Raw genomic sequence first — 72,089 nt, forward strand, 5'->3', positions numbered from 1 at the left:
GACTCAAGTACCACAACTAGAAGCAGGTTCAAGCAGGGATATAGGCCTTTTGACCAATCACAACTGTTTTCTATGTCTATCCCTATTGCTCTATTTTCAAACCTGTACGGACCTGTACGAACCTGTTTAAACCGTGGCCTTGAATCGAAGATTCACAATAATAATAATAATTAAGTATTTACTTTGTTCAGGAATTGACATATTTCTATTTACCATTCAATTAAAACCTGAACTATCATAAAACCTATTACGATGCGTAGCAATAAAATTCGGTATTGGTTAGAGCGATATAATGATATTATAAAAACGTTACAAAATATGGAACGGTCGAGCGTGCGTCTGCGCCGAGGTTTGTTCGCGCACTAGCCCCCGCCCGCCGGTGAGGTCAATGCCCCCGGTGCGCGGTCGTTGGCCGCAGTCCCCGCGCTCCGCTCCCCTCGACTCGCTACTTGTGTAGACAATACTTATACCTATACCCTATAAACTATTAAGAAATCTTTATTTAAATACATTTGTAAAACTATACCATATCTAATTTTCCCTATTCTATTACAGTCTTACTATATGCTACTAAAAATAAAACATAATTAAAACACATTTCAAACAATAATAAAAACATTAAAAACTATTAGCTGTTTACGTAACTAAGTCCTACCGCTATGATCAGCTGATCGAGTTGGAGTCAGCTGTTCGCATCGTCCGTTCAACTATACAATATTAATTAGCTGATCGTGTGTTACGCATAATGAAGTCTTTATTTATTAGAACTTACAACTATTTTTAACTATTAAATAAGTATACAATTTCAAAAACTTATAATTAGGTGTCGAGTCCGAGTCAGCTGTTCGCGTCGTCCCGCACATTTCTCCCGCCGTGCAGCTGTGTTGCATCTTCCCCCTTCCCCTCGGACCGCCGCGCAGTGCAGACGTGTCGACGTGTGTTATATTGTTTGCAATCGTAATTCTAATTAAAATTCTAATAGTTTTGCAACGTAAAATCTATTCTATAATAGTGCAGCTTAAGACCACAATAACTGTTATTGGTGAGAATAAATATTCATAAGTAAGACCCGCTTCGTAGCCGATATTGACGCATTAGGCCACAATAAATCGCCGCGTAGTTACGCCTACGAAATAGCTACGTCACAGTTGCTAAGTAGCTTCGCTCTGTAGCCGATATCTTCGTACTGTTACGCCCGGCCTATGTAAGCTAGAGTGCAGTGCCTAGTGCTGCACATACATTATTTAATCTATATATATAAAAGCGAAAAGATACTCACGTTCGAAACGTATTAATCAAGGTTTTGCCGAAACTACTGTACCCCTAGTATGAGTTTTAAAATGTGCACTTGCGAGATCGAGCCGAGTGCTCGGGTCGTTGGTCCGAATCCAATGCATTGGTAGTATAAGTTGTCGGAAATGCACAAACGAGCAATCGCAACTCGTTGACCAGGCGCTCGTTGACGATGAATGTTTTGTCACCTTCATACGTACGCAAAAAAGTGAGACGAATATAATCCGCCATTTTGACAATCTTGACTTTTCATGGAACGTTTGAGGCCTTTTTTTCTTTTTACCGCGCTAAATATTGATCAACATCCTATAAACATAATGCCAAAGCAAATAATATGACATATATTTAAAGAAAATTTAAAAGATATATAAAGTACTTTATATAATTTACAAAAAAGAAATTAACGACGCTTTGCTATTAATATAAATATTTATTTTAAATTTATCACTACCATAAAGATAATAAACTTCTTTGTCGTTGGGATTGACAGTTTGACCACAGTATAAGGATATACAGTATTTTATCTTCATACAAACGCACGAAACGCAAGCCACGCCTACTCGCCTCGGGACGGTACTAACTCGGTACACGAACATTCGTGAATGTGCCACGGTGACGAGCGGGTGATGTGACGGTTTTGTAAGATATTTTGTTGTTTCAAGAATAATATGGCGAAGAAAAGTTATAGATTATATTGTGTTGTTTTTGGTTGCTTCAATTCGTCAATAACACATCCAGATATACCATTTTTTAAACTGCCTGGAAACTCCGAAAGGTAAGACAATTACAATGATTTTTATGTTAATACTTAATCTACTAGGTACTACTACTACTAAATTAGATTAGTTTTTAATTAATACAATTTGATATTTTAAAAAAATACGTATGATTGTTGTAATTTTGGTTCAGTAGACAGGCGTCAGAGCTTGTTATTTGAGGTTATCCCTCTTCTGAATTAATAGAATAAAACTATTTCTTCGACCAATTTACAACTTTTATTATTCCCGCACAAAATAAAACTCGAAACTGTTGATAAACTAAGGGCTTGCTTGCACAACGCACGCGTCGTATTTATTCGTCGTCGCGCGGCGCAACAAAGGCTGAGGGCGTGGCTTAGCGGCCTTTCGGCACCCGTTTGTTCGCGCGATATGCCGCCGAGGGACTATTTTGTAGGGGCCCTATTCTGTAGTGCGTTACAATGTTAATATAATAGAGCATTTATTGGCCATGTTTTGCCCTTTTTAGTGCATATTTGCATGCATATTTCGACATTTTGATAGTGCATATAAGGTAAAGTCACCTATTTCCGCGGTATTTTCACCAAAACTAGAAAGAGCGTCAAATATTAAGTATTTACTGCGGCTGAAAAAGGAATTAGATAATTTTATCAAAAGCTTTAGTATTTGTTCTTTTGAAATAGACTCGACTTTTTACGGTAAAATTCGCTGAAACCACTATTCGGCGCATCTCTAATTAAAATTATTATTTAATATTGTAATAAAAATTAAACTAAATTTTGCATAATTTATGTTAATTTATAAGCTATCATGTCGAACATATTTCATATTTTATTGTTGTAACTGTCAAGTACCCAATTATAAAAATAGTTTCTATTACGTAATATATACATATTAAAAAACATAACATGCATTTTCATTCAACACTTTCTATATAATTAACTATAGCATTCATTTGTTTAAATAAAAAATACAACATTTACAATCAAAAAATTAAAAAGAAAGTAAAGTATGCAGATGTAATTAAAAACTGTAGGCAGGCAGCCCTAACGCGTTACCGTGCCCAGCGCAACCGTAGGTATCTAATTCAAGGTCAGGGCAGAGTTAAATTACTGTATATCCATATACTGTGGTTTGACTGTCATGTATTGTTTATTTAAAAAATTTAAAAACTTTTTAAGTGTCAGTGTTTATCATCTTTCATAGTTTTTGTATACTTTTAAAATAAAAAACAATAAAAAGTCTAAGAGAATATTATAACCACTACGTTTTAAAAAGGTGCTACTCAATAAAAGTATAAAGTTGTACTTTGTTGAAGTTGAAGTTCCATTTGTGTTGTGTAAGTTTAAATAATGCTGGAATTCATAAAATCGAGTACCGAGTAGAGAGGTGAGTACGATCATATTTTCTACGTATGTATATGTGAAACGTTTCTTTATACTTTCATTACATTAGCCCCACGTAATTATGCCTTTTGTTTTTAGACACGTCAGTTTAAATAAACCAGCTGCTGGCCCCGAATTTATAAGCCGGTGTGGAACATATTGGCGTTAAAATTGCATGTGCACTACTCACATTAAAAGATAACAAGTGGATTGTAAAAAGGTAAAAAATCAATCTATTTTTATTTATATTATAAATATTTACATGTTTTTACTTAATAAATAAATTTGAAACACAAATGATGTTGACTGAAACATTTCTTATTTTATTAAACAGAGATGATAATATGTATTTGCATATCCTTTGATTCTGTTTATTGTTTCCTACATAACTTTTTAACTGGTTTACATGTTTTTCTTTTATAATGTTAATACATTTTAGATGTATAAAAAAAGATATAAAATATGTTTCTAAAGTTTCAAAATTAATATTTTAATTATACTGTATAGATTGACAGTTATATTAATACATAAGTCCCAATAGGGTATGCAAACAATATGTTACAATACATCAATCAGTTAGGAAGCAGTCAAATTCAGAGTAGTATATAAATTATTTGTTTTGTTGTTTATTTAATTATTCAAAATATTTCATCCCCATAAGTAGACTTTATAGTCTTCCTTGCCACAGTCATACAATAACAAACACTTATAAATTGTAATACTCCCTGGAATAAGCTTACTAATTATTTTTTACTCTGTTTTAGTGGAACTTGTCATCCCCAACGGCATGCTGAAATTTTTGCCTTCAAAAGCTGCATCCAGAATTGAAACCCCACCAGTTGCAGTTCAAGGCATGTCAGGCAGTTGTCTCCCACCTTTGGACTCACAAGGGAATTGTCACATTTGAAAAAGAGGATAGCATATAATGTATCTATACTAAATGTCTACGTCAAATATCATTCATAGAAATAATGTATTATAAATTATTATTAGCTACCTTGTAATAATGTCATTAATTATAAATGTTTACTTAAATATAATATTAATGGAATGAATACTTTAAAAGTAATATAATGTTTATACAAAAATATTATGTTATATTTTTGCCAATTTAACTATCTTCCATTTGAAAAAACTAAAACACGATCAAACTTAGAACATTATATAAGTATATAAGTATTGAAGTTAATGTAGATTTGTGCAATAGCAATAGAGATAGGTCAGCTTCTAATATTTCCCCAAATTGATTTATTATCCATTAGTTTATTTTATAGAAATTATAGAAAAGGATTTGGAACTTACTTGATAACATATTATTTTTTCTTTTAATAATTTACTTTTCTGTTAATAATATATGTTATTTTTTTTATTTGTCACTTATATTATTTAAATAGTGAATTTTATAATGTTGATATTTTCTATAATGTTATCAATCATTTATTTTGTTACTTACTAATTTATTCATATTGCATCACTTTATGATACAATCTTTTTTAAATTATCAATGTATTTATTTAATTAAATATTGCAGTGATGATTTCCTACAATATTTAAAATTTAATACTATAAGTTTATTGTACATGTAATTTTCACTTTTACTACTAATGTTTTTATTTGCGATTATGTTTATTAATCTTTCCTATTTTTTTAATGACATAATATTTACTCACATTTAATTGTTGATACTAATAATTGTATAATATACATTTGTTGTAAATTATTAATTGTAAATTTGATTTTGAATTCTTTATCATTTTATAATCTAGAATTTAATTATTAGCATTAAGTCTTTTTGATGTATTAGTGTTTACTTTGTTGGTACAACTTTTAAATAACTAATAAAAATAAAATAAATTTGTATGTTTTTATGTTAATTCTTTTGTTAATAATAATAAAGTTGTGAGTAAACAGTTACTGTTGCATATTAATGTAAAAACAGTCTTCAGTCACCTCTAAACACATACTTCGATACTAACTATAAATTGTATTAATATATTGCGTTGTACCTGCAACTTGTATTATAATAAGACATAGTTATAATAAAAGATTAATTCAATCTGTAGCCTAACAAGAAAATAAATTAATTAAAAAACAAGAACTTGCATTATTTATTACAATTTATTAAATATTTTTATTACAAAATTTACAATATACAAGATAATGCAACAAAATATGACGATAATGTGTTAGTATTTTATGGAATGTACCATGGCAGTTTCATAATTTGGGGGAAAGGATTCGAAATTAAAGTAGAATATTATTCTTAATTATTATTTTATTTAAAGGCGTCTGAGTCTGAATTGAATTGAACTATAAGTCCTATACAAATACACATGGACTTAACACTAGAAATGCATTAATGACCTTCATATTTCGATGGAATTTGCCAAAAATTTTAAACTGATTCTTTCTATAGGTAGATGTAAAATAGTAGCTGTATTATTCAAGGGGGTACTCTGCCATGTAGTAGACATCCTGGACACAACAGGGAAGGCTCATCAGATGCCCATTATATCTACACTTCATAGCTGCATTATCTGAAAATTAAAATATAGACATAATACTTATTTAACATTGATTTTATGAATTAAAATAACTCTCAAACAAATGTATCATTAAATTCCACTTCACTTAATTTGTTGTTGAATGCTAGTATTCTACTTAAATAATATATTTTGGTCTGTTTTTACTAATTACTTTATATTCAAAGACAATGGTCACCAATTGTACCTTAGGTTATTTTCCAATGTTGTATTTGTTACTTTTAATTTGGTGTTCAACAGTTTTGTATTCTATTGTAACGGCTTCAAGGAAATAAAATGTTACTTTTTAAATTATACTGAGTAGTTAGATAAATCAAGGGATTATAAATACAAATATAAACCGGTAGCCTTTAAAACCTTTGTAACTTGAAGGCTTAGTCTTCTTTGATAGGTGAGTAATTAGGGACCCAAATAACATTCTGGTAGTATGGTAACATGGAACATATCCAAGTGTTTGCACTTTGTAATAAATAAATTACCATTTAATATATAACACCGATGATAATGTACCTAACGTATAACTTATAATTTCTCTTTACTTGCCTTAGTCACTAGCGTCATCCTTGGTAAGCTTTTGAGGTTGGTATTTTCCACGGCACAAAAGTAGTAGTTTCCCTCTATAAGAAGCACAATAATCAAACTTCTTTGAATGCCTGGTTTGCTTGAATTTGGTTGTAATCCGGGTAATATGACATAAGTTTAGTACGATGCACTAAATCGTTCACTTTCACGACAGTGAGCGTATACACAGCCTCCTTTATAATTCTCGAAGCATAATATGACCTCACAACATAATTTTTCAACACAATTTATTAAATTTATTTAGTTTTTTTCAATCACAACACAACTCACGGTTTAAAAGCTACCGAGTTCAACATTTGCTCGTAAACGACGTCCGAGTCGAAAATTACGTCATTTTACTTTGTAAGAAATGTCAAATGTGCAACTTATACTACCATACCACTCTTTATCGACCGTTTACGAGTTCGCCTCAAGCGAGTCCGAGCTCGTAAACGGTTGAAATATAAAACTCATACTGCCATATTTTAGTTCCAACAAATTCCGCTAGAGGCGCTGCTAGGAGATGTATGGGCGAGCTCGTTAACGAGCAGCGAGTCGCGGAAACGTTAAAAACTCATACTAAGGGTACTGAAGCTACAATCATGAAATTTGGAATATAGCTTTAATTTATAATGTAGATGCGCACTAAGAACGGATTTTTTGATATTCCACCATTAAGGGGGTTAAATGGGGGTTGAAAGTTAATATGAAAGTCCGTCAGTTTTAAAGCAAACTGGATGAAAATTGGTATTTAGCTTTCTGATTTAAAGTAATAAAAATCTAATCTAAGGGGTTTTCCAAAATCAACCCTAAAGGTGGTTAAATAGGGGTTGACAGCTTATTTTAAATTTTGCCATTTTGAAAGCCAGCACTATGAAAGTTAGCCATTGCTTTACTGGTTAGATATAATAATACTTTAGTTCTACCGTTTTTGGAAAATCAACCCCTATGTGCGTTAAATAAGGGTTGTAAGTTTGTATGGAATTCCCCCAGTTTTGATGTAAACTCTATGAAAATCGGTATTTGGGGTTTCGATAAAAAATAATAAAATACCTATTTCACCATTTTTGGAAAATCAACCCTTAAGTTGGCAAAATAAGGGTTGACAGTTTATTTTAGAATTTGCCAATTTGAAAGCCAGCACTACGAAAGTTAGTCATTGCCTTACTGATTAGATATAGTGGAACTTTAATTCTAGCGTTTTTGGGAAAATCAACCCTTATATGGGTTAAATAATGGTTGTTGCTTTGTATGAAAGTCCCCCAGTTTTGATGTAAACTGTACGAAAATCGGTATTTGGGTTTTCGATAGAAAATAATTAAACACCTATTTCACCATTTTTGGAAAATCAACCCTTAAGTTGGTAAAATAAGGGTTGAAAGTTTATTTTAGAATTTGCCAATTTGAAAGCCAGCACTACGAAAGATAGTCGTTGCCTTACTGATTAGATATAGTGGAACTTTAATTCTAGCGTTTTTGGGAAAATCAACCCTTATATGGGTTAAATAAGGGTTGTTAGTTTGTATGAAAGTCCCCCAGTTTTGATGTAAACTGTACGAAAATCGGTATTTGGGTTTTCGATAGAAAATAATTGAACACCTCTTTCACCATTTTTGGAAAATCAACCCTTAAGTTGGTAAAATAAGGGTTGACAGTTTATTTTAGAATTTGCCAATTTCAAAGCCAGCACTACGAAAGTTAGTCATTGCCTTACTGATTAGATATAGTGGAACTTTAATTCTAGCGTTTTTGGGAAAATCAACCCTTATATGGGTTAAATAAGGGTTGTTAGTTTGTATGAAAGTCCCCCAGTTTTGATGTAAACTGTACGAAAATCGGTATTTGGGTTTTCGATAGAAAATAATTAAACACCTATTTCATCATTTTTGGAAAATCAACCCTTAAGTTGGAAAAATAAGGGTTGACAGCTTATTTTAAAAATTTCGGATTTGAAAGCCAGCACTATGAAAGTTAGCCATTGCCTCACTGGTAAGATATAGTGGAACTTTAATTCTATCGTTTTTGGAAAATCAACCCTTATTTGGGTTAAATACGGGTTGTAGGTTTGTATGAGAGTCCCCCAGATTTGATGTAAACTGTACGAAAATCGGTATTTGGGTTTTCGATAGAAAGTAATTAAACACCTATTTCATCATTTTTGGAAAATCAACCCTTAAGTTGGAAAAATAAGGGTTGACAGCTTATTTTAAAAATTTCGGATTTGAAAGCCAGCACTTTGAAAGTTAACCATTGCCTCACTGGTAAGATTTACACTGGTAAGAAGACTTATTTGGGTTAAATACGGGTTGTAGGTTTGTATGAGAGTCCCCCAGATTTGACGTAAACTGTATAAAAATCGGTATTTGGGTTTTCGATAGAAAATAATTAATCACCTATTTCATTGTTTTTGGAAAATCATCCCTTAAGGTCGTTAAATGGGGGTTGGAATTTTATTTCAAACTCCGTTAATTTGGAAGCAAGGTCTATAAAAATTTGCATTTGGCTTTCCTGTTGGAAATAATAGAACTTTTTTAACACCATTTATGGAAAAATTTTAAGAGGGTAAAATAGGGGTTGAAAGTTTGTTGGGAAGTCCGCAGATTTTGAAACAAAGTCTATGAAAATTAGTATTCAGCTTTCTGATTGTAAATAATAGAACACCTATTTTACCGTTTTTGGAAAATCAACCCTTAAGTTCGATTAATAGGGAATAGAACTTTATTTTAAAATCCGTTCATTTGGAAACAAGGATTGTAAAAACAGCATTTAGCGTTCTGGTTCGAAATAATAGAGCTTATTTAACACCGTTTATGAAAAATCTACCCTTAAGAAGGTAAAATAGGGGTGGAAACTTCGTTTAGAAGTCCGCATCTTTTTAAGCAAAGTCTATGAAAATTGTTATTTGGCTTTCTGATAGAAAATAATAGGACACCTATAAAACAGTTTTTGGAATATCTACCCTTAAGGTTATTTAATAGGGGATGAAATTTTATTTTAAAAACCGTTTATTTGGAAGCAAGGACTGTAAAAAATGTAATTGGTTGGGAATGATAAAACTTTTTTAACACCATTTATGGCAAATCTACCCTTATGAGGGTATAATAAGGGTAGGAACTTCGTTTAGAAGTCCGCAGATTTTGAAGCAAAGTCTATGAAAATTGGTAAATTGCTTTCTGGTTGTAAATAATATATCACTATTTTTCCATTTTCACACACCAAATCAACCCTTGAGGTCGATAAATAGGGGTTGGAACTTTATATATTTTATAATCCGTGAATTTGGAAGCAACCACTATGAAAAACTATCATTGGACTTAATGAAGCATCTGAGTCACTGTTTTTTTTAGATCAACCCTTAAGACGGCTATAAAAGGGTGTATGCATCATGCCTTTCTGTTTACACATCTGTTTCAGCATTTTTAGCAACTCAACAATCAACCCCATTAGGGTGCTATAAGTAAAGAAAGTTTCTTTAAAAACCGTTATTGAAGTTACTTCCTTTGGCGTGTCTGGAAAAAGAACAGAGTGTAGAGAAGTTTAGTGTAGGGCGAAATTCCACGGGCCGTAGTAACATATATTTTTAACATGGCAATGTATTGCGCGTGCTGAAGTCAGAACAGCGGTTTTTTAGGGTTCCGTACCTAAAGGATAAAAACGGAACCCTATTACTAAGACCTCGCTGTCTGTCCGTCTGTCCGTGTGTCACAGGGCTCTATCTCTGGAACCGTAAAAGATAGACATGTGATCTTTTTACAGAGGTTGCATAACGGTGGCTGCTATAACAACAAATACTAAAAATAAAAAAAAGTTGAAAACAAAAAGGGGATCCCATATAACAAACTGCTATTCGTTATTTTTCCAACCAACTTTTGAACCGTTAGAGGTAGACAGTTCAAATTTTCGCAATGTGTGTACTTTAATGGTTGCTGCAATATTAAATACTAGAAATTTAAAAAAATGAAAATTTTGGTTGTACTGAACCCTCCAGGTGCGGGTTTGACTTGAACTTCCTTCTGAGGTATTCCCGGAGCGCTATGACATGGGGCTCTTCAAAAAAGGTGCAAAAAGAGCTCTCCTTCAAAGCCGGCGATGCATTGGCGACTCCTCTGGTGTTGCAAATGTCCATAGGCGACGTTGACTACTTTCCATCAGGTAGCACGTCTGCTTTATCGTCAGGTTCAAATATAAAAAAAAAAAAAACTTGGCCAATTATTAGTAACGCACAGACCCGCGGGCCACAAGGGAAAGTCGCGGGCACCTGTGGGTGCCCGCGGGTGCTGTGGGTGGGTGTGGGACACCTGTGGGTGTCGGGTTGCCGACCGCTGGTGTTGAATATTAGCTTCCAGAAATTTGCTGATAAAGTATTTATTGATGCATATGTACATAGGATGTTTTTGAAATTCTACTAAGGAGGTAAAGTTAGTGTTATATGTATGTATACGGGAATCTTTTAAGTTCGAACTTAGAAACGTGAAATTTGAGATAACGTCTATTTAGACCAATTCACGACCACGTGGACGGCTGCAAATTTTTTATATGATAATGCGTAAGTTTATTCAAATTGGCCTACATTTTGGTATACTGATTAGATACGTCGCAACTACTTTGGACACACTATGTGCCAACATTTTGTCCTGCCGTGGGGTATGGTTGTGGTTATGCGTGGATTAGTGATGTTGATGTGATAGATACATAGATCTTGGATTAAAATTTTGAGCTAGAACAGGGCTACAGTATCCCCTGCCTGCCGTACGAGACTAAAGGGGGACTTCTGGAGTTGCGGGTGGTAAGAATGAGAGCTCTAATCGCCCAGTCAGAGATCCTGCAAAGAACCACTGTATGTAAGGCCCCTTAGATGGACGGTTCCTATGGAATAGTGTAAATAATAAATATTGTATCCTACATGAAACTTATATGTTAAATAAAGTTTCATTACAGTCCACTAATTAGAGTTTTAGTGTATGTTTCTGAAGAAACCTTAACCAATTTAGGTACACAGTGACGAAAAAAAAAGCTTTTATTAATTAAATATTAATGCCACTTTATCGTTAAAATTGTTAAAGGTACAAACAAATTTACGATTACAGTTATTTGTATGTCATATCATATTTTTTTACGCGGGCGAAGCCGCGGGTTCTGCTAGTATATGTATAAAAGGGCAGGTGGGCTCTCACTCGGGGAGTCAGATCTAATCATTCATTTCGGCCACACGTCTTTTAATTTCCGTATTTTCACTTCATTTCAATTAATTCAATAAACCAGTTCTCTTTGTGTTACGAAATTTCCTTTTTTTAAAAACCCTCGTGAAGGGACCCGCGTAACATTGGTGGCAGCGGTGGGATGTCAAATCTATCCCCGGTTTCGTCTCCGCGAAAGTGAAAGTGTAAAAGTGAACAAAAGTGAAGTGGAAACAAAGTGACGTTCTATATCGTTGTGGCCACGAGTATCCTTTCTGTATCTTCTGACTCCATTGTTCTCCGCTGAATCTCTACAACATCGTGTCTCCGCTGTTCTCTGCTGTTCTCCGCTGTTCTCTGCTGTTCTCCGTCGTTCTCCGCTGTTCCGTGCTGTTCTACGCCGTTCTCCGCTGTTCTCTGCTGTTCTCCGCTGTTCCGTGCTGTTCTCCGCTGTTCTCCGCTGTTCCGTGCTGTTCTACGCTGTTTTCTGCTGTTCTCCGTCGTCGCCGCTGTTCCTGGAAAGAAAAATCGTAATACCACATACTAAATCGTCGCTGTTCCCGTCACCGTCTCCTAGACTACGTTCGGTTCAGATAACACCGAATTCCGCTGTGTCAACATCTAGACATCGCGTCGCCATGCAAGTACGCCTTATCGCCGTGTTCCTGTAAGTCTTTAACTAAATCCTATTGTGTACTTGTATATGTGTGTATAATTTTTATTATTTTCTTTCAATTTCGTTGTTGCCAAGAAAATATACTAATATTCTTGACATTATATTATGTCAAAAGGTGAAGCCAAAATAGATAATTCCGAAATTACTGCTGAAAGTGTAAAGTCTCCAATCTTGCCTAGAGTCACTCGTTCAAAAAATAAATTCGACATGGACGTTAACACCCTGTTCAAATTCATTAAGCCATATGATGGCAACCGAGAGTGTCTCAATTCCTTCATAATTAATTGCAACAACGCATTTGAACTAGCGTCAGACATTCAGAAACCAATTCTATTAAAATATATATTATGTCAACTTGAAGGAAAGGCTGAGCTTGCCTGCTCAATTAAAGAATTCCAAAACTGGGACCAATTAAGAGATTTTCTAAAATCTCAGTTTTCTGATAGGAAACATTATTCCCACCTACTTACTAATTTACAAGAGAGCAGGCAAGGCCAGCATGAATCGGTAAGTCAATATTCACTCAAAATTGAAACCTGTCTATCACAATTGTTAACTGAAAGTTCTTTGTCAAAATATAAACGTTCTGAAGTGTTAGGTCGCAACGCGGCTATGGAAGACCTAGCTCTACATTATTTAATTATGGGCCCTAAGCCCAATTTATCATTAATTTTGCGGTGTAAAACACCCAAAAACTTAGGAGAGGCAATAAGCATCGCCATAGGTGAAGAACGCATAATGCAATCTACATTCAATCGACAGCAGCAGCAACAATCAAGGAGTTCAGAAAATGTCAAACAAACTTCGTTCCGACGGCCTTTTATATCTAAATATCCAAATAGTAACAATAATAATAACAATCAAAAATTAATTTGTAGGTATTGCAAAAATATAGGTCACACTATTGACCAATGCCGCAAACGTGAATATTTTAATAACCGTAATCATCCATCAACCAGTTCATACAGACCACAACCGCGTGTTAACTTTGTAGCTGAAGATGAGACAAACGACTATGGCCGTGACGAAGTCGACATCCCAAAAAACTAAATCAAGTCTCGCGTCGGTGTCGTGCGAGACACCAGTCTAATCTTAAAATCGACGCCTGTAAATCCGCTGTATCCACTATATCTGCAGCACCATCTGCAATCGCTGTATCCACTGTATCTACAACACCGTCTGCAATCGCTGTATCCACTGTATCTGCAGCACCGTCTGCAACCGCTGTATCCACTGTATCTGCAGCACCGTCTGCAACCGCTGTATCCACTGTGTCTGCAGCACCGTCTGCAATTGCTGTATCCACTGTATCTGCAGCACCGTCTGCAACCGCTGTATCCACTGTATTTGCAGCACCGTCTGCAACCGCTGTATTCGCTGTATCTGCAGCACCGACTGCAAACGCCGTATCCTCTGCAAACGCCGTATCCTCTGTATCCGCTGTATCCGCTGAATCCGCTGTAACCTCTGAATCCGCTGTATCCGCCGTACCTACTGTATCCTCTGAATCCGCCGTATCCGCTGTGTCCTCTGAGTCCGCCGTATCCTCTGAGTCCGCTGTATCCGCCGTATCCGCTCCTGAACCTGAAACAGAAAACAAAGTATACGAAATTAAAACGAATCCTAAGAAAACTCTGCTTCCACATATTCTTGTTTATTCCTCTGTGTCTGATATTCCATTATCCTTATTAATAGACTCTGGATCCGTTATTAGCTTAATTAAATCCTGTTCTATTCAAAATCCGTCGAAACTAACTAAAGAAAGAATAAATTTAAAAGGTATAGATCCTGTAAAATGTACTACAAAAACATCCGGACACTTTCCATTAAAATTAAAAATCTGCGATATTTCTAATAAAACTATATCACACAAATTTCATGTAATAGATGATATTGATCTTCCATATGATGGTATAATCGGCACAGATTTACTAAATCTATTCGATTGTAATATAGACTATAATCAAAATCGATTGAGAATCGATAAAACAAACATTAAACTTCTGTTCAATGAGCCTACTTATACTATTCCTGCAAGAACCGAAATGGTTATCGAATGTTCTGTTTCCAATCCCGATATTAAAGAGGGACTCGTGCTAAATCAAAATCAATTCGAAGATCTTTTAATTGCGAATTGTCTCGTTAAGGTAAAAACCAATAAGAGGGTTAACCTTACAGTAGTTAATACCGCTGAATCTGCTATATCGCTTAATTCTAATTTAAATGTAAATCTTATTCCGTGTGATGACTCTCAATCTTCCAATATTATTAATAACGATGATAAAATTCAATATCATGTAAACAATGTTCAATATTCTAATAGTTATCGTCGAACTCTAGAAGTCCTAAAACAACTACGAGTCACACATCTAAATTCTGAAGAGATTGATGCTCTTTATGACCTCTGTTCCTCTTTTTCTGATATATTCCATCTTCCTGGTGAAAACCTATCTCACACTGATGCTATAAAACATTCTATTAAAACTTCTTCTGAGAATCCCATTCACGTAAAGTCCTATCGTTTTCCTGAAGTTCCTAAAGCTGAAGTCCAAAAACAAATAAATCAAATGTTAGACCAAGGTATAATTGAGCCTTCCAAATCACCATGGTCTGCCCCAATTTGGGTAGTCCCCAAGAAACTAGATGCTTCTGGGGAGAAGAAGTGGCGAATTGTTATTGATTTTCGCCAGCTTAATGACATCATCATAGGTGACACTTATCCTGTTTCTCATATTAACGAAATCCTTGATCAATTAGGCTCCAGTAAATATTTTTCCACATTAGATCTTCCTTCTGGTTTCCATCAAATTCCTGTCGAAGAAGAAGATAAACCTAAAACCGCTTTCTGTGTTCCTCATGGTCATTATCAATTTACTCGCATGCCTTTTGGGCTTAAAAACGCCCCTTCTACTTTCCAACGGTTAATGAATACCGCTCTATCAGGCCTGCAAGGCACCCGCTGTTTCGTATATCTAGATGATATAGTTCTTTACTGTTTCGATCTAAAATCTGCTATTCAAAATCTTAAATGTGTTTTCGAAAGGTTAAGAGAATTTAACCTTAAATTACAACCAGAAAAATGCGAATTCCTTAGAAGAGAAGTTAGGCCTATCTTGGTCACATCATCACCGAAGCAGGTGTCAAACCAAATCCTGAAAAGATAGAAGCAGTTATAAAATTTCCAATTCCTAAGTCGCCCAAGGACATTAAATCATTTTTAGGTCTCGTCTCATTTCCATCCAGATTTCCATCCAGATTTCAGTCAACCCTTCATACTTACCTGTGACGTCTCAAATTATGCGATATCCGCCATTCTATCCCAGGGCACAATAGGACAAGACCGCCCTATAGCCTTCGCTTCTCGCACCCTCAATAAAGCTGAGTGCAATTATAGCGTCACAGAAAAAGAATGTCTTGCGATAATTTTCGGTAATTCAAATTCAAATCTCATTTATTCAAAATTGATTCATATAGAATACTTTTTGAAAGTCAACAAACTACCACCGCTTCGGAAGGTTTCGCTATGGAGAAGAAGCGGCGCAAGAAACTCCATACGTGTGCATATTTGCATCTTTTAAGGGGTAAATAATATACAATTTTACATAGTGGTACATATAATTAATTTTTGATGTTGGAGCTGGAGTTGTCATACCATACGGATTTATCATTTAAGTACTGATTTACAATATAATAAGCTTTTTTACATAAAGTTAATTTTATAGTAGATTTAAACCTTTTCTCGGATAGATCGATAATGTCTTTTGGTATTTTATTGTAGAAACGAATACAGTTCCCCATAAAAGAATTACACACCTTGCTTAATCTAAATTGAGGTATGGCCAATTTATCTTTATTTCTAGTATTATGACTGTGCCTATTATAATTTTTTTCCAAAGAAGAATAATTTTTGCGAGCATATAAGATATTTTCATAAATATATTGACTAGGCACTGTCAAAATATTTATAGATTTAAACATTTCTCGTAAGGACTCACGGGGGCGAAGACTATAAATGGCTCTAATTGCACGTTTTTGAAGTATAAAAATGACATCTATGCTAGCAGCGTTACCCCACAGCAGAATACCGTAAGACATAATGCTATGAAAATAACTAAAGTAAACAAGTCTAGCGGTTGGTATATCGGTAAGATGTCTTATCTTCTTTACCGCATAGGCTGCCGAACTAAGTCTACTACATAACTTTGCTATCTGAGGGCTCCATTGTAGTTTAGAATCTAAATTTATCCCTAAGAAAACTGTTTCATCTACAAATTCTAAGTGATCATTGTTAAGGGTAACATTCATCGTCAGCTTTTTAACATTAGGCAGAGCAAATCGGACACATTTAGTCTTTTTATTATTTAATACAAGATTGTTTGCGCTAAACCAGTTGTGAATTATGTCAAGTGCTTTATTGACAGCGCTCACATCGTTAGATTGTCTTTTAACTTTAAATATTAAGGAAGTATCGTCAGCAAACAACACAACCTTTGATAAGTCCTGCATTACATACGGTAGATCATTAATGTATACCAAAAACAAGAATGGCCCCAAAATAGAGCCTTGTGGGACGCCTACTTTAACACCAGAACCTAACGATTTGTGTCCCTTAACCTGAACTCGTTGTACTCTATTATCTAGATAAGACCTAAGCAGTTTTAGAGACGTACCGCGTATACCATAATATTCCAACTTTAACAAGAGAGTTTTATGTTCTACACAATCAAATGCCTTAGAAAGATCACAGAATACACCTATAGTATCCTGCGCATCTTCCCAAGCGTCAAAAATGTTTCGCATTAATTCAACACCCGCATCAACGGTTGATCTACCTTTGGTGAAGCCGAACTGTTTATTATGGAATAAATTATAAAAATTAAAGTGTACTAATAATTGATTAAGTATTAGTTTTTCAAATATTTTACTAAAAACAGGCAAAACAGAAATTGGTCTATAATTACTAGGATCTTTGTTGTCACCAGACTTAAATAGAGGAATGACCTTACTTTGTTTCATTAGATCAGGAAAGCAACCATGATCTACGCATAAATAAAAAAAAAATTTGGCTAAGTAAGGAGCTATAGTCTCAATAATAAAACTACAAATTTTTATAGACATTCCCCATAAATCCTTAGTAGTTTTAATATTTATATCTTTGACCACTTTAATTACTTCTTTGCTATTAACATGTCTAAATATAAATCTATCACTGCAACTTTTTACATTTTCTTTAAGGAAATTTACAGAAAGAGCAGGCGAAGACTTTAGAAATTGTGTAGTTTTCATGGGAATATTAATAAAGAAGGATTCAAATTCTTGTACCACATCCTTATGTGATGTGACAATGCCTTTTTCAATATTAAGAGTTATATCGTCAGTATACATATTTGACTTACCCGCTTCGGCATTTATTACTTTCCATACTGCCTTTATTTTATTATCGGATGATTTTATTTTGTTATGATAATAATTTGACTTAGTAATTTTGCAAACCCTTTTAAACAATTTAGAGTACCTTCGAACATGCTCATTAAGCTTGGGGCAAGGACTATTGGCCCTTTCATTATACAAGTCAAAAAGAGTTTCCCGACTTATACGAATACCCTTAGTAGCCCATTCATTGAATTTAAAACCGACTGATTTCTGATATTTTTTAAGTATAAATATTTTTTTAAACTCCGTATTTATTTTTTTAAAAAAAATTTGAATAAACACTATTGACATTGTTATTATAATTTAAAAATTTTAAACTATTTAATAGCTGCTGGTTAAACTTTTTTAGACGCATTTTTGTTATTAGTCTATATTCCAAAAATACTTTATTTTCTGTGTGATTATTACAGAGAATATGAACACTTTGGCCACTGTGATCCGACTGAATGCAATTTATTATGGACTTATCTATAATATTACAATTACAAAAAATGTAAATGTCAATACATGTAGCTGAAGATGTTGTCACCCTTGTAGGTTCACAAAAAACATTGTTTAAGTTAAATGATTTAAATAAAGACAATAATTTAGTTGTTAATAAGCTATTGTGCAAGATATTTACATTAAAATCTCCACATATTATAATTAATTTATTACTTTTGGAAATTATGTTTAAAACATCCTCCATAACAGTTTCAAAACAATAATAGTTATCATTACAAGGGGGCCTGTATACGCAAACCACAATATGTTTCTCCAGCTCAACACAAGACAATTCTATAGAACGCTCAACCGAAAGATCCACAATGTCTAAACGTTCTTTAAATTTAATATTATTTCTCAGTAATATTAAGGTACCACCATGAATTGCAAACTTACGGTTGAATGAACTGGCTATAATATAATTTTTATAACGTATAAGCAATTCGTGATTTCTCAACCAATGTTCAGTTATACACATTATGTCATATTTATATTTCTCTAAAAATAATTCCAGTTCTAATTCTTTACTCGCAAGACCTTGTATATTCTGGTGTAAGATTTTTAATATTCCACTTTTTATTTTATTTTTGCCAGAAATACCTTGTTCAGTACATTTACTTAATATAGTTTTATGTGGTATTTCTGTTGTCAGTATATTTAATTTAAAAAATGATTGTTAGTAATACTACTAACATCAGTCTGTAAAGAGGACTGCGTTATAGTGTCTATAACTGAATCGTGTATACGAGTATTAAATGCTACTAATGTAGCAAGTCGTTTTTTCAATTTTTTTGACAGGTACATAGTATCCTGAGTCAAGATAAAATTGTATATAAATTTATTTATGTCAAAATACATAATGTCATTATGACGACATGTCAAATTATAGATATGCATATTATTTTTATAAATTCTATTATTTTGCTCCTTTGTTAAGTTAGAGCAATATGGGAGGGCACATAAAATAAATCTGCACTTGTAGTTACTACTTAATTTTAACAATATATTTATACACCTATTAATGTCCTTATATGAATATGATTTCCTAACATAATAACTATGGTAGTATGCTCATCATAGCAACCAGCAGCTATTTTGTCCATAATATAGTTAAAAGAAGCCTCCGGATAGCACATGTTAATAACCGTTTGCCTCAAACAATTATGTAATAAAGAACCAAATCCTACACCTATTCTATCTGAGAAAATTATTGTTTTTTTGGAAACACTCGGTGTAATTTCAGGTTGTGTGGAGTGTTTAACCATAGTTGTTTTATATTGTGTGGGCTCGGTATTATCTGAATTGCAGTATTTGTATTGGAGGTCCTTCAATTTTGTCATTAATTTTTCTATACTTTTTTCAGACTCCAGGTACTTATCACTACATTTTGTAAGTTTATCCTGGAGATCTATAACATTTTGTTTCAATGATACTTCTTTTACTTTATTGGAATAACTTTTTTGAATATTTTTTAATAACTGAACTTTCTTGTGAGCTTTTCTTATAAAAAATTTTAACTTTAGATATTTTTTTACTTTTTTATTAGAATTAAACTTTATACAACGTGCAGATTCATTTACGGCCTGAAACTCCTGACATAAAGAAACTGAATGGCTGGTCTCATATACTTCCTTCTCTTGGTACAACTCAGCCAGTTGTTGATGTGCTTCAAGAAGTTGCTCGTCAAGAATTTTGTTGCGCTCGAGTGCCACTTCCAGTTTAACATGCAGGTCTTCACATGCTTGCATTGCTTTCTTATAATTTTCAATTTCCTCAAGAGACTCATCACATGATTGACGCAGCAATGCCAATCTGTTGTTAAGAGCCGCATTCTTGGTTTTTAATTTTTTAATCTCAAGCTCTAATTCATTTCTTTCCTCTAATAAGCGGTCACTTAAGGCTTGAGCTTGTTTGAGCTCATCTTGGGTCTTCAGCAACTTCTTCTCCACAACTTCAACAGCAATTTTCCTGGTTGAGATCATGATGCTATTGTTGTATGACCGACCACCTACAATACAGTATCAGAAGGTTAATATATTGTATAAGAAAGAAAGTTTATTCTAGTGAGTGTAACCTAACCTATATGCTACACAGTAATAGAATTAAGTTACAGCTTGAAAACTGTTTAAGATAATGAAACAACCTAAATAATTTACGCAACTAAATAAACGGTGCAGTGTTATAAGTGTTATATTTGACTGTGGCTAGTATTTGTCATCAAATTTTGCTTCCGCTTATATAGTCAAGCAAAAAGAGGCAAATAGCGGCGCTGAATGTATGAATTTGACGTTTCTCACGAAGTGAGATATTGAATAGAGTACTGTTATAAGTGTAGTGTTCTAAAGATACTGTTAATCGTGTTTATGTATTACAATAGTTATAGGAAAACAATACTCCCCGGGTTTTTAACGAAGAACGTTAGTTGAAGTTCAAATTCGATTTGACAGCATCCACCGGCCAGATTTTAGATGAAGTTTTTTTCTCCACAGTTATTGTAAACTTGCACTCCGATTAGTAGAATACACTAGTTGGTTGGTTGTTCAAAATTAATAATATAATAAGCTTATAGCCCTAAAAACTTTAATTAATTAGAAATATAATAATTTTATCTACAGCTGATACGAAGACGTTTCTATGTCAGTGTTGCCACACGCAACCTTTTCTAGTCTAGTACTAAAACATTCCGCCCTTACCTTTATGGTAACCGGTTCTCTATCCTTACTGATCACAAGCCTCTGCAATGGATCTTTAAATGTAAAGACCCTGGATCCCGTCTCATTCGTTGGCGACTCAAGCTCGAAGAATACGAGTATGAAATTATATACAGAAAAGGCAAGCTTAACTCTGTCGCAGATGCCTTATCTCGTTATCCCTCTGATTCTTTTGTTCCTGTAAATATAATCGGAAATGGTGCTAATCCTATTATTAATCCTAATAATATGCAAAATCCCGCTGAATCGTCTCCATCGACTCTTCCTTCTACTTCTCAAGATCCTCCGAATCTTGAACATGTCGATATGGAACTCCTGAATAGCCCGCTGAATCCTAATGAGTGGAACTTACCTTTCTTAGATCCTCTCCAAGAACTTGGTGAACTCCCAATTCTTCCTCCTAGTCCTGAAAACGTTAACTTACCTTCTAGTTCACCTAATCTTGATACTATTCCTGAAAACGTCGCTGAATCTAATAATGAATCATCCCCTTTGGACTTACCAACCCTCGATGAACTTCTAAGTCCTCCTGCTATTCCTGAAAATGAAAACTTATCTAACCCTATCTTATCTCCTCCTATTTCTGATAATATTCTAAATCCTTCTACTAGTCATAATAATAACTTACCTTTGGATATACCAAGTCCAAATGTCTCTGATAATTCTTATTCAGAATTCCTAAAAGCTATGTCGAATCCTAGAACTAAATTTAATACTACTATACATGAATATACGAATAGCTTATTGACGGCAGATTCTAAAATCGTTATTCTACCTACTTTTATTGATCTTGATGAAGCAAATCCTTACGTTGAAGAAGTCCTTGCTAATCAAAGTGATACCGCAGAATTCCTTAATAGAGAAAGGAGACTGCATTCGTTTCTGAAACTAGAAACAAGTTCTAACTCTTACTATTTCCTTTTTAGTAAAGTCCATCACTTTGATGATGTGCCATATCCAGATTTATTCGATTCCTTAAAACAACTCCGTAATGAGTTATTAATCATTTTGCATGATTCATGCAAAGAAATTGCTATTTCCGACTTCAGAGATCCTTTCGTAAAACCCTCGTATGCTAAAATCTATAATATTCTTAATTTCCTTTTCCATAATACTGATATCACTATTAAAATATATAGAAATACTATTATTTATCCAACTCCGAGGGAAATTCCTAAAAGTCTAAAGGAAAATCACGACATACCCATCGCCGGTCATGTGGGCATGGGCAGAAAGTATAACAGAATAAAAGAGAGGTTTTATTGGAAAGGAATGCGAAGTGATATAGAATCCTACGTTAAACGTTGCGAACTTTGTCAACAAAATAAAGCCCTTAGAAGGACTAATCGCGCCCCTATGCAAATTACTAGTACTTCGACTACACCTTGTGAACGTGTAAGTCTCGATATCGTAGGGCCCCCAGTAATTCCAGAATCAGGTCCAGCTAAACTCAGATTCATACTGACCTTACAGGATGAACTAACTAAATTCTCCATGGCCTACCCTTTTCGTAGCACTACAGCCGAGGAAACCAGTGAGTGCCTTCTCCATTTTATCTCAGTTTTCGGAATACCGAAAATGATCCGTACCGACCAAGGCACTAACTTCACGTCAGAATTATTTAAGAAAACTTGTGAATTCTTAAAAATTAAACAGCTTTGGTCGTCTCCTTATCATCCTCAGACCCAAGGTGCCCTAGAGAGGAGTCACTCCACTCTTAAGGAATACCTAAAGTCATAAATAAATAAATATGTCAATGATGACTAAACTGATTGGCCTCGTTATGTTTATACGGCAATGTTAGCATACAACACAGCCGTCCATTTCACAACCCATTATACTCCTTATGAGTTAATGTTTGGTCACAAACCATTTATTCCAAATTCTCTCTTTGATGAAACACCTGGTATAACCTATCCGGAGTATGTAAAGATGCTCCAGAGTAGATTAAACTATTCTCATAACAAAGCCCTTGAGAACATTCGTAGATCCAAGGGCATCTCTAAAAATTATTACGATTCCCGCACTCGTGCTGTACGCTATAAAGTTGGTGACTTCGTGTACCTTAAAAATCATCCAAGGCAGGGTAAGTCACTGTCTCCTGTTTGGAAAGGTCCATTCAAGGTAGTCAAAATTCATGGAAATAATACACTATCCCTTCTCATTAATAGACGTCACGTCATACACCATTATGATCAAGTCAAACGAGCAAGTGTTAACACTGGCGCTATTAATTTTGACTAAATATTATACTATTTCAATATATACAAATTCTAATTATACAATTCTATTTCTTATACAATTTCAAGTTATACAATTTATACAATTCTATTTTATACAAATTATACACTGCTATTTCTTTTGCAATTTCAATTTATACACTTTAATTAGGGTATAATCATTAATTTTTATTACACTGTTTCTTGACATTGTTCATTATTAACAATGTCATTTTAATCGTTTTTCCTTAAAAGGAAAACATTATTCAACCTTTAAAATATAGGTTGACTTTTCTTTTACATTCTATTATTATTTTTACTATATCATTTTAAAGGTTTGTTGAAACCGAATATTAACTATCTTATATTGATTTTAAATTTTAAGTTAGTATAAGTCATTGTAAGTAAATTCTATTCTTGTTACTTACCTTTTGCTGTTTCCTTATTATTTTTCTATCCTATTTCAGCCTGGCATTACATTGTCACGGTTTCAAATATGAAGAATTCGTCGAACAAATAACGAAGAGTCCAGGAATTGATTTCAATCTCTCAGGTTCTGTTAGATTAATTAGCGATTATATGCATATTTTAATGCCAATAGAAATAAATTACATAAAGTCTCATGTTGATAACATTAAAAACGCTTTCGATTCCGCGCAGTATCTTTGTACTCAGACTGATGCATTAAAAGATTACGAATGTCAAAATTCCTTTCAACCGCTGGTTTCAATGTATAATGAGATCACTAGAGATTACTATTCTATTTCCCATTTAATTCCTGCTAGATCAAAGAGATCCGCATGGATTTCCGGTGTCGGTACAATTTTCAAACACGTATTCAGCACAATGGACGAAGACGACGCTATTAAATACGATAACGCTATCCAAACCTTAAAACATGGTAATCAAAAACTGTAAGATCTGGTAAAAGATAATATTATGTTTTCTAAATCTGCTATTACTAATTTTAATAATTCTATTTCCGAGATAAACAAAAATGAGAAGCAATTAAATACTATGCTTGAAAATCTATCTTCATATGTGAATAATTTAACGCTTATTTCTAATTCAATTATGTTAAAATCTACTATTCATAGTGCATTTAGCGTTCTTCAGTCTACTATGTTAAGTCTATCGCATAAATTAGAAGATATTATTAATTCTATATTATTTGCTAAAACGAATACTCTGCATCCATCAATTGTAAAACCTCGTGATTTATATACTGATTTGGTAATCAATGTAAAATATTTACCTAAATACACAGAATTTGTTGTAAACTTGGAATTAGATAACATAAATGTATTAATTAATCTTTCTGAAATAATAACATACATCATAGATAATAAATTAATGTTTATCCTTAAGATTCCTCTTGTTCAGATAAGTAAATATGATTTATATAAGAATGTTCCAATTCCTGTACCGCATGATGATGTTAATTCTAAGTCTTATGCATTAATTATCCCTACAACTGCCTTTGTAGCTCTGAATCAGGATAAATCCAAATATATAACTTTAAATGACATTTCTAATTGTAAAAATGTTAATTCCGATATTTACATTTGTAAAGATCTTAATGAATTTAATGTACAAGATTATCCTATTTGTGAAACAGAAATATTAACGAAAGTGTTAACAATACTGCCAAAACAATGTAAAACTAACTTTTTATATGGTCATACTAATATTTGGTCATTAGATAACAATCGATGGGTGTTTACCCAATCTGAACCTTCCAAATTAAGTGTAGAACGCCGAAGTGATGTGAAAGAATTTACTATTTCAGGAACAGGTATTTTAACTTTAAAACCAGATTGTATTGGATATTGTGGAAATGTAAAATTACTAACTAAGAAACATCCTATGTATAAAATTAGTCACTTCCATTCAGATTTCAATTTAATAAATGATTCATGTTGTAATTTTGATTAATTTAAGAAGTTAAACTTCAATAAAATCATATTATACTCACGGGAGATTTTAATACATGTTTAATTAAAAAAGACTCTCGTTCTTCCAAACTCTCATCTCTGTTAAACTCTGTTAATCTTGAACTTTTACCACTTTCCGCGACTCATAATTTTCCTAACTGCACTCCTTCGCTTCTAGATCTGCTGATCGTCTCATCTCCCAGTAATGTTGTCAGTCATGGGCAACTTGCTAATTCATTTTCTTATCATGACTTGGTTTATCTTTCTTACCGTATCCGTACTCCGAAACGTAAGTCTCAATTTCTTCTTCTTCGTAATTACAAGGGCATGAATCTGGAGGCATTACGACATGATGCTAATGACTTGAACTGGTCCCGAGTGTACAATGACTGTAGCATTGATGGGAAAGTGAGCACTTTTACGACAATTATCCTTGGTCTTTACGACAAGCATGCTCCACTGCGACGAATCAAGGTTAAGCGTAAGCCTGCTCCATGGATTACTTCCGAAATAAAAGAAATAATGGCACGTCGCGATAAAGCGAAAAGAAGGTATAAGAGACATCCCTCGGAACATAATGTGTCTGCCTATAAAATGTTACGCAACCGTTGCAATCGTATGTGTAAGGATGCAAAGAGACGCTATTTCCATAATTCACTCGTTAATAAAAGTACAACAGATGTTTGGAAGTTCCTAAAGTCTGTCGGTATCGGTAAATCTCCCAGTGCTGTGTGTAGGGATCTTGATTTAAGTGATTTAAATAATTACTTTTCCCAATCCTCTTCAAATATTGATCCTTACATCAAATCCCATACACTTGCGGCACTGGCCGGGTTACCAAGACCATCATGTCCCTGTTTTTGCCTGTCCTCCCTTTCAGAAGAAACAGTAAAAAAATATATATTACATATTTCGTCTACTTCTGTTGGCAATGATAACCTGTGCTCAAAGATGATATTACCTATTCTTCCATCTGTCCTGCCTGTACTTACTCATATTTATAATGAATCCTTATCCACAAGCACTTTCCCAACGATGTGGAAAGAGGCTCACATTATTCCTCTGCCCAAAATTACTTCTCCTTCAATGCTGTCTCATTTTCGACCTATTTCTATCTTACCTTACCTTTCCAAAATCTTTGAGCACATAGTTCATACTCAATTATCTTCTTTTCTATCCGCCAATAAGTCTCTCAACCCTTTTCAATCCGGTTTTCGACAAAATCACAGCACTGCTACGGCTCTTCTGAAAGTAACTGAAGATATACGCTGGGCCATTGAGGATAGGCAACTTACGCTATTAGTCTTACTGGATTTCAGTAACGCATTTTCTTCAGTGGACTTTGATATTCTTTTAGGAATCCTAAAATCCATTAATATTTCTTCAACCACTATCTCATGGTTTGACTCATATCTTCGGGGCCGCTCGCAACGTATTCGTGTGGATAATTCTTTCTCAGACTCATGTGAATTGCATGCGGGTGTGCCTCAGGGTGGCGTTCTCTCTCCATTACTCTTCTCATTATTTATCAATTCTATAACTTCTGTAATTTCTTGTAAATATCATCTTTACGCTGACGATTTGCAACTGTACCATCACTTCAATGCGGCGCAATCGGACCAGGCCATCACGACGATAACGTAAGGCGTGTTGTTGAATGGTCTAAGTCTTTTGGTATCACGGTGAACCCACTCAAAACGCAGGCCATTATAATTGGTAGTAGGCATGCTCGCAGCCTCATAAATTTTTCAACTCTGGCCTTGGTAAATGTTGATGGTTCGCTTATACCTTATAGCGACACGGTGAAAGACCTCGGGCTTTTAATCAATTGTACTCTATCTTGGAATGCTCACGTCAGTGAACTCAGTCGTAAGGTGCACTATTCACTCCATTCAATAAGATGCCTCCAAGGTGTTTTGCCCTTGAAAACTAAAATTACTCTTGCTCAGACCCTAATTCAACCTATAATAGATTACGCTGACGCCTGCTATCTGGATGCTACAGAGGAGCTACTAAACAAACTTGAGCGCTTGCAAAACCTTTGCATTCGATTTATCTTCGGCATTCGTAAGTATGACCATGTTTCTCATCTCCGCAAGGATCTCAAGTGGCTCCCAATCCGCCTTCGCAGAAACACTATTTCTGCTATTTAATATCCTTCACAGTCCAAAATCCCCATCTTACCTGCGAGAGCGTTTCTCCTTTGCACGTCCCTCTATTGCTCCTTGTAGAACACACATAAAAACCCTTCTTCGTTTCCCGCCTCATAAAACTAGTTCCTATTCCGACTCCTTCACTGTTCATGCAGTCAGACTGTGGAACTCGCTTCCACCTAACATACGAGACTCTAATATCATCATTCATGATCATTACTTATCCTCAGTCAGATGATTATTCGTTAATTCGTTTAGTATATATCCATATATTAACATAATTATGTGTATATATCCTATTACATATGTATACTGGTTATAATAATATGTATTATATATATATATATATATATAGATATATATAAAATCTTATTCGGTATTATATTTAATATAAATTAAATTAAATTATAAATAATATATCTTTATCCTGTCTCGTGCACGCGTATCCACCATTTGTTAGCCCCTTTCCTTTCACAGGTCTGCTGGAAGAAATTTCATTAGGAATAAGCAGTACCTTTGCACAAAATGTTATTTATAAGTCTTTTGTATTCGTTATCTCTGTGCATAAATAAATAAATAAATAAATAAAATTGTTCCCAAACTTCCTTATTTAGATTTTCATACATTAAGTCAAATTGATGTAAAATCTGACGATTTGTTAAAGACTATACAAAAACTAAATTCAGAATGATTCTATTCCTGTTTTAACTCCTTATTCTATTTCTACTTATTTGTTTGGGACACTTTTTATAATTTTTCTTATATACTACTTTTGTTATAAAAGATGCGTGGTCTTTTCTCGTAAATTTAAAGTAAATTCTAATGCTTCAAATCCTCGTGAATCAAGCCCTGAAGAAATCGAACTCAGACCGCGATTAAGAGATGACATTTCGGCCACACGTCTTTTAATTTCCGTATTTTCACTTCATTTCAATTAATTCAATAAACCAGTTGTCTTTGTGTTACGAAATTTCCTTTTTTTAAAAACCCTCGTGAAGGGACCCGCGTAACAGTACACAATTCCCCTCGTACTGAGATATCGTGCAATCTACGCAACGCTGCTGTTGTTAATTTAACATACCAAAATGCCGCTTCGCCGCACCCCTCCACCATCTTCCCCACAATTAAGCGTTAGCAATAAGACGACTGCATTGGTCACGCCATCCGTTGCAATATCGCAGAGTGTGCATTATTGCGAGTCGGAGCCGGATTTAAATATATCACGCTCAATGGAAGACTTAGATACAGACGTCCCGAACGTTATAAGCGTAAACGCCCCGAGCGCGGCAACGACGATCTATCTCAGTTCATGTGCGAAATGAAGTCCATGTTTAAGGAACTTAACGGACATCAAGCCTCGCAAGATTCGAAGATGGAAAAGATATCCCTCGCTATTGAGGAGATCAAGTCTCAAAGCACTGCACTACAAACAACAGCGGACTTCCTAGCCAGTAAATTTGACACCATGCAGTCACAAATAAATAAATTCGAAATGGAACGCCAGAAAAATTCAGAATATATACGGGTTTTGGAAGAGAAAATTGAACAAATCGGACGGCATAAGCGAGCAACATGTGTGGAAATTAAGAATATCCCCTGCCCTAGTGGCGAAACGAAACAAGGAATCCTTAATCAAGTGATATCAATCGGTAATGTCTTAAACGTGTCCTTTGATCAGCACAGTTCCGCAGCAAAGATCCTGAAGTTAAAACTATAATTGTAGACTTCGAATCTGCACTGAGAAAAGAACAGATAATTCGGAAATATAAAGAGTATAATAAAAGTAATAAAACAAGCAAATTTGGTACTGAAACCATCCGTATAAAAGGCCCGCGTAAGCCGGTGTTTATTTCAGAAAATCTAACGCCGAACATGAAAAGGCTACTCTATCTTTCTAAAGAACATCAAACTCGTTTGACCACTGCTGGGTTTCTAATGGCAAAATACTGATGAGGAAAAAGGAAGGGAACGCAGCAATACTCATTAAGAGTGAACAGGACCTTAAAACCTTGAGTGAATCGGATAAACTGTGACTATTTGTTCAGTGTTGTTTCTTTTTTAAGTGCATTTTTGTCTCGTCTTATTATTTATATTTTTATTGCGTATTTTTATAGTATTCAATTACACTTCACATCTACACTTCACTCAGTCTCCACCAATCAATATATCGCTACCTTAAAACAAAAGGGCCACAAATCAAAAATTTTCAAAATCCTTTTTATTGTAAAAACTCAAATTTTGTCGGTTAAAACTTCATAATTTAAAAAGACTCCCATGAATTTTACACTTTAAGCAATAAAAATACTACTGACTTCTTTTTTGTATTTTCGAATTTATGCTGCAACATTTGTGCAAAGCCGCCATTTTGTTAGTTGCGGCCCGGAAGTCGACGAGAGCGTACGTTTGTTTGGTGCTAAAGGGCCATAACGCAAAAAAAAACCTATTGATTAGGCTTTTATTATTTAAACAAAAGTGCCATATTTTGAAAAATGCCCGTTTTGCATATAATGTTCATGTAAGTATCACATATTTTACTTAATCAAAAGGACCATATTACAAAAAAGCCTGTTTTGCTCATAACACTTTATGGGAGTTGTAATAACAATTTAAAAACAAAAGTACCATATTTTGTAATAAGTATGTTTTGCATAGAAAATGCATTTAGGAGATAATAATTACGTTGTTTCAAAAGGCACATGTTAGGAATACGTCCGTTTTGCTGGTGATTTTTTCTAGGTTATATCAAATATTAATGAATAAAAGTTCTTATTTTGATATACATTTGTATTGTATATTTATTTTTAAAAGTAAAATCATATTATTTTATGAATTCAATGGTCTAATTTTGCTTGTTATTTTATTGTAAGTTTTTTATTTAGGTAAAAGTTTAGTTTATACTATTATAAACTAAATCTTTACCTGGTTTATTTTATATATTATAGTTATATTTATATAGAATGAACAACAGAGCGCATAGGATACTCAACATGTTAAAGTACAGTAACCAAATCAAACTAAATGACAATGATGAAACTTTATTTAAAAACAACGACGTTAAAAGTGATCCCTGTATTAAGAAGATGAATAAGTTCAGTTCAAGTTCAAGCAATGGTGATTTTTCATCCGACGACGGTGTCCAGGTTCCAGATTTTCAAATTAGAGACGACTTGCGGTTATCTGATTCTAGCTCAGATGACGATAATAACATCAAAGGTCACCAATTTTCGCCTAAACCTGGACAGAAGTTCCAGGTTTGAATAACGAGTCAGCATCAGTTCTTAAACCTGATGAGGTCTTATTGAGACCACCTTCTAAAACGGTTATTATTCAGTCATCGAGTTTCGATTTTACAGCACCAAATAATGACGATATTCAGATTCCTAGCGTTGATACAATATCAAGTGTTATTACGCCATCTCCTTGTGTTGACAATGAGAATATTCAAAGAAAGAGTAGTAAAAGGTAAGCGAATTCACAATTATGGTGAAGAAACATGAAGAAAATACTCAGAAACAGTGGTCAAGCATATACGTCCATGTCAAAAACTAATAATTTTGGTTCTGTGATTATGATTATGTTATTACTCTATTTTGTAAGGTTAATTATTTTTCATTGTTTTTTTGAGATTGGTTTTATACTTGGCTAAAGTCTAGTTTTCATACTATTATTATTTTGAAGTTGATCACTGAAGTTATAAACTTCAGTTACGTAGGTAATAGCATTACTTACTTTTGTATTTTAAATTGTTTTTCAGTAAGTACAATTTCATTTTGAGATTAATTTTATAACTAAATTTTTTATAAGTTACCTAATAAGTTAAAAGTTCTTCTACTACTACTTCTTTGTAGTTATTTATTGATTTTTTATTTGTTTTTGTTTGTTTGCCAAGTAAGTAATTTTTTAGTAGCATTTCTTTATATTTTACATAAGCTAAAAGTTATTTTAGCAATTATTTTTATGTGACATAGTCACTTTCTTTGGTTTATAATATATTTTTTCTAATTTGTGTAAGCTAGTGGCACAAAAAGAACCATGAATACATATTATTTTTAAAAATTGTGACTGTTTTATTAAATTTTCCCCATAATTTAAACAATATATGTATATACAAAAGAGACTTATCTGCTCATAACTTTTTTTTTAGAAAAAAATACACATATTCGAATTCACCATTAAAAGCAGAATAAAAATATCTTTCTAACAGTGTATAACACCTATTTATCGGTTTTAAAATTACAGAGCAATTATACAAAAACTGATTTTGAAAACTTTAAATGGCTCTTCTGTAAAATTAGGTCTATTCGCTTTGTGGCCCTTTTGTTTTGAAGTAGCGATATGTTATAATTTTGCTGAAACTATTGTTTCGTTTCACCGACCCATCATTCTTCGATACATGATATTTGTTATGTTTTCTTATAATTATGGATAGTACACAAGAGATTAATAATGATATTGAAGGGCTATCTATTTCTGAATCTTACATTTGCTCCAGAAAACTGTATTGAGTGTATCAAAAATATTACTGAACCTTTTACTGTTTTACATTTAAATATTCGAAGCATCGGGTGTAACTTTAATGAGCTTCAGGTCTTATTAAAACGCATTAACATATTTTTTGATGTCCTTGTCTTAAGCGAATGTTGGTTAAGTAAATACCCTTATCTACTCATATTACCAGGATACTCTTCGTTTAAAACTAAACACACAAATCAGAATGACGGCATGGTAACTTATGTTAAGGCTAACTTACCATGTACAGTGTACATACCTACTTTTAGCGACGCTAATTGTCTAGTGCTAAAGTTCGCTAATGATTTTGCCCTAGTAGCCCTTTATCGTTCTCCCTCTCAAAGAAACATTTCGAATTTTTTGGACTCCTTGGATCAAATACTTAAATCGCTTAGTAAATTTAAAACGATCTCAGCGATTGGGGATATGAATATCAATATATTGCCTGGCTCTGGGGACCCCAACTCCGACACCTACCTGACCGTTGCTGCCGAAAATGCTATGCTCCCAGCCTAATATTTCCAACAAGGAACAACAATTGCCTTGACCACTTTTTGTTAAAAGCTAACACCCCCTCTGTTACATTGGTTATTGACTCTTTTATAACAGATCACGCACCCATTATATTTTGTTGTAGTCTAACCAATAAAACAACTAAATCTGCCCTCAAAAAAACCATAATTAATGAAGTTGCATGTGTGAATGAGATTGAGAAAACTGATTATTCGTTTATAATGGCTATGACTGAAAGTGCTGCTAATGCCCTGGTTAATAATATTATTTCTATTATAAATACGCATTCACGATCAGTGTATATCGCTAGTTAAAACAGAATCATCAAGTCGTGGATAACCCCCGGGTTATTGCGATGTATTCGAAATCGAGATCGTTTGCATAAATTGCCGAAGAAAGATCCAGACAACCACACAGCTAGACTAACTTATACCCGGTATAGGAATTATTGTACAAATTTACTAAAAAAGATTAAACAGGCTTACGAACGTTTAGAATTTCAGAAAGTAAAAAATAACCCCAAGGCTACTTGGAAATTAATAAAGAACACAGTTTTCCTAAACAATAAAACTACGTCTGCTACTGATTTATTACAAATAGATACGAGCCCCGCTCAGTCCGTTGATACTGTCAATAAATATATCAGCACAATCGGTAGTGACCTAGCCAATAAATTTGTCACATTGCCTCAATATAAGACACCGTTACCCCAAACCAAATTATGGCTCAATTCTATGGCTTTAATAAGTACTGACTATGACGAAGTCGAACGTACGATACTAAATTTGAAAAACTGTGCTTTGGGTTGGGACCGAATATCGGCATTTCTGCTGAAAGCCGCACGTCGTACTCTTGGGCCTGTTTTGACGCACATATTTAATCTATGCTTTACCACTGGAATTTTCCCGACTCCCTTTAAAATTGCCATCGTGCACCCGATTTTCAAGGGTGGGGATAAAGACAGTGTCAATAGTTATCATCCAATCTCTGTACTGACTACGTTATCCAAAATCCTCGAATTTTTTTTAAATAATAGGTTAAGAAACTATATTAGTACATTCAATATCCTATCAGAGACTCAGTATGGCTTTCGTAATGGAAAGTCTACTGAAGACTCTGTATTACACCTTACTAACACTATTATCAATAATTTAAATTCCAAATTTAAAACAATTGGCATATTCTTGGATCTCTCTAAGGCATTTGACACCGTCTCTATCCCCAACCTCTTGAAAAAGCTAGAACGCATAGGTGTACGCGGACTTGTTCTTGAGATTTTTAGAAGTTATCTAAGCGAACGAAAACAGCGCGTCAAAATTGAAAATTATTTGAGTTCGGACTTATCTTTATCTTACGGCGTCCCGCAGAGTAGTGTCCTTGGGCCGACATTATTCCTTATTTATATAAATGACCTCTGTGATTTGGCCATAAAAAATTGCAAAGTCTTAGCTTACGCGGATGATACTGCTCTCCTTATCCATGGTATCACTTGGACTGAAGCTCGTATCTATGCGGAAGTCGCATTGAGAACGATTGTGGGTTGCTTAGATAATAATATACTCACCATAAATTTAAGTAAAACTACCTTAACAACATTTTCTGCCAGTGCATCTTCTTTACCAACCGAACCCATCACTATCGCTGCTCACCGATGTAGAGGTGACGAAATATTCTGCTCCTGCACGAGGCTAACAATGACTGAGACTGTTAAATACCTTGGAGTGCTAATAGATCAATTAATGACCTGGAAGCAACAGGTCGACGTTACTGCTTCTAGATTAAGAAAATTAATTTATATATTTAAGATTGACAGAGGGCGCTGTGCTCACGTAAACATTAGCTCCGTAACGAATTTGTTATTAAAAATCGATATCGACACAAAACAAAGTGATAAGTGATAAAAGTGACAAAACTAACTCTGAATATTAAGGGCCGTATTAACTAGCAAAAAGCGCAGCTTTATAAGGGCTCGCGTATCGTGAATGGTATATTCAGTTTAAGATCCTATATCAAAGATGATGTGGTCACTTATTAATTAACAATAAATTATTAAATCTATCTTTCGTCAGAAGACCTATGAAGAGCAAAGCTACCTTTGATCCAGAACCAGAACCACTTTAAATGCTTGTGGTGGATAACTTATATTAGATCCATTTTTTGGGATTGTAATTTTTTTTTTTTGCGATTTATCCTTGGTATCTTTTTATTTACTCTTGAATTTAAACTCCGCCATACTTATACAATTATTGCGTCTGATTTGCAAAAAAATATTTTTTAAGTATATATAGGTATAAGCTATTGTCCCTGTAGTTCCGGGACTAGAATAGGGCTACGGTATCCCCTGCCTGTCGTAGGAGGCGACTAAAAGGGGGCTTCCGGGGTTGCGGGCGGCAAGAGTGGGAGCTCGAACCGTCCAGCTAGCGACCCCGGGAAGGACGGCGGTATGTGTGGTCGCATACCGTCGTAAACACTACATGGTGTGGGAGGAGCGAAAGCTGCTCCTCCAGGGTAGAGCCCGATCGGGGCATCGCGCTTGGAGGGCTCCGGTTGTGTTCCGTCGGAGATCCCGGAGTTCTCCAACAAGCGTTGAGGACGGCCACCGGGGGGGTTTTAGTGCGGTAAAAATCCGACATAACCCGGCGTCGCTCCCACGTCGTCGGGTACCTTTTGAAGGTTTCCCCCTCGAGAGAAAAAAAAAAAAAAAAAAAAAAAAAAAAAAAAGGTATAAGCTATTGTGGATGTCTGAAACGCAGTACATTATAATCTAATCTGGGGTCTGTTACCAATCAACAAGATGGTGAATGACCTTTATGACCTTTTGGTGTCTACGGATTCCTCTCGTTCAGACCATTCCAACGATACCTCATTTGTTTCTTTCCGAATAATAGTTTGTTAAATAATTCAATTCCTAGTTTTCGCATTTTTCACTTTCAGTTTTTCACCTATTTCTTCATGTCGATTTGGGTCATTTATCAGTGAATGTTGAATTCACCACGACTTCTTTAATTTACTAAAGCCCCGAGGGATACATTCCGTAAAGCTGTTCTATTAAATAACATTTTTATCAATTGTTAAATTAACTATTAAATTTATGAATTAAATTAATGAATTATGTGTGTGGCCTGCTCAATTAGTTTTGTATTTTCTTTTATATTTCTACCTAACATAACCAATTCTATACAAAACAGGAACGAATTTCCGTAAAACACAATGTGATAGTCGCTAAATTGTAAATTTGTCACTGGGCTTTTTGTCACAAACAAAGTATTTTTTGACAATGGAAAATGAAATTTGCGGATGGATTCTAAACGGGTAGTATTTAAGCGAGTGACTGCAAATAAAAGTTTTGAATGACAAAAATAATGAATTTTGGTTATAGTATTACTAAGGGAGCAACTGGCTGCGAGTGACGAGAAATCAACAGAACAGCAACTTACAAACATTAATTTGAGCGACCTAATATTTTTCTAAGTGTAAACATTACGTCCTGCGTTTTATTCAATATTTAGCAAATGTTTTTTTTAATACTGAGCAGCATTTTATTTTAAATGAAGTGTTTCGAATACAAAAATCACTTTGAAAAATACTATAATAAGTAGAATATTGTGTGCTCATGTCATTGATCATGAATAAAGGTAAGGTCTGAATTCATACAGATTGGGCCCACCCGCTCGCTGGGCGCTGTCGCGCCCTGCTCGCTTCGTTTTATATTGTCTTATATGTTCCAACCTAACCTAACGAATTCAATTACAAAAACTACTTAATACTAACTTACTACAAAAACTACCTAATCTATCTTAATACTAAAGTTGCCTCTCTATATTTCCAGTCGCTCACTTAGTAATGTAGTCGCACAAGTTATTAAAACAGTATGTCATTATCAGTCGCTAAGTTTTTTTTATTTGATTGTTTTATAATTTCCCACTGTAAACAAAAACTTAGATTAATCGGATATGTGGAGTTTTTGAAACTGCACTGCGTCAAAACATTTATAATATCCAACGAATATTATAAAGGCGAAAGTTTGTGAGTATGGATGGATGTTTGTGCCTTATATTAATCTGATTTGAATGAAACTTTACAGTATTACAGTCTATAAGTACACCAGTATAACCTGGAGAATACAATTCATAAAGATATGGCTATACTATACTTAGTTGTCAGAGCTATATTGATGTACCTACCATACGATGATACGTAAATTTTATATGAATGGATTAATAGTAATTAATTAGATACATTTTCGGTACGCATATTGTAAATACATTAACTTTTTCTTTGACACTAAATAAATCGGACGGATAGTTTAAATTAAGGTGGTAGAACCCTATGTGGTTCGACTCCGGCGGCACCACCGCCACACCTGGTTCTGCCTCATAACAGCAGCGCTGTGTTCTGGTTCGAAAAGTGTGGTAAGGGATACATGGTTTTTCGAGGCGTTCCAGCTTAGTCCAGTTTAGTCCAGGGGTAACGGCGCATCTGTGGCCGACCTCAAGTAGGAATATGTAATCCTCTCTGGGTTTGATTGCAGATGTCCATGGACAGCTGCAGCCACTTACTACAGGTGGACTGCATGCTCGTCTGCTACTCATATATTATTAAAAAAAAACTTATATGAGACGTTCCAGTTTAGTCCTCAGGGGAGCGGCGCTTCTGTGGCCGACCTCTGTTAATTACAGATGTCCATGGGCGGCAGTAGCCACTTACCATCATATGGACTGTATGCTCGTCGGCTACTCCTATATTATAAAACCAAGAAAAACTTGAAACAAAACGCTTTTAAAATACACCGGTGAAACCTCGGTGAAACGCTGCCACATTAGCATTTTCATATTTTTGATTGACATAATTATGTCATAATTCATATTCAACATGACGTTTTCTTTTTATTCTGCCATTATTTAAACAAAAATAATCCAAGTCATACAGCCATCAATGTTACACTAAATTTAAATTTGATAAAAAAGTGTTTTTTTTTTGTGTACAAAACCTTATTTCAATCGTGTTGGTCCAATCTAGACATGACCTTAAGTAACTATGTTAAGTTTCAAATTTATAAGCCCTGTAGTTTTTTCAAAAAAGGGATGGAAAGCTTGCAAGATTTTCGAATTATAGAGGACTCGCTTCGCTCGCCCTAATAAACCGATCTCAAGTTTGAGATCTAACTCAAGTGCGATCTTAAGTTCGTTATCGTATTAATAAACAAAACTTAAGTGTCTAACATTAAACGCGTTCTCACTTGAGATCTGTCATCGCATTCGCTAATTAATAAATCAAACTCACTCTCAAGTAGCCTCTTGAGATGCGTTCTGAGATGGTATTAGCTGAGTGTAGTCGGACCTTGACTTGAGTCGACGTTTACGTATCGCCGAGAAATGGATTTTGAAAATATTTTAGACGAAATAGATTATTACGATTATTATGAATGATTACGATAATATCGATGATCGCTTTAGTTCTCGGTTACCGAAAATTTATTTAAGGGACGCTCAAAATCCTTTTTAAATGCCTATAAATAAATTTCAAAAAAGGTATAGATTCTATTTACACTTCTCTTTCACAGTATCACTCATTTTTATATTAATTTATATCTTGATTCAACTTCATAATTTAGCTATTAGGATTTAAATTTTTATGTTGTATTTTTTTAATTGCATGGATTTTTTTAAATTAATTGTGATGAAATTATTTTATTTTTTATTCTTTCTCACGTTTTATCCAGGATTGGTTGATTTAATTAAGATTGCAATTGTAATTAATATATATTTTTTTATAATATAAGAGTAGCAGATAAGTATGCAGTCCACCTGATGGTAAGTGGCTACTGCCGCCCATGGACATCTGTAATCAACCCCAGATAGGATTAGATATTCCTACCTGAGGTCGGCCACAGATGCGCCGCTACCCCTGAGGACTAAGCTGGAACGCCTCGAAAAAGTCTGTCTCCCTTACCACACCCTTCAAACCGGAACACAGCAGCGCCTAACACCGCTGTTAGGTAGACATAGGGGTGGCGGTGGTGCCGCCTGAGTCGAACCACAAAGGGTTCTACCACCTTCAAAATATATTTAAACTCTTAAAGTATACTTCTGTAATGTATTTTTTTGTATATCTTATTATTCAATACATTCAATACATTCAATTTTAAAGGTGGTAGAACCCTTTGTGGTTCGACTCCGGCGGCACCACCGCCACACCTATTTCTACCTAATAACAGCAGTGTTAAGCGCTGCTGTGTTCCGGTTTGAAGGGTGTGGTAAGGGAGACAGACTTTTCCGAGGCGTTCCAGCTTAGTCCTCAGGGGTAGCGGCGCATCTGTGGCCGACCTCAGGTAGGAATATCTAATCCTATCTGGGGTTGATTACAGATGTCCATGGGCGGCAGTAGCCACTTACCATCAGGTGGACTGCATGCTCGTCTGCTACTCTTATATTATAAAAAAAAAAAAAAAAAAAAAATTCAATACATACAAAGTTTAACCAAATGTGTAAGGTAAGGCTGGTATGTGTCAAAAATAATACAAATATAATTTTATAAACAATATATTACACAAAACTGTTTCTAGTATTACAATTATAAAAAATAGTTCCTTTTCAAAGTAGATTTAAATTTTAAATTACTCAGCTTTACCTGAAAGAGAAAAACCAGAAATGCTTTATAATATAACCTAATTATATAAAATAGGAAACTTATTAAATTCTATTATTCCAAATGTAGCTTTAATTCATAATATAGTTCTAAAAAAAATAAAATGAAATTCCTTATAATATAATCTTTTATATTAAATAGGAGATTTATTATTACTTAAAATGTAACTCTAAATTATAATACCAAATATAGGTTTTAAAATATATACCTATTGTATCTTCTCTGTTTTTATTGAATATAATAATAATGTTATAAGTAAATTACAGCTAATACCTAATAAAATCAAAAGCTTTTCTTTTTTTTCTAACATTGAGGCAGCAGGCGGATGCAAAGATGGTGAACAGGGTGGAGTGCTAGGCTTGATTATAACTTTCTCCTTTTCTTGTGTATCATTAGGCGCGGCGTAACATTTCATTTCTAAAATAAAAAATAATATTAGTAATGCAGTCTGAAATATTACTAATTATTGTATAACACTAACTAACGCATAGCTAACTATATTTAGATATGTAGATGCAGTACTTCAAATAGTTAGATATGTAGAGTAACTTTTAAAACATTTAAAATACATACCTGATACAGTGTCGGAATCATCATCAGCACTAACAAGGAGCCCTGGAGTCAGCTACGATACATCTGGATTCATTTCTGCGTCACTGGTAGAAGGGCCGCCTCCATTTGACAATGTTTTCACATTCTTGTTGCTTTAGGTCATCCACAACCGCATTAGTTGTTTACTCGTATCCTACAACATTATCATAAATATAAAATCATGCCATTTTTATCAAATACAAGTCATTTGTATGTATAAGTTTCTGTTCATTCTAATATAAAAACGTTTTTTCCACTTCCCTGAATATGTGTTTCTTATTCATTTCCATAATAAAACAGTCCAACAGCTAGCAGTAAATACAGCTAAATAATTCGCACTTCACAACCAACTCATAACAAATAACAATGGAACAAAAGTAAACAAACTAATGACGCGACGCGTTTTGTTCACAGTAACAGTATCTGAAATCGAACTCGTAATACTTTTTTCCGAAAAATATTGCACGTGAAATCATTTAATTTTTATTTAGTATACGATTTAAAAAGGATTTGTCATTTTTATAAATATATTTAATGAGATATTTCACTACATTAAACATTTTATTGCATTAGCAAAGGAGCGGAACCGAAACGCTGCATGACGTGATTGTAATGTTCAACTCTCATTCATTCATAGCTGTCATTTTAAAAAATATTTTTAATCTGTTCTACTGTTTCGAATGAGATGCTTCTCTTGAGACCGGTATCAAATGATACGCACTTGATACTCATTTATTAATTAGCGACGCTCTCAAGTCGCTGATCGCAACTTAAGAGCGACTCAGTTGATACGAACTTAAGATTGATATTGAGATCCTTCTATTAATACGGCCCTAAGTGACAATGTTATCCAAATACAAGCTTAACCACATACTGAGAAAATAAAGTGTTAAAATAAACGTTAATCGAGCTTATAAAAACAGTTGTAGTACAGAAAAACAAAAACAAAAGCTATAATCTTTTCTAAACTGTAAGTGAATAGTGCATGAACTTTTAAAAAGTGATGATCGAAAAGTGCATAAATCAATATTTGTTATATTTCACTTAACTGACCATAATTTAAATTAACATTTAACATTTGGACTTTGGACTCTAATAATAAAGTACTGACATCTAGCGTGCACCGCACAAAACAAGCAGCGACATCATCTATAAATATTAATCATCAAAAAATCATCTATAAATATTTGTATTCCTATCTAGAAAAAAATAATATATTCACTGACGAACAAGTAGGTTTTCGCAAAAATAAATCAATAAATGTTGCAATTCTAAAATTCAGGCAATGAGGAATTTGGGGTAAGAAAGCACTCCATATTTTTTCGCACGTTAACTAGCTGAGGTGGATTCTTCGAGTAACCCCATTCGCACAACCACAACCTATACGGGTGTGACATGGAGTCGTAGGCATGATGTTCGCCTTGTCCCTTTGTTCATTTTAAGATCCGTCCGTTGTGAGGCATTGTAGATATCACGTAGGTTTTGAAGATGGTAAAATCCATCGTGGTTCAACTCCAGCGGTACCGCTGCCACATCTACTCGTATTTCTACCTAATAACGAAAGTATTAAACGCTGCTTTGTTCCGGTTTGAAGGGTGCGGTAAGGGAAACAAACAATTTAAGGCGTTCCAGCTTAGTCCTCAGGAGGTAACGGTGCATCTGTTGCCGTTGCATACAGTTACTCTATTACTATGTACTCGGACTAACACAAAGGTGGCTCTTTATACACATATTAAAATCTTGATGTACTTACAGTTGATCCGGCATCTCTGAAAAGCCTAGCACCGTAAAGTTTAGATAACAGCACGATTATACTTCTCGGCCTACTAGATAGATTACCGCTAATGGCTAAATTTCAGGCGCGCTGCTACGCTTTGTATCACACGTTAATTGGACGATCTCAGGTATTGAAGCACTTGGATAACCTTGTTAGAGGCTATATGAATAATGGATAAAACATCTGACATGGTTCGGCCACTAATCCGTACGTCTTTCCACGAATCCGTATAGCAGAGTAGCGTAGTATAATACGGTTCAGGTCTCCCCCAGTTGCAAGAAGTGGGTAATGCCCAGAAATAAGAGTTAGAAAGGTTGGAGACATAGAATTCATAATGTTTTGAAAATTTCCCGAGTTCCCGGGAATTCCCGAGAAAATGTGGTCGGGAAATCCCGTGACCCGGGAAAAAAAATGCCGGGAAATCAGAGACCCTAGTGGCAGCTCATTGACACCATAGCTATATTTACTTTTAAGATTTTTGATTATGTGAAGTACTTCGCGCGGTTCGACTGGGCTTAGAAACATCGTATTTTCAACACGGTGCATCGGCGGGCGTCCAGTAAATGCGCGTACGCCTACTGCAATGTCGGCACCTCCTACCGACGCGAAGAACTCGTTAAAATGATTCGCCAGTTTACAAGGGTCCGACGTTATATCATTATGGATTTTTAGTTTTATGTTATTTTTTGTTTTTTTTATATTCTTATTTGTACGTTCTTTAATTATTTTCCACATGGTCTTGGTTTTTTTATGAGATTTTTCCATTTCAGCTATATATTGATTACGTTTTGATTTTATAACTGTTTTTTTTAATATTTTTGTGGGGTCCTTGGTTGACCGCTACACTCTTTTATTTAGTGTTGATTTAAACGCGTGGATGTATTTAAAGATTTAATGTCCTTGATATTACTTGATGTTACTAATCCTACATGGAGCTTGATTAATGTATGATTAGTGAGCACGCGCGATCGCCTTGGTGCTAACGTACGTACTAACCTTTTGGTAACAATTAAATAACCACGCGGCTCACGTAAATTGCTGGCGCAGCAGAATGTACGACTTGCCTCGTACAATTTTTGTATATTGGTTGTAATAGTTAATAAGAACGGGATGTTTACAATGATTAACTAATGATTTTAATAGCCGTTTATTTTTACATGAGATTTTTATACCTCGGGTTAGCCATGTATATTTTTTTTTGTTTTAATATTAGTCGTTTTCTCGGAATACATTTGTTTAATATTTCTTGTAAAATTTTATTAAACATAGTGTAATTCTCGTGTACTGTTTTTTTATTATCTAATACAGTTATCCAATCTATAGTTTTTAGGCAATTTTTAAATTTGTTTATGTTTTGTTGGTTAAATATTCTTTTTTCTATTTCCATTTATACCGTAATATATATACTATATTCATTTATACCGTAAACCTTTTAGAAAGAGTACTTAAAAGTACTTCTAAGTGCTGTCTTTATTGTTTACCATATTTTTTGTACCCGATCACTATGGAACACGCGCGTCCTCCGGCAGAATTATCACTCGAAGGCGGCCCGACCGCGCGGTCGGAATTATGGCGGCAATGGCGTAAATTGTTCGAGGTGTTTTTAAAAGCGGCCGGAGTGAGCAAAGAGCCTAAGGAAGTACAGGCTAGTTTGTTGGTTAACCTCATAGGACCCGCTGAATATGAAGTTTATGCCACTTTCACCTTTGGGGAGAATGAAAGTGAGGATGACATCAAGTGCATACTACAAAAATTCGACAAATATTTCGGTGCCAAATCGAACATTACAGTGAGACGGTACAAATTCTTTACACGTAACCAGGAAGATCAAGAAAATATCGATCAATACGTGACCGCTCTGCGACTATTGAGTCAACAATGCGAGTTCGGTGATTCGCACGAAAACTTGATACGCAATAAAATTGTATGCGGGATAGTCAACAATAAAGTCAGAGACCGCCTACTTCGCACAGATGAGTTGACCTTATCGAAGGCAATTCAAATATGTCAAGCAGCGGAAATAACTAAGGAAGAAAGTGTTTGCATCGACGGTGGATTGGAAGAAGTGCAGGTGAATGCAGTGTCAAGGTTACGCGACGGCGTGTGGGCCTCAGGTCGACGAGCGCGCGGGTGTCGCGGTGGCTCCGTGCGGCCGGGGCCAGCACGGGACAGCTCGGCGCGAGCGGCGCCAGCACGACACAGCTCGGCGCGAGCGGAGCCAGTACGAGACAGCCCGGGGCGAGCGGGTCCAGTGCGGAACGGCGCGAGCGGCCGTGCCTGTGACTACTGCGGGAGCGCACGCTGCTCCTCTGGGAACCGGTGTCCTGCCCGTGATGCGGTGTGTTTTGTGTGTGACAATATCGGACACTTCTCGCGAGTGTGTAAGCAAAAGGAATCAGTGGGTAAAGTGCTAAATCTTAACGTAGATCCGACAGAACCTTCACTGTAGAAACGGTCGAAGTGCTTCGGAGGAGAGCCAGGTGGCGCGGTCTGAGGTGCTGGCGAGATCGGCTATTGGAACCACGTAACATACGCCAACGGGTAGTCGATGCTATCGTACCGAACTTTCGGTCTTGGCTCATTGCCAAAGGTCGTGTCACCTTCAGGTTGACCCAGATACTCACCGGACATGGCTGTTTCGGTGAGTATCTGAACAGAATACAGAGGGAGGAGACGGCCCAGTGCCATCATTGCGGGCACCACGAGGATTCCGCACAGCACACGCTGCAGTACTGCCCAGCGTGGGAGTCTCAGCGGCGGATCCTCGTGTCAAAAGTGGGGTCGGACCTGTCTCCAGCGGCCATTGTTGGGGCGATGGTTCAGCGCAGCGAAGCCTGGGAAGGCATGATCACCTTCTGCGACATAGTAATGTCCGCAAAGGAAGACGCCGAGCGAGCTAGGGAGCGCGCTGAACCCGCTCGGAGGAGGAGTCGCCGCGGGCGTACATAACGCCCACCGGCGCGGTGTCCCTATAGTTCCGGGACCAGAATAGGGCCACGGTATCCCCTGCTTGTCGTAAGAGGCGACTAAAAGGGGCTTCCGGGGTTGCGGGTGGCAAAAGTGGGAGCTCGAACCGCCCGGCCAGCGAAGGCCCCGGGAAGGACAGCGGTATGTGTGGTCGCATACCGTCGTGCACATCAGACGGAGTGGCGAGCACCACTCTCGCCTGGGCGGAGCCCGACGGGGCAACGCGCTAATAGGACTCCGGTTGCGTTCCTTTGGAGATCCCGGAGTCCCCTACGCAGCGCCGAGGACGGCCACCGGGGGGTTTTAGTGCGGTAAGAATCCCACATCACCTCGTGTCGCTCCCACGGCATAGGGTACCTTTTGAAGGTTTGCCCCTCGTAAACAAAAAAAAAAAAAAGATCCGACAGAATGTGAATGTGACGAAGTGTTTTACGTTAATACCTTAGCCGAGGACGAACGTTCGGGTGAGTCGTTAAGAGAATGGATTGAATATATAACATGTAACGGCAATCGTATTGTACTTAAAATAGATACAGGTTCCATGATTAATGTGATTTCAAAATGTAAGTTTTTAAATTTGGGGTTATCTATTCAACAACTTAAACCATTTAGAAAACGGTTTCGATCTTTCACTGGAAATTGCTTACCTATAATGGGGTTGTATAATCTGGACGTTTTTTACAATAATAAAACTTACATTTTGCCATTCGTTGTTGCCGATTTAAACTGTCAAAATGTATTAGGCTTAGAGGGATGTATTCAGATGGGGCTGGTAAACCGCATTGATGGAATTAATATTGATCAATACTCAAGTTTGTTTAAAGGTTTGGGAAAGTTACCGGGTAAATATAGTATTGTAGTCGATAAGAGTGTGCAACCGGTAATGTCTCCCACTAGAAAGATACCATTAGGCCTAAAGGATAAATTATTAGAGGAATTAATTAGAATGGAGGAGCTCGGGGTAGTAAGAAAAGTTACGCACCCTACAGATTGGGTTAATGCTATAGTGTTGGTAGTCAAGAAAGACGGTAGCATTCGCGTATGTTTGGATCCTAGACCTCTAAACAAGGCGGTACGACGCGCGCAGTTCACGTTGCCCACGGTCAGCGAGCTGGCGGCGCGGTTGCACGGTGCGAGCGTCTTCAGCGAGCTGGACGCGCGCTGCGGCTTCTGGATGGTCCAGATCGACGACGCCAGCGCTGACCTGTGCACCTTTGGCACCCCTTTCGGACGGTATCAATTTTTGCGCTTGCCGTACGGTATAAGTTGTGCAGCGGAAATTTTTCACGCCAAACTTCGTCAACACTTGGAGGATTTGGAACGGGTCGAGTCGTTTATCGATGACGTCATAGTGTGGGGAAACTCGAAGGAGGAACACGATAGGCGGCTTCAGTCCTTATTGCAGCGTGCGCAACAAGTAGGTATTCGTTTTAATCGTGACAAGTGTAAGTTTGGAGTCTCTGAAATAGTTTATTTAGGGCATAAATTTGACTTAAACGGAATGAGACCTGATGATTCGAAGGTTAGAGCCATACTAGACATGCCACATCCAACGGATAGAAAATCACTAGAACGATTTCTAGGCATGATCAATTACTTATCAAAATTTATTCCAAATTGCTCGGAGTGTGTTAACGTTCTTAGATCATTGCTTAAAAAGGATGTCGATCGGTTATGGGATAACCATCATAGTGAGGCAGTCGATATACTTAAACTTAAAGTAGCAAGCGCCCCGGTGCTAGTGTTGTACTCGACGGAGGCACCCGTGGTGGTATTAAGTTAAGATTAAAACTACTTCGCAACACACCATACATACCACCACCAACACGTGTTTCGCTCCAAAACGGAGCATCATCAGGGTAAGTTGACTCTACGACGGTTAATCGCTAAGTGACGCTGTAATTTTTTTTTTTTCGACTATGGGCTGGAAGGGAGGGATGGCTTTGGTCACCGTTACCGGTTCCCTCGACCGTCCCCCTTCGCTAGAGGGAGAGAAGGTTGCGGACCCAGCTACTGCTGGAGTCCTGACCATCCACCTCTTGTCATATGGGGATTGCGGCTGACCCAAGGGCATCTCCTGTGAGGTACGGGCCTCGGCTTAGGTCAGTTTCGCTAATGTGGGGCACAGGGGAGACACGACCGATCACGCGGGGATACCTTGTGACGGTTGTGCTGTAGTGGGGCCCTCGTCTCCGCCGGCGGGGACGGTGTGTGTAAAATCTGTTGTTGTTGAGTGTGTGTGGAGGCTGAGGAGGAGGTTCTCCTTGCCGGGGGGCATTTTCTGATGTGATCTTATCATCAGGGTAGTCCAGGACATGTTTTGGGCGTCTGTATACAGCCTTTGCATCCTTATCAGGGATATAACTGGCTGCCTTGACAACTAGCTGATTCGGGTGGTCGATAGCTGTATCAAAATAGCTTTTTGAAAGCTGCTTCATGTATTGAGCGATGGTGGGCAGCTCAAGATCTCTATGGAGGTCTACATTTCGCACATACCAGGGACAGCCCGTGGCCATGCGCAAGAATCGATTTTGAAGCTTTTGATATCTGTCAATGAGTTTTACGTGTGCACAGACTACACTGGCGTAAGTCATGATGGGTCTAACGCAAGCTTTGTAAAGAGTCACTTTATGACGAAGTGCCATTTTACTTTTCTTGCCTAACATATGGTAGAGTCGCCCTAGTACGAAAGCGGCCCTATTTCGCGTTATTTTGATGTGCTCAGTGAAGTTCAACCTACTGTCTAATGTGACACCTAGGTATTTAGCGGATTTAGCCCATGGAATGGGCTTTCCGAAAAGTGATACTTGCTTAAGTACCTGTTTGGTCTTGTGGGAGCAGTCCCTTTTGGCAGAGAGGTAGTAAGCCCTTCTGGCAAAGTGAACCGCTTGGCTTTTTTCTGGATTTACCTCAATTCTCCATTTCCTAAACCATTCGCCTAGGGCGGTGGCTGCGGACTGGAGTTTTGAGGTGACGACTGAGGGTTTTGGGTGGGTGTAATAGAGAGCGGTGTCATCCGCAAACAAGGCTAGTTCCACGTTTGGATGGCGCGGGACATCACTTGTATAAAGTGTGTATAGGAGTGGGGATAAAGCGGAGCCCTGGGGGACTCCGGCTCGTAAGGAGCGAGGGGATGAGCGTGTGCCATCCACTCTGAAGCGGAATCGGCGGTTTGATAAAAAGTCTCGTATGATGGTCACGAGCCTGTCTGGCACTCCCATATGGTAGAGCTTATAAAGCAAGCCTTGGTGCCAGACTGGACTGGACGACCGCTCTAAGTCGGTTCAGAAGTAACTTTTCATATATTTTTCCAAACGTGTTCAGAAGGCTTATGGGACGGTAGCTCGAAGGTTCAATCCTCGGTTTACCGGGTTTAGGGATTCCTATAACATCTGCTTCCTTCCAGGCGTCGGGAAATATGCAGTTGGATAGGAGAGCATTGAATATTGCCAAAAGAAGCCCTAGCAGGTGTGGGGGAAGGCGTTTAACCACCTTATTCGTAATTCCGTCTAAGCCTGGGGCCTTTTTGATGTGCATGTCTTTTATGACTGCTCGCACTTCGTCTAACGTGACAGGTGTCACGTTGGCGGGTGGCCAGACCGAACTCGTTTTTTTTCGTGGGTAGGTGTGAAAAAGTAAACAGCTGTTTTTGATCTCCTTAGTATAAAATATATTTAAAATTATTTTGAACCCAGTTAACCACAGTTTTACTTTTAAAATTAATAGTTAACATTTCTTAAATTGTGTTACCTATTGATTATGTGCTTTTAAACTGCCTTAAGTACTTACATTGCACCACCCATCAGCATAACCTAAATTTCAAGTCACAAACATTCCGTATTAACAAAAACTGTGTTCACTGAGTTACAAACTGAATCTCACTGCACTGTACACAAGATGGCACTTTTACCTGATGTGGAGAAGACCCAAAAGGAGTTGGAATCATGCTGGATGCAAAGGATGGCCGAGTTTGAGAGCCGATTAAATGCTGCTACAAGTCCAAATAGCCCAACCTTGCTTCAGCTTCATGAAGAGTTTAGAGCTTTTAAGGACTTGGTAACTAAAATGCTCCATCTTCTTTGGCAACAGATCCGTGAGAATGCTAAGGCCATTGACACAATAGATATGCGAAGCCGGAAAAAAGTCCTGTTGATGAATGGTGTCCCAGAAGATCCTGATACTGACACTGAGCAGAAGGTTTTGAATCTCCTTCATAATACCCTGGGTCTCACACATATTAGCAGTTCTTCTTTAAAACGTTGTCACCGCCTGGGGGTTAAGGGTAAAGAGAATACTCGTTCTATTCTTATCCACTTCAGTGATCACCGGTGTAAATCCGAAGTGTAGAAACTGAAGTCCAAATTTAAAGGAACCCCTGTGACGTTGGCCGACTTCCTCACCAGGTCCCGTCAAATGGTGCACAAGAGAGCCCGGAATCACTTCGGTATGCGCAATGTGTGGACCCTTGATGGCACAATTTACATAAAACTCCCAGGGGGCCGCGCTAAAATCTTCACTGAAGAAGAACTCGAGTTGCTGGTAGAAAAATACCCTGAGCAGCCGACGGGGTCCTCGGGAACACTTGGTGACAGTGCTGAGTGTAGTAGCACTGGTGTTGGGGCCAATGTAAATCGCCAAGTAGAAGTACGTCGAAAACAGGCTCCCTCGGCGGCGCAGGTCGAGGACAATAAGCGCATCAGACGTGCGGCACCAAGGAAATAGCAAGTTTTTCTTTTTATTTTACTTTATTTGTGTTGTTCAATCAGCTTTTCTTGTCTTCACTTTACTTCCTTGATTTGTTTTGTATGTTGATTAATTGCTATTGGTGATTTGTACTTTCTTGTGTTATTTTATTTCTGGTCAATGTTTATTTTGATGTGATTTTGTAAGTTGTCAATGTCAAATTGTTGCTTGTCTAGTTTGTGACGTTTAGTGTGACGTTTTAATGTTTGGGTGCGTTCAGATTCCTACAATTTTACTTATTTATTAAACTTCCAGTTAGTCGTTATTGATTACATAAATACATTATTTTATTTTATTTGCATGTAACTAAATAGGAATTTTAAACGACATTATAAAAACAATGTGATTTTTAATTATATGTGATTTAAATACAATTTTACTGATTGTTGGTATGTTGGTATTGACCGCACCCGTTTAAACCGTTTACAATTTACTTATTTATCAATCAACTGTTTGATTATTTTAATCATGTTTGTTAATCGCTTTCACCTTTTCTTTTCTTCTTTTTTTTTTTTGTTTATTTTTTTTGTATTGTTAGTTTTAACTGTTTATGTGTGTTTATGCAGAGTTCTGAGTTAAGTATAGACTTTTTTAACCTTTTAATTATTTTGCTGATTCTGTTCTTGTTTTGCTTATAAGTAGTTTGTTTTTTTTTTTTGGCAGATTTGTTTATGTATATTTGCTTGGATAATTATTATTGTAACAGTCAGCTGATGGGTTGGTGCTTAAATGTGTTAGTACATATATATGTCGGAGGAAATACAGCAGTCCTCCTATTATAAAATGAAATGATTAAACACCTGAGGTAAAACTACCTGCATCTTAAGTAGGAAAACAAGTGCACGTGCGCCGGTCCTATAAAAAGGGTAGTACTGGCGACATCGAGACATTACTGCTCGAGCTGTGGAACAGTGCGGATCTCCTTAGGACGTCGTTATGCTGCCCGAAGAATAAACGAAGCTCAACAATTCTCGTGTGGTTTGCTTTCAAAGGTTTCATCGAGTCATTTATCAACATCATAACAATAATTATGACGTCAGCGGTGCTGACGTCACGCCCTTTTAAACTGTTACTCCGTTATCAGAAGTGGGATCGGAACAAGCTCCAATCTCGCCTACATCCTCATCAGCTGCGGCATCCTTCCACCTCTCATACCAGGATCATCACCAGATAGCACCACATTGCGAGGTGCTATTACAATAGGCACTTCACATCTACTACCTGGCACATCGATAGAGGGCGTCCCAGAAAAGTGGCCTATGATCAGCTTCATTGTTGCATACGGGCGACACGTTTGATACTTGTGTGGTTTATTGTTTCAATTTTATAATGTTCACCTAATGTTTGAGTGTTCACAGGATAAGAAACTACTATAGCTGCTTATTGGTGTTATTGCAACTACACTGGACTTGTGTTGACCGCAAACGGAATGGGTGGCCTATGATACGGGTGGCCATAAGGCAGGATACTTTTTGACTGTGGTAAAACCAAGGCGGTGAGTTAGTAAGTGCATTTTCGGTAAGTGACTTTGGGCTCTTAAAAGATTAACGTACTTGGGGTACTTCACAGTTCAAGAATTAAGCCACTAAAATGTGATCACTATTTAATGAGAATTATTTAGTGTTTGAATGAACTTGCAGGTACACTCATTATTTCTTGTAAATTTTTGTGAAGGCTATCATATTTCTAAATCAATTTTGATAGTTTACACTTTACTCAATGGAGATACTGGTGTAACTGTTCAGTTAAAGGTGTTTCCAATGTGGAGATATGATACCGTAGTGTTCGGTAGCGAATAACCTTAATACGAGTTAATCAGGATTAGCCGAGTGGAAATTTTAATATTCAGTTTGTTTATCTGCCCTACAGGAACAGCACACGAGGACGTGTGACTCCGTCACGATGGCCGAGTCGGAGAAGGTCACCAGTAATAACACAGTTGAAAAAAAAAAAGAAAAAAAAAAAAAAAAAAAAAATTGTCATGTTTTAGCTTTTCCCTTATTCCTGACGAATGGACGAGTTCCCTGGACAGCAACATTTAACTTCTGCGTTTCTCCAAATAGGTTTTATAGGGAATAGTTAATAATTATAAACCGTGTCGGCGGAATCTGCAGAAGGAATTTTACAGGAGGCGGATCCACAACTTCATCACTAGTAACAGCATCCCAAGTGTCAGTGGACAATGAAGAGGGTGGTTCGGTGACCTAAATAACCGGTCAGCAGTTATTTTATTTTTCTGTTAGATCTCTAATATTGGAAAATCCTATTCTAACGCTAATTACAACTTTATGAAACCTACCATATCCCGTATTACTAGTCTGATATTTTAAATATTTTCATAAACCTTGTGGACCACGGCGTACGTGACCGCTCAGAACCACAGCATCGATTACTTATCGATTATCGACGAGCAAGTTAATATGTCTACAAATTTTCAGAGCCCCTGTGGACCACGGCGTTCAAGACCGCTCAGCGCCACAGCATCGACCCTGTTCCTTTTTCCTTTAGAGCCCCTGTGGACCACGGCGTTCAAGACCGCTCAGCACCACAGCATCATCCCTATCTTCGAGAACTATAACAAAACATAATCACGAGCAAGTAATTATGTCAAAAAAAAAAAAAAACAAAAAAAAAAAAAAAAAAAAAAGATTTCAGAGCCTCTGTGGACCACGGCGTTCAGGACCGCTCAGCGCCACAGCATCGACCCTGTTCCTTTTTCCTTTAGAGCCACTGTGGACCACGGCGTTCAAGACCGCTCAGCGCCACAGCATCATCCCTATCTTCGAGAAATATAACAAAACATAATCTGGAGAGTGATACCTCTGAGCTACCACGAGTTACCCTTGTGGAGCCGTGGTAGACACGTATTCACCACAGATCGCCGAGAAACTTTAAATAACCTAAACATTATGACAGTTCTGTGGATAGAACTCATAATAACGACCCATATTTATTTACAAGACAGGTGCATGGGAAATGTCTTAATGTGCCGCTTTTATAACACCATCTGTAATCTGTAATGGCAACATGTGTTGCTTACAGATACCTGCCTCAAAGAAATTATTTTCTTTCAGAGTTTGAACTTCACAACGCAGGCAGGCGCAGAGCACGCGCCGCCTGTCAGAATGGCCGTGTCGGAGCAAATACAGCAGTCCTCCTATTATAAAATGAAATGATTAAACACCTGAGGTAAAACTACCTGCATCTTAAGTAGGAAAACAAGTGCACGTGCGCCGGTCCTATAAAAAGGGTAGTACTGGCGACATCGAGACATTACTGCTCGAGCTGTGGAACAGTGCGGACCTCCTTAGGACGTCGTTATGCTGCCCGAAGAATAAACGAAGATCAACAATTCTCGTGTGGTTTGCTTTCGAAGGTTTCATCGAGTCATTTATCAACATCATAACAATAATTATGACGTCAGCGGTGCTGACGTCACGCCCTTTTAAACTGTTACTCCGTTATACAGGGTGTTTTTTCAAAGGGTACCCAAATTGACACAGATGGTTCAGAAGCGGTAAAATAATCGATTTTTGAAATAAAAAAATAAAAAATATATTAAGAAATATTGAACCATTTTATCCCCTAAATACAGAACTCATGGACATGATTTCAACAACGAAAACTATAATTCATAAGTTCTGCTATTTATTATCACACACTACTCTGAGCGCTCGCACACAAACATAAAAACTATGCAGGAAGATATCGGTAATATTCGGCTAGCGATCGCCTAGCTTCGCACAACCCCTTTCCCCCTCGCCCTCGCAGACACCTGTGATGCGCAACCGCCGCCCGCCGGCCGCCAGTGGCGCCAGTCAACCGTGACCGATTTTCGAATGCGTTTGCTATTTTTTATGAGTGAAAATGGCGGCACAAAGTCAAATAAGTTATACGAACCGCGAGTATTATGAGATGGTACGGTGCTACATTTTAAGTGGTGAAAGTTTACGTGGTGCGCAAAGACTTTACGAAAGTGACTCTTTACCGCGTTTACAAATACATGGAAACAACTTAAGAGTACCTAATACGAGGACGATTTTAGCAGCTAACCAAAGGTTGTTAGATTTTGGACAGTTCACTGTGCCGGTCCATGCATCATCTCGAGGAGGTCATGTTGTAATTAGTCCGGCCGTCGAGAATGCTATTCTGGAGTTTTTTGAGCGAGATCCTCGTGCTAGTACCATCGACGCAGCCCGAAGATTCGGCGTAAGCCGTTATTACGTGTGGAAGTTGCTAAATTCTTTAGGATATCATCCGTTTCATTATCAACGTGTTCAAGCACTCCATGACAACGATGGTCCTCCTCGGATACAATTTTGTCAATGGTTATTGTCAAACCTTGACTCTGTAAATATTTTGTGGACTGATGAGGCGTTATTTACGCGGGTAGGACTTTATAATAGTCACAACGAACATTATTGGGCACTGAGCAATCCCCACGTAATTAAAGACAGCCATCATCAAGTGCGATTTAGCGTTAATGTTTGGGCTGGTATAATTAGTAACATAATCATTGGCCCATACTTTATCGAGGGACGGTTGTCTGGCGGTAATTATTTAGAAATGTTACGAAGTGTCATATCGGAATTATTGGAAGATGTACCCTTAGCATTATTAAATAATTTTTATTTCCAACATGACGGTGCACCCATTATTCAACTGCTGTGCGTGATTATTTAAATAATGAATATGGTGATAGATGGATAGGACGCGGGGGGCCAATAGCGTGGCCACCTAGGTCACCGGACCTTACTCCGTTAGACTTTTATTTATGGGGAGAAATTAAAAGACTTGTTTACGTTGAGGAAGCCCAGAGTTATGAGGACCTACGCAATAAAATAATTACAGCTTTTAGTGAAGTGAAAAGTGTTCAGACACAAATAATGTTAAAAAACAATTTAAGAAAGCGTGCTCAGCTTTGTATTGAGAGAAATGGACTCCACTTTGAACAGTTTTTGAAATACCAGTGATATGTAGACAATGTAAATACCAGTGTGTTTTATAAGGGACTTAAAGAAAGTTGATTAATTATGCAATTAGGTAAGTTAATTTGTTGTAAATAGTTGATTCCATTTTTTTAAATACGCCATAATAAATTAAACATGCACATTCGTTTTAAAACAAAGTCGTAATGTAGGTAGTGTGTATTTATTCATTATGACGGTCCTAAGCCCGTGAAAAGTATGAAGGAAAAATTGGAATCTTTAACCGATCATTTATTTGTGTGCGTGTCAGTCTCAATGAAAAGAACCGCGCGTCAGCATACTTGTATTACGAGTTAGTGTGCGTTAGTGCTAGTGTTATTATCAATGACTGCGCGTACTATGCAATGGTTGTCCATAATGTACGCAGAATTTGGAATAACTTAGAATTAATGTAATTAAATAATTAAGAGGGATTTTAAAGTTTTGACATTTTGTACATAACATTATTGATGTCTAGAATATGGTAAAAAAATTTGGGTACCCTTTGAAAAAACACCCTGTATATATATCTTTTTTATATATCTTTTTACAGGAAACCATTATTATTTTGTTTTACTTTTAATATAGTTATATTTTTATATATATTTATATATTTTATATAAATGTCTGACGACTCTATATGCTCATATTACTCCGTAAATGACTCCGATGTATCTTATGCCTCCTGTGACGAGTCTCTTGACTCCGATCTGTTGAAGAACCAACTGGTATCCGTTTTTAGTAACTTTGGAAATTGTCTGAATGTGTGTCACATCAATGCTCAAAGCTTACCGTGTCACTATTCGGAACTTGAATGCGCCTTCTCTTGTGATCACATTCATGCAATCCTCATTTCAGAGAGTTGGCTTAAACCTTCGCTTCTTTCTTCTTTCTATCCATTGCCTGGCTTTTCTCTAATTCGCAATGATCGAACTGGTAAAGGTGGAGGTGGAGTGGCAATTTACTTGCGAACATCTTTAAGCTATAAAACTGTTTTAGCGTCCCCGTCTAGTTATTCCTCTTCCGCCGAATATCTTTTCCTGGAACTTGATGTTAAGGGCACCAGGGTGTTACTAGGGGTGGTGTACTGTCCTCCTTCCATTGACTATTTTTCTGAAATAGAAGGTATTTTTGATTCCTTTGGGTCTAGGTACGCGCATTATATTATAATGGGTGACTTCAACACGGATCTGTTGAGGAACTCGTCACGTACGCAAAAGTTGAGGGCCATAGTAGATTCTGTCAACCTCTCGATTGCTCCACTGTCTGCTACTCACCATAATGTTGACACAGAATCGTCGAGTACTTGGATCGACCTTATTTTAACGGCTTCTCCTGATAATGTTGTGAAGCATGGACAACTCCCGGCGCCTGGATTCTCTCGCCATGATCTCATTTATTTGTCATATAAATGCAAACCTCCCAATTATAAACCAACAACTGTCAAATTAAGGAATTATAGGAGGATGGACACCGGGGAGTTGTTGAGTGATGCTTCCGATGTCGACTTTTCTACAGTGCTTGAGGCGTCTGCAATTGACAGTAAAGTCTCTCACTTCAACAATATTATTCTGCAATTGTATGACGCCCATGCTCCTGTACACAGAGTGCGTCTGAAGCGTGCTCCGGCTCCCTGGATGTCTAGAGGAATCCAAATGGCCATGAGAAGACGGAATCGGGCTTTCCGTATATTCAAAAAGGATCGTACTGATCCTAATTGGTCGTCTTTCAAGGCAGCGAGGAATAGATGCAATCAGATGGTACGAACAGCTAAACGCCGCTATTTTCATGATAGTATCAGTAATTCCTCCTCCGCCGATGTGTGGAAATTTCTTCGTTCTTTTGGCTTCTGTAAACCACTTACCTATGATTGCGGTCCGACTCTTTCTCTTGATTCCATTAATAATTATTTTGTTACTACTTCATTATTGGACCCTGCAATCAGATGTAATACACTATCTTCTATTGCGGTCATGCAATCACCCTGCATTCCTTATTTTCAGCTTTCTTCTGTGACTCAGGAAGAAGTAATGACAACTATTACATCAATTAAATCAAGGGCCATGGGGTGTGATGACATTAGTAGGTCCATGATATGTCCGATAGTAACGATTCTACTGCCGATAATCACACATATCATTAACTCCTCTCTACTGTTGGGTGAATATCCAACTCTTTGGAAAAAGGCATTCGTGCGACCTCTCCCGAAGGTCTCAGCTCCCTCCCTTGTTAATCATTATCGTCCAATCTCTATACTTCCGTTCCTCTCTAAAGTTCTGGAAGCCTGTGTCCATAAGCAACTCTCTTCTTTTGTTTGTAAATATAACCTACTGAGCAATTTTCAGTCTGGGTTCCGTCCAGGTCATAGCACCACAACTGCTTTAATTACTGATGATATAAGGCTGGCTATGGATGACAGAAAAATCACAGTCATGGTGCTAATTGACTTTTCAAACGCTTTTAACACAGTCGACCATGAAATCCTCCTCTCCATTCTCTCTCATCTGAATATGGCCCCATCTGCCCTTAAGTGGTTTACGTCATATCTTCGCGACCGTCAGCAATCAGTCCGCGTGGAGCCAAGAAGTTCCAAGTGGGCTGATCTTACTGCTGGGGTTCCGCAAGGCGGTATACTTTCACCTTTACTATTTTCGTTGTTTATCGACTCCATCACTTCACTTTTCAACTGTTCGTATCATCTTTATGCTGATGATCTCCAATTATATGTCCACTTTAGCGTTGATGATGTGCATAACGCTATACACATTATTAATAAAAACTTGGAGGCTGTTAAAGTTTGGTCCAGTCGGTATGGCGTTGCTGTCAATCCGATGAAATGTCAGGGGATAGTGATGGGTAGTCCGAGACTCGTGACTAAAGTGGACTTGCCAATCTGCCTTCACTTGTGTATGGCAATACTGTCATACCCTTTTCTAATGCAGTGAAGAACCTTGGTCTTCTTATGGATGCAAATTTGTGCTGGCGTGTGCAAATAATTGAAATAAGTCGTAAGGTGAATGCTACGCTACAGTCCCTGTATCGTCTGAAAAATTTTTTACCTTACAGGACAAAACTCACTTTAGTGCACAGTCTCGTTCTACCCATCATTGATTATGCGGACGTGTGTTATCCGGATCTAACTGAGGAACTTCTTGATAAGCTAGAGCGCCTTCTTAATAATTGTATCAGATTAATTTTCAACTTACGCAAATATGACCATATCTCCAATTATAGACGTCAGCTTAAATGGCTAACTATTCGTCAAAGGCGTAACTCTAGAATTCTCTTGGTTCTGTATTCCATTTTACATGATCCAACTTCTCCTCCGTATCTAAAGGAAAAATTTCAGTTCCACTGTACGGATCGCGCCAGTGGGCTACGCTCTTCAAGAATTTTAAAAGTCAATATTCCACCACATAAAAGTGGTTTTTTCCAGTATTCGTTCACAGTACAGGCAATTCTACTCTGGAACGCCCTGCCCGAAAACATCAGGAAAGCACCTTCTAAAACCACCTTTAAGAGACTGGTACGGGAGCATTATTTACGACAGTCATTTGACAGATGAGTCTATCAATTTTTCATAGTCCACATTATTTATATATATATATATATATATATATATATATATATATATATATATATGTATATATACATATATAGTTGTATTATATATATACTTATATTATATACATTTTTTTTTTTTTGTATTTAGTATATTATGTCATTTTTATTGTAAGCAGTTTATTGTTTTGGTTCAGAAGCCTACCACATGCTATCGCCATCGCCCAGGGTTGACTGGCAGACAATGCCATTAGGCATTAAGTTTACCCTTTGTTACACTACTTTTAGGTGTTACAAGAAATTAAATAAATAAATAAATAAACCTCGACTTCGGTTTCGACTAGGGCGATGTGCGTTGGGTCTGTCGGTTGAGTACTTGGTGTGCATTGGCTCTCTAGACTGTCGGCCAGATGTTCGGCCTTTTCTATATCATCGAACGCTGGTGGTAGGTTCGGTCTGGTCAATGGAGGCATTGACGCTACAGTCTCTGATCGAAGCGATTTCGCCAGTTTCCAGTAGGCCTGGTGAGATGGCGAAATTGCTTCGACCGCTTCGCTTACGCTTACGCTTGGTTTCAGAAAGGTCTCCTGCGCTAGCATTAAATCTATCTGATGGGTTGTTAGGAAGTCACGAACGAGATCGGTCTGGGGTTTGAGGCCATTTGCGTTGAAATACGCTATGGCCAGAGAGCGGGGTTTTACCCTACTTGTGTGGTGTTCCCTAATAGGTGTACAATCCATAATGTATTTATATAGAGTTGGATTTGGATCGCCACATGGCGTCCAAGAGGGAGTAGTGTTCACAAGCTGCAAACATCATCTCATGAGGCGAGCTCGCAACCCTGAGTTTGGTGGCTAGGATCTTGAGTTCTCCAAAGTCGAGAGCCTGCATGAAGGCTCCGATAGTTTTGAAGTCCTCCGCTCCTAACGTTGGTTGGTTTTGTGGGACTGGATTTACTTTACGGACAGTAGGATAGTTCATCTTAGTGGCTATGGAGGGCTTGGGAATGACTACTGCTGGCTCAGAGCGGGTCGTTTCAGGGGCCTTTTGTGCCACCATAGAAGGAGGCTTGACCCATGCATTAGGGACGGGTGCGGCTGGTACCGGGAAGGCATTAACCGTAGGAGCTGAAGGGGATTTCCCTGAAGAGTTAGCCTTGGTAGCAGGAGGGGGGCCTTTCTGACTGATTTTTTACGGGGAGCACGGGGGCATCCTCGATAGCTAGCTGGATGGCCCTCAGTCTCACAAAGCACACAGCTTGGCGGGTCTGGACATTTCTTGGGCCTGCTACATTCAGATGTGCCGTGGTCTCCCAGACACTTGACACACCTGGGGCGTGCAAAACAGTTTTTGGCCTAATGGCCGTAGAGTTGGCACCTATGGCACTGGGAAGGGCCAATTTGGAAACGGGGGGGTTCTATTACGATGCCTGATAGCAAGCAGACGGTTTTAATGTTGAAGACCTGTCTGGCTTCAACTGAACGGGGGAGGATAACTAAAACCATGTCATATGGTTTCCTCAGTTTGTTGTACATCCTATGTGCCTCCTTTATGGGTAGGCCCTGAGATTTGAGATCGTTTACGATGGTTTCGATCTCGAATTCCTTTGGGATGCCCTTCATAACCACCCGCAGCATCTTTTCATCTTCTAGGGCATAGGTATGGTAACCTATATTGTCCGCCCTAAAGAATTTGGTGACCTTTCTATGGTCATCCTCTGTGGCTACTTGGAGCCTAATGGCGTGTGGGGTGGAGCGAGCCGAGATTATAGTCATGCCGTTTGAGTGCATGAATTTTGAGGTTTTGTCCCACTTGGACTTGTCCCTAATAAAAATAGGCGGTGGGAGTTTATTTTTCAGCCCTTTTTGGCCGGAAATTTGTGGCTCGCCTTGGACTGCGGCCTGGAGTATAGGGGCAGACCCGGAGGGAGCATCCTCTGGGTTGGGTTTTTTAGTAGGAGGTGGCGTAATGATGGTTTTCGCCTTTCGTTTTTTACGGCCTTTCACGGGCTGAAAACCGTCGGAATCTGAGTCGGTTGAAGTGGCGTCAGAGAACGGCGGAATGCTTACTTCTGAGTCAGAAGGGTTTTGGACATCCTCCTCCATCGGGGAAAGTACTGGAGAAGATGGAGGGCTGGGTGAGGACGGGCCCTGCGGTGATGCAGGGATTGTTTTAGCGATGGGACGGGTTGAGTGCCTACGTGAGTAGTACATGCCGAGCACATTCGGGTAGCATTATTTTAGGAATGCTTCCATGTCCTCCAACGGGGACTGTGCCATAATGGCACGAATGAAAATCTGTTCCTCCCTGCCTAAACAGGGAGGTGTGTGCCTAGCGTGTGGCCCTAACGTCTCAATCTGGTGGATCGGGGTGAGTGCCAAATATTAAAACTTACTCGTGTACGACGTGCGGGCTGGAACCACGCACGTACAGGTTGCTTGCACCGGGCAGAGCCTCGGGCAAGCGAACTACACTGTCCTAACAACGAAGACACAAACACTGCACTGTACACACTATACACTGTACCCTGGGGATACAATGTAAAACGCACAACACAGCACTCGCGTTAACACAACTCCGCGCCAGGTAGCGCGGCGGATACGTGCCACGTGGCTCGCAGGTGGCGGCGGATGACGCACGAGGTGACGCACAGGGCGTCGTCTAGCGGTGACTCACGGCGGGAACGGACGCGCAGGCACGACCGTACGCGACGAGAGCCGGAGCGAGAAATACTGACGCTGTCAACCTAATGCATGCCTTTTATAATGGTATCCAACCCTCCCCTCCACAATGAAATGTAAACAACTGATGACAGTTGTGTGATAATAAGGTTATAGATTAATTATTCGCATTAAATCTGCGAATAATCATCTGTTTACTGATTGTTGGTAAAAATATGAAGTAAAGGAGAGCTGGATACATTGATTTGTTCATTCAGCAGTGTAATCCTACTGTTGTTATTGTGAAGACACAATAACAACAGTATCGTTCTAGATAGGTCACCCTGTGGTTCAAATGACCCATAACTTTTTCAACATGGTCCTGTAGCCTATTAGTCGCTGTGCCGGCTCGCTTGCAGCGCATGATGATGCGAGTGCAGGGCTTCGATGTCAAGGTGAAATACGTGCCCGGCAAGTATATGTATATCGCAGACACGCTGTCGCGAGCCCCTTTGGCTGACTTGATGCATGATCGCGTATCTGAGGCGGTTGATGTGCAAGCGTGTTTCATGATAAAGAATGCATCATATAGTGATGAAAAACTGGCATTAATTAAAAAGGAGACGGCGGCTGACAGCGACTGTAAACAGTTGTTTAAGTACATAAATAATGATTGGCCGCGAAATAGACGCGACGTAAACAAGAGAGTTGAAAATTAAGGAGGAGAAAGAAGAGCTAATTTTGGCGCAAAATGCTGCTGGCACTTCGCACATCGAGCAGCTGAAGGAGCATGCAGGGTACTCTAATACCTTGCTAACGGGTGTTGTCGTCATCCTGACGATTGGAGCGGCCGTGGTGCTGTACTGGGCCTACAGGAAGTGTCATCGGGAGATGGTACAAAGTCAGCTCCAAGAATTTTCGTTAAGAAGGTATGCCAGCCTTCTTAGGAGGCGATCCAACCCCCCGGATGGCGTCGGTGAAAATTTGCCGATTTGAAGAAGTGTGTGAAATGTGAAGTGTCTAGTGTCTGGTGCGTAATAATACTTGCGGCCCTACGTGTGTAATTGCATATAATCGTAACATATTATAATAGCGTATAATCGTAATGTATTAAGTGTAATATTAGTATATAACCCTATCTATATATATAAAAGCGAAAAGATACTCACGTTCAAAACGTATTAATACAGGTTTTGACTAAACTACTGAAGCTAGAATCATGAAATTTGAAATATAACTTCATTTTATAATGTAGATGCGCACTAAGAACGGATTTTTTGATATTCAACCGTTAAGGGGGTTAAATGGGGGTTGAAAGTTAGTATGAAAGTCCGTCAGTTTTAAAGCAAACTGGATGAAAATTGGTACTTAGCTTTCTGATTTAAAGTAATAAAAATCTAATCTAAGGGTTTTTCCAAAATCAACACTACAGGTGGTTAAATAGGGGTTGACAGCTTATTTTAAATTTTGCCATTTTGGAAGCCAGCACTATGAAAGTTAGCCATTGCTTTACTGGTTAGATATAAAAGAACTTTAGTTCTACCGTTTTTGGAAAATCAAGCCTTATGTGGGTTAAATAAGGGTTGTAAGTTTGTATGGAATTCCCCCAGTTTTGATGTAAACTCTATAAAAATCGGTATTTGGGTTTTCGATTATAAATAATTAAATACCTATTTCACCATTTTTGGAAAATCAACCCTTAAGTTGGTAAAATATGGGTTGACAGGTTATTTTAAAATTTGCCAATTTGAAAGCCAGCACTACGAAAGTTAGTCATAGCCTTACTGATTAGATATAGTGGAACTTTAATTCTACCGTTTTTGGAAAATCAACCCTTATATGGGTTAAATAAAGGTTGTAAGTTTGTATGAAAGTCCCCCAGTTTCGATGTAAACTGTATGAAAATCGGGATTTGGGGTTTCGATAGAAAATAATTAAACACCTATTTCACCATTTTTGGAAAATCAACCCTTAAGTTGGTAAAATAAGGGTTGACAGCTTATTTTAAAATTTGCCAATTTGAAACCCAGCACTATGAAAGTTAGCCATTGCTCACTGGTTAGATATAGTGAAACTTTAATTCTACCGTTTTTGGAAAATCAACCCTTAAGGTCGTTAAATAGGGGTTGGAACTGTATTTTATAATACGTTAATTTGGAAGCAACCACTATGAAAAATTATCATTACAATTAATGAAGCATATAAGTCACGGTTTTTTTTAGATTTTTAGATAAACCCTTAAGACTGCTATAAAAGGGTGTATGCATTATGCCTTTCTGTTAACACATCTGTTTCAGCATTTTTTGCAACTCAACAATCAACCACCATTAGGGTACTATAAGTAAAGAAAGTTTCTATAAAAACCGTTATTGAAGTTACTTCCTTTAGCGTGTCTGGAAAAACAACAGAGTGCAGAGAGGTTTAGTGTAGGGTGAAATTCCACGGGCCATCGTAACATATATTTTTTTACATGGGAATGTATTGCGCGTGTTGAAGTGCAGATCGACGGTTTTTTAGGGTTCCGTACATAAAGGATAAAAACGGAACCCTATTACTAAGACTTCGCTGTCTGTCCGTCTGTCTGTATGTCACAGGGCTCTATCTCTGGAACCGTAATAGATAGACATTTGAAATTCTTACAGAGGATGCATAACGGTGGCCGCTATAACAACAAATACTAACAATAAAAAAAGTTGAGAACAAAAATGGGGAATTTTGTATGGGGAGCCCCCCCATACAAAAAACTGCTATTCGATATTTTTCCAACTAACTTTTAAAGCGTTAGAGGTAGGCAGTTAACATTTTCCAAAATGTGTACTTTAATGGCTGCTAAGTACAATACTAAATACTAGAAATTAAAAAAAAAAAAAAATTTTGGTTGTACGGAATCCTCAAGGTGCGGGTTTGACTTGCACTTGGCCAATTATTATTAGTAACGCGCCTCGGGCCACAAGGAATAGTCGCGGGCCATACACCACCCGTGGGTGTCGGGTTGCCGACCGCATGTGTTGAATATTAGCTTTCAGACATTTGATGATAAAGTATTTATTGATGCATATGTACATTGGAATGTTTTTGAAATTCTACTAAGGAGGTAAAAGAAGTGTTATATGTATATATAAGGGAATCTTTTAGGTTCGAAGTTAGAAACGTAAAATTTCAGATAACGTCTATTCAGACAAATACACGACAACGTGGACGGGTGCAAATTTCATATATGATAATACGTAATTTTGGTATACTGTTTGAGTGCATGAATTTTGAGGTTTTGTCCCACTTGGACTTGTCCCTAATAAAAATAGGCGGTGGGAGTTTATTTTTCAGCCCTTTTTGGCCGGAAATTTGTGGCTCGCCTTGGACTGCGGCCTGGAGTATAGGGGCAGACCCGGAGGGAGCATCCTCTGGGTTGGGTTTTTTAGTAGGAGGTGGCGTAATGATGGTTTTCGCCTTTCGTTTTTTACGGCCTTTCACGGGCTGAAAACCGTCGGAATCTGAGTCGGTTGAAGTGGCGTCAGAGAACGGCGGAATGCTTACTTCTGAGTCAGAAGGGTTTTGGACATCCTCCTCCATCGGGGAAAGTACTGGAGAAGATGGAGGGCTGGGTGAGGACGGGCCCTGCGGTGATGCAGGGATTGTTTTAGCGATGGGACGGGTTGAGTGCCTACGTGAGTAGTACATGCCGAGCACATTCGGGTAGCATTATTTTAGGAATGCTTCCATGTCCTCCAACGGGGACTGTGCCATAATGGCACGAATGAAAATCTGTTCCTCCCTGCCTAAACAGGGAGGTGTGTGCCTAGCGTGTGGCCCTAACGTCTCAATCTGGTGGATCGGGGTGAGTGCCAAATATTAAAACTTACTCGTGTACGACGTGCGGGCTGGAACCACGCACGTACAGGTTGCTTGCACCGGGCAGAGCCTCGGGCAAGCGAACTACACTGTCCTAACAACGAAGACACAAACACTGCACTGTACACACTATACACTGTACCCTGGGGATACAATGTAAAACACACAACACAGCACTCGCGTTAACACAACTCCGCGCCAGGTAGCGTGGCGGATACGTGCCACGTGGCTCGCAGGTGGCGGCGGATGACGCACGAGGTGACGCACAGGGCGTCGTCTAGCGGTGACTCACGGCGGGAACGGACGCGCAGGCACGACCGTACGCGACGAGAGCCGGAGCGAGAAATACTGACGCTGTCGTGGTTTTCTTCTTCCAGGGCCTCTTTTGGCCCCGAAGGTGTCCTTTTTAAGGCTGAGCCTTCTGAAGGAGGAGTCTCCCGCTGCCTGTGAAGACAGGCAGGTCATTGGATAGGCAGACAGGGAGTCCCCTGTCATGCCTAGTTGGTCGCGGAGGTCTGGTGCTGCTGGCGCTGCAGGACGGTCCGGGGTTTTACTACCCCGCTTTCTGCGGGGGGAATCTTTGTAACCGGCGTAGGGCCCGCTACTCGCAATGGGCGGACATCATTATGATGCCGCTCCGAACAGCCGGCCCTACGTCGTGGCCCTCACTTAGTGCAGTTATTATAGACTGCAGCATCTTCGTTAAGTCCTGCAGCAGCCTCAGTTGGTTGACGCAGGCCTCCTTGTTACTCCCCCGGCTCTGCTCCTCTCTGGGAGTGGGAGCGGGGGTTGTGGCGATCCGTGCCTTTCTCCTGGGCTTCTTCTGGGCAGCGGGAGCTGGTGCGGGTGGTGCTGGAAGGGGGGCGACCTTAGCCTTCTTCCTCCTTCTTCGGCTCCTCTTTGGAGCTCCGCGACGGTCAGTTGGTCCGTTGGCTGCGGCCATGAGGGAGCCAGCCTGCTGCTGCTCAACCTCCGGCTGCGGCTGTACAGGACCGGCCGACGGATTCAGTCTTGGCCTCTCTGTCGGTCTGGTGGAGAGGGCGATCGTGCCAGCGCGCTTATTGCGTGCCTCCCGCCGAAACACCGGGCATGCGGTGTGGTTTGCGGGATGCGGTCCGCCACAGTTCGCACAGGTGGCAGGTTGTTCTCTAGGTCTTGGGCACTGGTGGGCCGCGTGCTGCTCCCCGCAGCGCACGCAGGCCAAGTGCCGGTGGCAGTTATGCGAACTATGTCGGAACTGCTGGCAGCGGTGGCATTGGGCCGGTCCTTTCTTCCCGCGCCATGCCTCGATCTTGATACCGGGCATACACAGCAGCTCTCTCACTGCGTATATACCCGGTATGAGGTCTTCTGTTCGCTTCAGGATAGCGAGATGGATGCAACCGGGCCGTCCTCTGCGGGCCCGGATGGCGCGGGCGTACTCTGGTGAGTACCCTAGGTCGCGGAGCTCTTCCATGATGTCCTGCGGGTCCGTGTCCGATGGCAGCCCCCTGATGGCCACCTTCAGGCTCTGTTCCTTTGGCAGGGAGTATGTATACCAGGAGATTCTCTCCCGGGCTTCTAGGTCGGTGAGGTACGACTGTATTAGTCTGTACTCACCGGCATCCTTCGGGGAGAATCTCACTCCCTGCCCGAAGGGGCGTGCGTTAATGGTCCTCCCTAACTGCTCCTTAAGCACCTTGAGGTGTTGGTGCCAGTTAGGGAGTTTCTCCACTATAAGTGGAGGATATCTTCCGGCGGAGGGGGCTGCTGTGGGCGTTGCGGCTTCGGTGCTGGTGCTCGGTTGCGGCTGCGGCGGCGCGGCGGGGGGCGCGCTTGTGGACGCAGTCGCGGTCTCGGGCGTTGCTGGGCGATCAGGGTTCGCGGCGTATGGCGGGCGTGATACGCCTGCTGTTGCCTCTGCGAATGAGAGGGTGGCCGGCGTTGGTGAGATGCACGGCGTGGCGGTCTGTCCTCTTGAGTCGCGGGGGCCAGGGTCGGAGTCACTCCGTGTGACTCTCGGCTCCCCACTGCGGCTGCGTAGGCGTGGGTCTCGCAAAATTGTGCGCTTGGCATGTGGGGTGTCCGGCTCCTCTTCTGGGCTCCTCGGACGCCTCTGGGCGCGGTCGGCGTTGAGGCTGTCCCAGAACGCAGTAATTGCGTCTAGTTCAGGCCTCGGGCCTTCCTGGGTGGTCTGAAGCTGGTTAGATGTAAAAACATAGTCCAGCAGGCTTTCCGTGATGTCTTCGGTGCAGTACTCATCTTCCCGGAGGAGCTGCAACCTCACCAGCTCTTCGCGCCTCCTCCTGGTCTCCGGGGAGAACTCCGAGGCCCAGTCAGCGGCGGATGCCGGGGGGCGCTCGACTCCAGGGGTGACTACTGCAGGTGCTGATTGTTCCGCGATGATTATGCGGGGTGGCGGAAATGCTGGGCGCGACGGACGCGCGGCGGGTGTCGACAATGTCGCAGGCGTCGGCGTCGGCGTCGGTGTAGCTGGTCCTGGGCGCGTAGATTCCTGCTCGCGGGGCCCGGCTGGGCGCGGCGGAGCGGGGCTCGTTGGACGCGAGGGTCCCGGCGACCGCGGCGTGGATGGGGGAGCGCGCTGCACGCCAGTGAGCGTCTCCGCTGATCCACGAACAGGCGGCGCTGGGACCCCCGTCGCCGAAGGTGGGAAGCGGCTGCTGCTTGCGCGGCTGGTGGTGCTCGCGGTCTCGCTCCGACTGGTGCCGGGGCGACCGCTGGCACGCGACGAGTCGCGCTGCGGCGGGGTTGGTGCGGCTCTGCCGCGGGATTTTCCATTCTTTTGGGGCATCTCGCCCTCGCTGTGCTGGCGCCGCGTCCCGGGGGGCGCGGCGCGGATGCGGATTAGCTAGATGCTCCCCTCAAGCGATGTTAGCGCTGTCCCTTTCTCACCCGAATATTAAAAATATTCGGGTAGAGAAAGATTTTTCGGTTCGTGGCACACGTGCGAGCTGGATGCTGAGTGGCGAGTTGTGGCGATCCACTGACGCTGTCAACCTAATGCATGCCTTTTATAATGGTATCCAACCCTCCCCTCCACAATGAAATGTAAACAACTGATGACAGTTGTGTGATAATAAGGTTATAGATTAATTATTCGCATTAAATCTGCAAATAATCATCTGTTTACTGATTGTTGGTAAAAATATGAAGTAAAGGAGAGCTTCCAGCTCATACATTGATTTGTTCATTCAGCAGTGTAATCCTACTGTTGTTATTGTGAAGACACAATAACAACAGTATCGTTCTAGATAGGTCACCCTGTGGTTCAAATGACCCATAACTTTTTCAACATGGTCCTGTAGCCTATTAGTCGCTGTGCCGGCTCGCTTGCAGCGCATGATGATGCGAGTGCAGGGCTTCGATGTCAAGGTGAAATACGTGCCCGGCAAGTATATGTATATCGCAGACACGCTGTCGCGAGCCCCTTTGGCTGATTTGATGCATGATCGCGTATCTGAGGCGGTTGATGTGCAAGCGTGTTTCATGATAAAGAATGCATCATATAGTGATGAAAAACTGGCATTAATTAAAAAGGAGACGGCGGCTGACAGCGACTGTAAACAGTTGTTTAAGTACATAAATAATGATTGGCCGCGAAATAGACGCGACGTAAACAAGAGAGTTGAAAATTAAGGAGGAGAAAGAAGAGCTAATTTTGGCGCAAAATGCTGCTGGCACTTCGCACATCGAGCAGCTGAAGGAGCATGCAGGGTACTCTAATACCTTGCTAACGGGTGTTGTCGTCATCCTGACGATTGGAGCGGCCGTGGTGCTGTACTGGGCCTACAGGAAGTGTCATCGGGAGATGGTACAAAGTCAGCTCCAAGAATTTTCGTTAAGAAGGTATGCCAGCCTTCTTAGGAGGCGATCCAACCCCCCGGATGGCGTCGGTGAAAATTTGCCGATTTGAAGAAGTGTGTGAAATGTGAAGTGTCTAGTGTCTGGTGCGTAATAATACTTGCGGCCCTACGTGTGTAATTGCATATAATCGTAACATATTATAATAGCGTATAATCGTAATGTATTAAGTGTAATATTAGTATATAACCCTATCTATATATATAAAAGCGAAAAGATACTCACGTTCAAAACGTATTAATACAGGTTTTGACTAAACTACTGAAGCTAGAATCATGAAATTTGAAATATAACTTCATTTTATAATGTAGATGCGCACTAAGAACGGATTTTTTGATATTCAACCGTTAAGGGGGTTAAATGGGGGTTGAAAGTTAGTATGAAAGTCCGTCAGTTTTAAAGCAAACTGGATGAAAATTGGTACTTAGCTTTCTGATTTAAAGTAATAAAAATCTAATCTAAGGGTTTTTCCAAAATCAACACTACAGGTGGTTAAATAGGGGTTGACAGCTTATTTTAAATTTTGCCATTTTGGAAGCCAGCACTATGAAAGTTAGCCATTGCTTTACTGGTTAGATATAAAAGAACTTTAGTTCTACCGTTTTTGGAAAATCAAGCCTTATGTGGGTTAAATAAGGGTTGTAAGTTTGTATGGAATTCCCCCAGTTTTGATGTAAACTCTATAAAAATCGGTATTTGGGTTTTCGATTATAAATAATTAAATACCTATTTCACCATTTTTGGAAAATCAACCCTTAAGTTGGTAAAATATGGGTTGACAGGTTATTTTAAAATTTGCCAATTTGAAAGCCAGCACTACGAAAGTTAGTCATAGCCTTACTGATTAGATATAGTGGAACTTTAATTCTACCGTTTTTGGAAAATCAACCCTTATATGGGTTAAATAAAGGTTGTAAGTTTGTATGAAAGTCCCCCAGTTTCGATGTAAACTGTATGAAAATCGGTATTTGGGGTTTCGATAGAAAATAATTAAACACCTATTTCACCATTTTTGGAAAATCAACCCTTAAGTTGGTAAAATAAGGGTTGACAGCTTATTTTAAAATTTGCCAATTTGAAACCCAGCACTATGAAAGTTAGCCATTGCTCACTGGTTAGATATAGTGAAACTTTAATTCTACCGTTTTTGGAAAATCAACCCTTAAGGTCGTTAAATAGGGGTTGGAACTGTATTTTATAATACGTTAATTTGGAAGCAACCACTATGAAAAATTATCATTACAATTAATGAAGCATATAAGTCACGGTTTTTTTTAGATTTTTAGATAAACCCTTAAGACTGCTATAAAAGGGTGTATGCATTATGCCTTTCTGTTAACACATCTGTTTCAGCATTTTTTGCAACTCAACAATCAACCACCATTAGGGTACTATAAGTAAAGAAAGTTTCTATAAAAACCGTTATTGAAGTTACTTCCTTTAGCGTGTCTGGAAAAACAACAGAGTGCAGAGAGGTTTAGTGTAGGGTGAAATTCCACGGGCCATCGTAACATATATTTTTTTACATGGGAATGTATTGCGCGTGTTGAAGTGCAGATCGACGGTTTTTTAGGGTTCCGTACATAAAGGATAAAAACGGAACCCTATTACTAAGACTTCGCTGTCTGTCCGTCTGTCTGTATGTCACAGGGCTCTATCTCTGGAACCGTAATAGATAGACATTTGAAATTCTTACAGAGGATGCATAACGGTGGCCGCTATAACAACAAATACTAAAAATAAAAAAAGTTGAGAACAAGAATGGGGAATTTTGTATGGGGAGCCCCCCCATACAAAAAACTGCTATTCGATATTTTTCCAACTAACTTTTAAAGCGTTAGAGGTAGGCAGTTAACATTTTCCAAAATGTGTACTTTAATGGCTGCTAAGTACAATACTAAATACTAGAAATTAAAAAAAAAAAAAATTTTGGTTGTACGGAATCCTCAAGGTGCGGGTTTGACTTGCACTTGGCCAATTATTATTAGTAACGCGCCTCGGGCCACAAGGAATAGTCGCGGGCCATACACCACCCGTGGGTGTCGGGTTGCCGACCGCATGTGTTGAATATTAGCTTTCAGACATTTGATGATAAAGTATTTACTGATGCATATGTACATTGGAATGTTTTTGAAATTCTACTAAGGAGGTAAAAGAAGTGTTATATGTATATATAAGGGAATCTTTTAGGTTCGAAGTTAGAAACGTAAAATTTCAGATAACGTCTATTCAGACAAATACACGACAACGTGGACGGGTGCAAATTTCATATATGATAATACGTAATTTTGGTATACTGATTAGGTACATCGCAACTACTTTGGACAAACTGTGTGCCAACATTTTGTCCTGCCGTGGGGTATGGTTGTGGTTATGCGTGGATTAGTGATGGTTATCTGGTAGATACATAGACCTTGGATTAAAATTTTGGGCTAGAACAGTGCTACAGTATCCCCTGCCTGCCGTATGAGACTAAAGGGGGACTTCTGGGTTTGCGGGCGGCAAGAATGGGAGCTCTAACCGCCCAGGCAGCTTCCCTGGAAAGAACAATACAATACAATACAAAAATTCTTTATTGCACACCAAAGACAAAATAAAATAAACAACAATTACAAGTAATTAAGCGTACAACCGGCGGTCTTATCACTAAAATAGCGATCTCTTCCAGACAACCATTGATTTTAAGACAACAAAATACAGTAGCAAGTGAAACAGGGTAGGGTGTACAAAATGTATATACCAACTTTAATATGTCAGCAGCTTGTATAGAACAACAAAATAGCAAAATGAGAAGAGGAAAAGAGGAAAAGGTAAAAGGAAAATAAAAGATCAAAGAGGGAGAGATTAAAGGGTTAGGTAATATTCCTTCACTTGCTTTTTAAAAGAGTCCAATGACTGTGCACGTCGGATAACAATCGGTAAGGAATTCCATAGGCGCACAGCCACTGCAGTGAAGGATTTACCGTAGAAGGATGAAGAAGAAGAAGGAGTTGCGAGGGAAAGATTTTCATTAGAACGAAGTAAGCGAGAATTGTGAGATAAATGAAGGTAGTGAAAACGCTCCTTTAAATAACAGGGACTGTTTGAGTTAAACAAGACGCAGTACAAAGCAGACAGAATATGAGTATTCCGACGAAGACGGATTGGGAGCCACTTGAGCTTAATACGATACTCGGAGATATGATCATATTTGCGAATACCAAATATGAATCTAATGAATAAGTTTTGGATGCGCTCAAGTTTATTCAGTTGCTCCTCTGTTAGATCTAGATAGCAAACATCTGCATAGTCAAGGATAGGATGCAGTAATGACAGTGACAGTGAGATTTTCGTATCGTATCGTTGGTAAGAACCACTGTATGTAAGGCCGTATTTAACATGGACGGTTCCTATGGAATAGAGTAAATAATAATTATTGTATCCTACATGAAACTTATATTTTAAAAAAAGTTTCATTACAGTCCACTAATTAGAATTTTAATGTATGTTTCTGAAGAAAGCTTGACCAATTTAGGTACACAGTGACGAAAAAAAAAGCTTTTATTAATTAAATATTAATGCTATTTTATCGTTACAATTGTTAAAGGTACAAATTTACGATTACAGTTACGAGTATTTGTCTGTCATATCATATTTTTTTTCGCGGGTGAAGCCGCGGGTTCTGCTAGTATTATAGAAAAGCGGTAAATTATATGTTCGTTCTTTTTTTTGCTATTGCATAAAAATAATAAAAATGAGTCTGTTTAAGTATTATGGCCGAAGATTTAACATTAATTTTAAATGAATTAAAATCTATTAGAACTTATCTTATTAAAATCGGACCTAGTCGAAGAACGGGAAAAAATTTAGAGCAAAAAAAGAATGAAGCCAATATTGTTTTATTAAAATACAATAAATATTAAGAAGTATATAACAATCAAGTAAAGTTAAATAAATTTCTAGAAAGTGAGATAAGTTTGTGGGCGCGCCGGTAGGTAGACCTACAATGGTATTTCGATTCAACTAATTTAACCAATATTTATGAAAATATAGTTAATATAATTAAATGAATAAGCGTTAATGCCACTATAGTAACAATAACACCCAAGCAAAACACCAAACAGTTCAGAGCACCACCGTGCCGTGCCCACTATTGGAC

The 72,089-nt window shown here is 38.3% G+C and overlaps 3 protein-coding genes, 3 long non-coding RNA genes and 1 pseudogene across 6 annotated transcripts; 4 read left to right on the forward strand and 3 right to left on the reverse strand.

The window, feature by feature from the left end:
• The first annotated feature begins 3,188 nt into the window (after window positions 1-3,188).
• On the forward strand, window positions 3,189-5,513 carry LOC140757085 (uncharacterized). Its single transcript, XR_012103935.1, has 3 exons — window positions 3,189-3,419; window positions 3,515-3,635; window positions 4,180-5,513. It is a non-coding gene; the product is annotated as an uncharacterized LOC140757085 (long non-coding RNA).
• A 159-nt stretch (window positions 5,514-5,672) lies between these two features.
• On the reverse strand, window positions 5,673-6,943 carry LOC140757086 (uncharacterized). The gene is made up of 2 exons (XR_012103936.1): window positions 6,502-6,943; window positions 5,673-5,952 (listed from the first exon to the last, which is right to left on the reverse strand). It is a non-coding gene; the product is annotated as an uncharacterized LOC140757086 (long non-coding RNA).
• Window positions 6,944-12,579: 5,636 nt separating this feature from the next.
• Window positions 12,580-13,422, forward strand: LOC140757078 (uncharacterized). Its single transcript, XM_073092617.1, has one exon. It carries the CDS (start codon window positions 12,580-12,582, stop codon window positions 13,420-13,422), a length of 843 nt encoding a protein of 280 aa, XP_072948718.1.
• A 10,504-nt stretch (window positions 13,423-23,926) lies between these two features.
• LOC140757079 (uncharacterized) lies at window positions 23,927-25,153 on the forward strand (annotated as a pseudogene).
• A 13,700-nt stretch (window positions 25,154-38,853) lies between these two features.
• Window positions 38,854-39,384, reverse strand: LOC140757091 (uncharacterized). Its single transcript, XR_012103938.1, has 2 exons — window positions 39,249-39,384; window positions 38,854-38,957 (listed from the first exon to the last, which is right to left on the reverse strand). It is a non-coding gene; the product is annotated as an uncharacterized LOC140757091 (long non-coding RNA).
• A 3,463-nt stretch (window positions 39,385-42,847) lies between these two features.
• Window positions 42,848-43,792, forward strand: LOC140757080 (uncharacterized). The gene has a single exon (XM_073092618.1). The coding sequence runs from the start codon at window positions 42,848-42,850 to the stop codon at window positions 43,790-43,792; it is 945 nt and encodes a 314-aa protein (XP_072948719.1).
• Window positions 43,793-64,452: 20,660 nt separating this feature from the next.
• Window positions 64,453-67,171, reverse strand: LOC140757087 (uncharacterized). The gene has a single exon (XM_073092624.1). The coding sequence runs from the start codon at window positions 66,879-66,881 to the stop codon at window positions 64,692-64,694; it is 2,190 nt and encodes a 729-aa protein (XP_072948725.1). The 5' UTR covers window positions 66,882-67,171; the 3' UTR covers window positions 64,453-64,691.
• Window positions 67,172-72,089: the final 4,918 nt, after the last annotated feature.

This window comes from Epargyreus clarus, unplaced genomic scaffold (genome assembly GCF_041222505.1).
Source record: "Epargyreus clarus isolate Ecla_fem2 unplaced genomic scaffold, WU_Ecla_fem_2.2 ptg000039l, whole genome shotgun sequence".
Classification (NCBI taxonomy): domain Eukaryota; kingdom Metazoa; phylum Arthropoda; class Insecta; order Lepidoptera; family Hesperiidae; genus Epargyreus; species Epargyreus clarus.

Bases quoted from the DNA above. Each gene is read 5' to 3' on its own strand.
- LOC140757078 (XM_073092617.1), top strand. From the start codon at position 12,580: ATGGACGTTAACACCCTGTTCAAATTCATTAAGCCATATGATGGCAAC.
- LOC140757080 (XM_073092618.1), top strand. From the start codon at position 42,848: ATGGAACACGCGCGTCCTCCGGCAGAATTATCACTCGAAGGCGGCCCG.
- LOC140757087 (XM_073092624.1), bottom strand. From the start codon at position 66,881: ATGCCCCAAAAGAATGGAAAATCCCGCGGCAGAGCCGCACCAACCCCG.